General features: G+C 36.7%; 6 protein-coding genes, 1 long non-coding RNA gene and 1 pseudogene across 9 annotated transcripts; 2 read left to right on the top strand and 6 right to left on the bottom strand.

Annotated features, from left to right (window-relative positions):
* Nucleotides 1-18830: 18830 nt before the first annotated feature.
* On the bottom strand, nt 18831-19178 carry LOC133733257 (protein GLUTAMINE DUMPER 1-like). The gene has a single exon (XM_062160907.1). The coding sequence runs from the start codon at nt 19176-19178 to the stop codon at nt 18831-18833; it is 348 nt and encodes a 115-aa protein (XP_062016891.1).
* A 2365-nt stretch (nt 19179-21543) lies between these two features.
* Nucleotides 21544-26920, bottom strand: LOC133726216 (uncharacterized). Of its 3 annotated transcripts, none has more exons than XR_009854712.1 (5): nt 26631-26920; nt 25806-26153; nt 25308-25462; nt 22382-22811; nt 21544-22285 (listed from the first exon to the last, which is right to left on the bottom strand). It is a non-coding gene; the product is annotated as an uncharacterized LOC133726216 (long non-coding RNA). The 3 variants fall into 3 exon arrangements; XR_009854713.1 differs by having other exon boundaries at nt 21544-22539; nt 22601-22811; XR_009854711.1 differs by having other exon boundaries at nt 21544-22811; nt 26631-26919.
* A 1374-nt stretch (nt 26921-28294) lies between these two features.
* On the top strand, nt 28295-31331 carry LOC133745156 (phosphoglycerate kinase, cytosolic-like; annotated as a pseudogene).
* Nucleotides 31332-34978: 3647 nt separating this feature from the next.
* Nucleotides 34979-37125, bottom strand: LOC133745150 (zinc finger protein CONSTANS-LIKE 2). Its single transcript, XM_062173149.1, has 2 exons — nt 36213-37125; nt 34979-35557 (listed from the first exon to the last, which is right to left on the bottom strand). Exons 1-2 carry the CDS (start codon nt 37038-37040, stop codon nt 35198-35200), a joined length of 1188 nt encoding a protein of 395 aa, XP_062029133.1. The 5' UTR covers nt 37041-37125; the 3' UTR covers nt 34979-35197.
* A 9701-nt stretch (nt 37126-46826) lies between these two features.
* LOC133726215 (F-box/FBD/LRR-repeat protein At1g13570-like) lies at nt 46827-48696 on the top strand. The gene is made up of 3 exons (XM_062153722.1): nt 46827-47661; nt 48025-48183; nt 48309-48696. The coding sequence occupies exons 1-3, from the start codon at nt 46852-46854 to the stop codon at nt 48498-48500; spliced, it is 1161 nt and encodes a 386-aa protein (XP_062009706.1). The 5' UTR covers nt 46827-46851; the 3' UTR covers nt 48501-48696.
* Nucleotides 48697-48877: 181 nt separating this feature from the next.
* On the bottom strand, nt 48878-52346 carry LOC133726214 (protein NSP-INTERACTING KINASE 1-like). The gene is made up of 11 exons (XM_062153721.1): nt 51845-52346; nt 51587-51719; nt 51403-51474; nt 51164-51307; nt 51003-51074; nt 50844-50903; nt 50658-50755; nt 50380-50526; nt 49922-50263; nt 49452-49831; nt 48878-49344 (listed from the first exon to the last, which is right to left on the bottom strand). Exons 1-11 carry the CDS (start codon nt 51951-51953, stop codon nt 49027-49029), a joined length of 1875 nt encoding a protein of 624 aa, XP_062009705.1. The 5' UTR covers nt 51954-52346; the 3' UTR covers nt 48878-49026.
* A 9342-nt stretch (nt 52347-61688) lies between these two features.
* LOC133726213 (uncharacterized) lies at nt 61689-63756 on the bottom strand. Its single transcript, XM_062153720.1, has 4 exons — nt 63629-63756; nt 63429-63546; nt 63268-63340; nt 61689-62058 (listed from the first exon to the last, which is right to left on the bottom strand). The coding sequence occupies exons 1-4, from the start codon at nt 63651-63653 to the stop codon at nt 61810-61812; spliced, it is 465 nt and encodes a 154-aa protein (XP_062009704.1). The 5' UTR covers nt 63654-63756; the 3' UTR covers nt 61689-61809.
* A 5071-nt stretch (nt 63757-68827) lies between these two features.
* Nucleotides 68828-71040, bottom strand: LOC133726212 (pentatricopeptide repeat-containing protein At3g02490, mitochondrial). The gene has a single exon (XM_062153719.1). The coding sequence runs from the start codon at nt 70992-70994 to the stop codon at nt 69024-69026; it is 1971 nt and encodes a 656-aa protein (XP_062009703.1). The 5' UTR covers nt 70995-71040; the 3' UTR covers nt 68828-69023.
* Nucleotides 71041-71791: the final 751 nt, after the last annotated feature.

The raw sequence follows: 71791 nt of genomic DNA, 5'->3' as shown, positions 1-71791 counted from the left end.
CTTATTTTGAGTAGGAAATTATGAATATCATCACGGGAATTTTCCACTAGTGTTTGAAAATAAGCCTCACAAATGTCCCCCGTTACACACTGTGCAGGACAACCTTTTTGTAAAGCCTCTCTACTATCCTTTTCATTTAGGGTATTTGCATTTCCAAGCCGCCGCGTCTGCCCAATAGAAAACAACTTTTTGTGAGAGTAAAGCAAAAGTGACTTGTAGTCGCCTGTAGAACTCAGTTGAGGATCCTTATAACCTGCACCCCTCCTGGCATATCTAATTGCTCTTAATTTTTTTTTTTTTTTTTTTTTTTTGAGTTTTTTGCTTTGGTTTTTGCGAGGAAAAATATTCAAGTTGATGAAGTAATATGTATAACTCACTGGACGACAAAAAATGGTTTCAAGAAGAAAAACAGGTTAAATTTAGGCAAAACTATGATTGCTGAGAGCAATTCAGCTTTCACTTCTAGCTCAAATATACATATTCCCGCTGATGCTAATGCAAAATTACAACAACAGAAAAAAGGATTGGAAAAAAAGATGGAAAGGAAGACCAATTAATACATTTAATTAGTGATTATAGGTACTAATTCCTAGCTATCTAACAATTAAGAGCAAAACTCAGACTTTCCCGCAAGAGCAAGAGCAGACAGAGGTGACCGGTGTAGCCAAGTGCGTGGGCTGGTCTTCTCCGGCCATTATTATGACAACGATCTTAGGCTCGTCTTCGCACACTGTACTGTTCGTGTTGGGCTTTTTCGGCTTCTCTTCATCTCGATCACTTGATGATCCAGAAGAGCCCTCGCGGTACGAGCAGACGAGGATGATCAATGCAACAAAAATGAGTAGCAGTATTACGGCTAAGCTGCCAAAGAGGTAAGGTAATGGAGACTTCCATGGATGGACAATTCTGGTGCTGCTGCTTGTAGTTGTAGGCCTCATTTTTTCTGTAATGCGTTTAAGGCTTTTGGCTAGGTGGGTAATGCAAAGAAGTGAGGTTAGTGATTCAGCGATTTATAGTGGGATTGGGATTTTTCTCAAATGACTACAATGCCCTACTTCTGCTTTCTCAGACCTATTGATGGAAATTTGAAACAAGATCTCTATTAGAAAAAAAAAGGTAATAGAGAAAGTGCAGGCTTTACCTATGGCTTTTGAAAGTTGAGCTGCTGAATTAGTTACAGCACCGGGGATGCCAATGGTTTATGGCAAACAGTCCCTAGAGAAGAAAAAAAAAAAAAAGAGCATATTCTGGAAGAATATTAATTATATGTCTTTGCTTTAATTTTTCCTATTTCTTCCTTCTTTTTTCTTTTCTGCCTCATCAATCATTTGAAAGAAGACATCTCTCTGTTTCATTATATATGTACACTTGGCACTTGTTTATTAGGGGTGGTTGATTTTTGCCTCAATTTCAACCCAGCACATAGAAATTAATAGAGGTCTCTGAAAAACATAAGGTACTTTTGGGTCACTTCTCACTTTCAAGTCCCCATTAATCATCAGAAAACTTATCCAGTATTAGAAATTTCTTGTAAATTTAATTCTTCTTATCTTGAACATCAGGTGTACTGTGAGCACTTTGTCATTTGCTTTGAAAGAGTTTGTCCATATCAAAGAAGGGATGCAGTTGTGGAGAAGAAGTTTTTTTATTTCTAGATGTTTTAATTTTGATGGGTGTATTGGGAACTTTCAGTGGTGAATTTGTTGTATGATGTATTTTAGAATATAGTATAAAGTACGGTACATGAATGTAGAGGTGCCAAATACTAGTATTTGCTAATATGTGACACCCTTTTTTATAATCCAGCCTCATGATTTTGCCACTGATATTAGTGGGATTCCGAAGCAGTCGATATTTAGATTGGTTCCTTTGGCACTGATTTAGATGCAAGTTAGCTTTGGTTGAAGTTAAGTCACTGTAACAAAGCACCTGTAATAGAGGGGACTGATTCCTCATTAGTGGCTGCATAGTGACTAATGGCAATAGCCACTCTTATCAGTGTGTATTGGGGACAATAAGGACAATTTCACATCAATGTGGAATGGAGAAGATTGTAGTAGTGAAAAGATGCCAACAAACAGATATAAGAAAATGAGTCATTAATTAAGTTTGGATATATATGGCTTGTGGATGCTGATTAATTCCTATGTCATATAAGAAATTGAAAAGGGTCGGTTGGCTAAATATGCCATGCTCGCCCTTGATTGGTGAGCGCCGTATGGATATCAAGACATTTACGTCGGCCATTTTGTGGGACTTCATAGGGTTGGCTCGCTTGGCCGACCCTCAATAAAAAAAAATATAAAAAAAAAACAAAAAAATATAAGAAATTGAAAGTAGTAATTTAGAATACGGGAAGAAACAAATTCCCCCAATTTAATCAAGTAATTTACTTGTTTACCACGACACTGAAAGACAGTACATAAAATGGGAAATAAGTCTTCATGTTCTGGAAATGTGTAGTTTAGCTCATCGCAACAAGTAGTTAGCATCTTCAATCAGGTTGTTGAGTTTTGATGAATGGCATAAACGGATAAACCATTCTCTTGATTAGCTAGATATGAATGAAACCCTACTAGTTTCAAGCCACAATATATGAATACTAGCTATTTGAATATGCAAGAGAATGAAATTGGAAATTCACTTAGTTTTCCAGATTATATGCATATCCTTATCTCCTTGCAGCTAGATAGCAAGATGGTTACATCGAGCCTCCCTTAATTTTTGAATGTGAAACATTCATGTCCAACACTTCAAGTCTTCAACATTATATAATATGCGTGTGTGTGTGTATCATGTCCCACAAATTAGTAAAGATGTTGAAGTGAGACACTCCTTAATTTCCAACGAACATAATTAAAGACGAAATCGTAGGGCCAACTCTTTGAAAATCTTCATCCTCCCAACAATATTTATGTTTCCTACCGACTACCTATGAGGCTATGATCATGTTATTTTGCTATTCTTTGTATCGATCAACTTTTTTAATGGAGATCCAATTGATAATTGATCTAATTTATATCATTTGTTGGAAATTTTGATTCGATATCTCAAAATACTTTGTGTAACTCCCAATTCATTGAAAAACTTTTTATTATACATTTATTCTAAAATGTTACTAATTCATTATGCTCATAATTAGAGCATATTAAGGTTATTATGGGAGTTACAATATTTCAATAATTATCTTATTAAATTTGCATAATATCTCTAAGCTTTTTCATCTACTATATGTACCTATCACTTCTTGGTCTTACACACACAATGAAATTCATTATCTTCTATAGTTCTCTCCGTAGTCATTTCTCTAGTGAGTTCATACATATTCTAGAGTGTTCCTTGTTCTTGCTCTTCCATAATGCCAAAGAAAAAAATCAAGCATTTCTAGGATCCAAGTTTGCGAGTGTACGCTTACAAGGATTAACGGTTGTTGTACTCTGGAGGGTAGGGCGCCACAAACCTGCTACACCGAGACATTGTCTCTGAGGGGCGAAATCTACTCTTAAGGGCAGTGTTTACACACCTCAACCTTAAACTCTTTTCGAATGTTGTGTCATTTGGAAGTCTACAAATGTAAGAGATAAGTCCTATAATTCTTATTATTTTAATCTATTATGATAATAACATTATGATTATTATTTGTTATTAATATATTGTATTTTTGAGATTTTGTAGGAGGTGAAATCCGGTGATAGAAGTAGCATCCATTGACCAAATTTTCCAACATCATTCACATGTATCATATATATTGTAAACCTGCAGCTTCTTCATTCCCTCGGATATATGCACAGATTATAATATTGGTGGTAGCATGCTTCTCTTTAATCATAGTCATCTACGACTCGATATCCTCTTTTTACCAGTTTTTCTTCCTTTCTTAACAAAAAAAAATAACAACATTTAAATTAGAAGCACTTTGGTGCAATATCCTTTCTACAATTAAGAGGCCGATCCCAAAAGAAAAATTTCTAGTTAGTCAAATTTGGTGTAATCATTTTTTTTCTTAATTGGGAAGGATCCTTAAATATACATTGTGGTGTACTTAAATCCTTAAATACATAATCGGCATTTTAAGAACTCATTACCTTACACATAACCAATTCATTTTTCAGACCATCCCCTCACATTTTTCAAATCATCTTTCTGACTTTCTTTGTTCATCGAGGCGAGGACCACAATATGTGTAGTCATCATTTTCAATTGCGGTAAGCAATTTCACTTATATATCAGTGAGTTCATGTATTTTAATTTCGATGCATTCTGAATTATTTAATTTCTTTTAATATCTCAAAAGATTCGCATGCATCTTAAAAAAAAAAAAAAAAAGAGTACATGCGTCTTCTATAATTACAAAAATATAATAGAGACATTTATGAATTAAGATCACATATAAATCGCAGGTAACTGTGTCATAATAGTTTTTTTTTTCAATGATCCTAGCACTCATCATCAATGTAAATCATGGATATATAAATTAACTAATGTCATAATAATTTCAATGATCCTAGCACACATCATCAGGCATGCAATAGAAGGGATAATCGTAAGGATCTCATACAATTTTAGTTACTTGGACATGCTTTACATATATCAAAGTTATATCAGACTCTAATTTTGTGCTGAATTAATGAACAAAGTACAGCATAAAAGCATGTTAACGAAATTGAATAACCGATGATATGGCCTATTAGCCAAGCTCTAAGTTGCCGCGTCAGTGACGTCTTTCCACTACTAGTAATTGAGTATTTATAGAGATTGATGACCTTTGGTAAGAAGGTAGGGATCGTCAAATGCCAAATTAGAGAATAGGTGTACGAGGAAGATTCTTGATTCTCTTTCTCAGATGCCAAAGTGAATCGGTGATTTGGGTTGCAAGCTATTGATGGACATGATTCATGGACTTGTATGTTTTTTTTTAGATACTTTTGAATTGATTAATTGCCTCACTAGAGAGCTCTTGGTTTATGATGCCTATTAGCTAGTTTGATGCCTAGAGACTAAAGCATATGCTGCAAGTACTATTGATGTTGCCTTCTAAGTTATTTTCCTTTCCCCTCATTAATAAGTTGAAAGAAGAAAAGCTATCTTTTTATCTGTACGATTCCAATGGTATATTCATAATGATCGGTTTGGTGCACATAGATATAGAGTAATAGAGGTACATGCAAATGGATGGAATGTCCACCGTGACTGCACAAGAGGAGATGGAAAATAAGCCATACAAATGTTTGCATAAACTTCAACTACTACTACTTATGGATAGAATCGATCAAACTTTTGATCCAAGTTTTGGGTGTTAATTAGCACAAGTTTACTCTGTATCAGTTGAGTGTGAATCATATTTTATTGATTTACCTCCCATGATTAAAAATGCAAAATATAACAATCTTTGTTATCCTCCTAATTGTACACAAAAAGTAACAAATAATATTGAAGAAAGACTATTGCATGAAATTAATAAATAAAAGAAAAAAAATCATTTAGAAACTTGTGGATACTATATTATGTACAGAGATTTTTTTTGATGGAATATTCTACAAATACGTACGACATTTGGATGTTTTCAAGTCAATCAGTAGGTATATAGGATTTGCTCATACTTAAGTTAATCTATGAACTTAACCAAAAATAATTTGCTTTTCGTGATTCTGTTTAATTGCTTCTAATTTCTCATGACGTACTTTTATCCTATAATTGCATAACATAGACATAGATGGATTAATATCACATATAAGTTGGGGAAAGCAATATCATCTCAATTGTATTTCAATGATCTCAACACATCATTGATTAGAAATCCAATTTAAATGACATAATTGATTAAAGTTCATGCATGAACCATGCAAATCAATACAAAAAATTAATAGTGCAATTTTCATTTGGTATCACTTGGTGCTAAACTTATATCAAGTCAAGGAAATGAATATGTTGGCCTGTGAATATGCTTTAGAATATATACAAGCAGCCTCAAGCATGTTCCCTTGTGAAAAACCCTTTTGCCAAAGCCATTCAACTATAACATCATTATTCTAGTTTAGTCTGTATGCATCTCCAAGTCGCCGCGCGCGCTTATGTCCACTATTAGAGTTAGACATGCATAGAAATCAGCAACGCAAAAGAGCATTATTTGGTATAATGCATCTAATTGACTTGGTTTCTTTTTGTTTAAAAAGATTCTTCGTCACAATTTCAACTTGCATACATATTTCCGGCCGCCAATATACTACTGCAGAATTACAATATCAAAAGCAAAACTTTCAACTTCTTAGATAAGCAAGATCCCTAGCTATTAGACTTGATCAGAAGAAGAGCAAGTGGAAGCGACTGGTGTGGCTAACTGCGTGGGCTTCTCTTCTCCGGCGTTTATTATGACAACAATATTCTTTGGTTGATCAGTATCAAACACTGTATTGTTCATCGCTTTTGTTGGCTTCTCTTCATGATCTTCTTCAATTGATGAGTTGGAGGAGCGCGATTTGTGGTATGACCATAGAAGAATGATCAATGCAACAAAAATGAGCAGTAACATTAAGGCTAAGCCGCCAAAGAGGTAAGGAACTGGAGACTTCCATGGATGGAGTAGTGCTGATCTAGTGGTTGAGGATGTAGTACTGCTTGTACTTGTAGGCCTCATTTTCTCTGTTCTGTTGTACGTGATGGGTTTTAAGGGGGAATATTGCAAAGAAAGGAGGTTGGTGGTTCAGTCATTTATAGTGGTCTTGGCCTTTAGCAGGGTTGTTCTGAAATGACTGTAATGCCCATTTAGGGTTTAGGAGGATGATTCTTTGTTCTGCTTTATCTAGATGCCCAACTAGGACTGGTGCTAATTCTTCAAGTTCATGATGATGAAAGTGGCTTTGGTGATTTGGATTTGCTGCCAATATATATATTAAGCAAATATTGATGGACATTTTAAAGAAGAAAAACCAACAACAGAAACATGCAAGAGTGCAAAGCTTTCCCAAGGACTTTTAGTTTCTGGGGTACTCGATTAATTACAACACTAGGGGCCATTGGCCGGTTTATGCTAATCTTTTCCTGATGATCGACCAAAGCATATGCTCGAAGATTATATGTTTTGCTTTAATTTTCTTCTCTTCTCTATTTATCTTTCAGCCTCGTCAATCATTTGAAAAATGAAAATCTCTCAATTTCATCACCGCGCACATTGAGTTGGAGGTCTGGGTAATCAGAATATACGGATGCAATAATACCAGAAAATAAGTCAACCAGCAGAAGAAAATGAGTTGATTTTCAATATTTTCCTTAATTTTCAATCTTTTCCTTGAAGTTGAGATTTTTGGGTCACGACTATAAGCATGCCCTGATTAAACTCTTCTCCTCTTAATTCTTTCTCTTTAAATCAGCAAGTCTTGGCCGAGTGGCCGTGACATATCCAACTCATCGATCATAATCTGCCGCACCGATCCAACTTTTTATCAAAATCCAATATCTAAATATCTCTTGTTATTATATATATATATATATATATATATATATATATATATATATATATATATATATATATATATTTATATATATAGTGTGTGTAGTATAATTAACGTAACAGTATATATATATATACACACACTATATATATATAGTGTGTGTGTGTGTAGTATAGTTAAAGTAACAGTATTATAGTGATCCTTTCACGAGTCCACCAAAGCAATTTTTTACACTCCCATAAAGCTATGGCTAGTGGAGCAAGAAAATAAAAGAAAAATTGGACCCTCAACTTCGACACTAATTAATACCAGCACCTGCATAACATTATGAGATTTGCCTTTGGGGGTTTCCAAGCGTTGGCCTGGTCTACCTCTAATAGAGGCCGACAGTTCTTACGCAATGAGATATTTATTCTTTTTCAAGGGTTTGCAAATTATATATGTAGGGAAAGATTGTGTTATATTATGACATTATGTCCTCATTATGTCATGCTCAAGATTATATGTATGCATCTTTCTGTAAATTTGGCTCTCCTTTTTTTTTTTTTGACGAGAATATTGTTGCTTTTGATGGATACCACGTTTTATTTTCCTATCATATATCTACAACTATTCAAAGAAGATATGCCTAAGACTTTTGCTAAATTTGAGGTTCTGACTTCGAATCGCTTTTTCTATAATTTATAAAGGTATGCTATGAGAGTATGAGACATGGAAAAATAGACGATGAAAGTTGAGTTATCGACTTAATTGTTCTGCCATTTGAATTAATATGGCCTTGCCTCTTAATATGAATACAATTTTCATCATTCTTGAATCGCTTTGTCTATTATTTTTAATTAGTAAGAGAGAAGGTATTTTATGAGACATGGAAAAATAGAGGATGAAAGTTGAGTTCTCTACTCAATTAATGTTCTGACATTTGAATTAATTTGGCCTTGCCTCTTAATATAAATACGATTTTCATCATTCTTGATAAAAAATTATGACTAAGTTTGGATAGATTTAAGACAAAAGTTTACAATATGTTAACATTAACGCATCTATACAGTATACACTGATGATAGACTAACATCATGTAATTGTAAATTAGGCCTAGCTAGTTAATTAGTTTACAATGTATGGAGTCACTTTATCACTCTATCAAATTGGTCGATCTACGTGATGTAGATAGTAGATATACGATGATTAGACAAACTCAGATTTGAAATTCACATCTCTCTCTGTCTTAATTAGTGTTAAGGTGATGAAAGAAAATTATGAAACTTTGAATATAAATCAAGGTCAAAGTGAAGACAAAAATGGAAGAGACCTCTGCAAATACTCATCCTACTGTGCAAGCTTGACATGGAAAATTCTAGACCGCAAAATGAGGTACACGTGTCGGAACCTGGATGAAAGAGTAGAATAATTAGTTACAGCACCATTAATATATATAGGGTTAAATCAAGTTTAGCAAAATTGTACAAATTCCATACCAGTTGCTTCTATGTTTTTCTTTGTCTTCTTCCTCTAGCTTAGGGTTTCGTTCAGCATTAATGTTGCTTCAATTTCAAGTTTTTTCACTACGACTATGAGTTTTAGCAATTAGCTGGCATCTGGGCATCCTTATCTAATAGACAGCAGTAGGCCAAACAATACAGCTAGCTTAATTAGCTAGTTTGCAAGATGCTTATATCTTTCCCTTAATCTTTGAGTGTCAAATATTCGTCACGTACAAGTCATAATGTATGTGTCCCACAAATTAATCAAGTTTGAAGTGGAGACGATCCTCATCTTCATTTCAGATTTCCGTCTTAAAATTAGTACCACTTTTTTGAAAACTTTTCACCCTCCCAACAATTTTTGCTTCCACTATTGGCTACTGTGGAGTCGCCGATCTTCTCAACTTGAGGAAGCAGCTGGCTGGCTGGCCGGTGACGACAAAATCCAATCTATGTTTTGTTTCAACCTGTTCAAGATTCATATGATTCACATGTATTAATATTATTGCAAAGCTGTGCGTCTTCAAGCCGTCGCATATATCCATATACTATAATATATATTGGTACTAAGTCCCATCATTTGACAACTCATTGTTGTCGATCTGAAAATGTCCAAAAGATGAATGCATACAATAAGATATTATTTGCAAACTCGGATATCTATACTATCAGATATTATTGCAAACTCATTGTTGACGATCTGTTTATATCAACACAAAATATGAATACATAGTTGTTCAATTCAATATGTAAAAACAGATTTAAAGTTCCACACAACCACAATAATATCTAGCATGTTGAGATCAAACACACTTTATAGCATTTAATGGCAGATTAGAATATGGCAGTGAGATGAAATGCACAAGCGACTCATAAATCTCTCCATAATGCCTCCAGGTACGGCCTCATTGGATTCACAAATACTGTGGAGATCGTTAATGTAACGGTAATTTACTTAGAAGAACAATCAATATTTATCTTAATTTAGTAATCTATCTAATAAAAAAACCACAACTAATTGCACATTAACAAATTTAATTCCTTCAATATTTCATAAGTTTATGATTTGAATCTTTGTCAAAGAATTAATTCATATACTCTGTATGATGGAAACAAAGACAATTAATAAAAGAGGCACTGTACCCTCTATCTATGCACGCATACATATATATAGGTCAGTATCACGAGCAACAATCATCATCTCGATTTTATGTTCAAGACTCAATAGGCATACAATATCAATGTCATGAAGACTCCATGCAATTTGCAGGCGGTACGTGTTACTTGGTGATTAATTTTCTAATTGAATCAAAGTTATGTCATGTTTTATGTCCAAAGTAAACCACTTTAATCTTCGGTAATTATGAGAAAACTCAACTAAAGAAGGAAATGACTAGCTGTCAATGTTTTCTTCAAAGTCGAGACTTTCGGGTATGCCTTCTCATCATGATCTAGTTTCTATGTTGTGATGTTTGAATTATGTGAACATAAAAATATGGTGATTGGTAACCTGAGTAATCAAGTAGAATAACATGAAAGTTAAGCAACAAGTGATACCAAATGAAAATTGCATGAAATCAAATATATTATAATTATATTGTATGTCTATTTTCGTATTGAGATTTTTAAAATACAATGGCGTTTGGTTATCCCTAATTTCACTGTGATATGAATCCATGTGAATGTTGCATATGTGAGATATAGGAAGCAATTGAACATATTGGAACTTGGAAGCCAATCAACCACATGAGAACTAGATAGGTTTAAAATTAATGAAAGTACAGTAGAAACCTCCGCCCATGTCCAAGTTTGATTTAGCTACTTTGCACTGCTGCAATCAAATGCATGCAACACTTTTGGGCCAAGCACAAGCACAATCTCATGGTGCTTTTAATTTAGGTTACCGATCAAAAAAGACAACTCTATAAGAGAGTAGCTAAATGAAAATGAGAAAATAAAAAATGTTGGTAGCATGGTTGAAAATTTCAACTTTTATTAGACTAATACTTTTTGCATATAATAGATTATGCAGGCAGAGACATAGAGTTGATATAAGTTTCCATGAAAATTTACAAGAGGATGCATTTCTGATCAATGTGGAATGCGCAGTACAGCTAATCAACTAGTTAGATAGATCAGCTCTCTGTTTCCATTGTACCTGTACACTTTCCCTTTAGTTTCTAAGTGCCAAATATTCATGTACGACATGAATGTCCCACAAAATTTCTATTTAGATCCTCATACTTTTTTAATTTCTGCCGTCAGACAACTTTTCACCCTCCCAACATGATTTGTTTCAACTTTGTTAATGCTCCAATTTATATAAAGCTGTAAAACTGCTTGCGTCTTCAAGCCGCTACGTAGAGTCATTATCTGCTACGAACATCGTTCATACACTATTTGCAGACAAAGGATGATCGATGCATTTGTCAATTACGTAATTGGTCATCTGATTTGAAATCTTTCGCTAAGCAAAACGAAAGTTCGCTGTGTAATTTAGCAATATATATATTTTTGTCGAATCAATCTTGATCGCGATTGACGGTTCATTTATGCACTCAATGACTTCTTGCAGCCTACACAAACTATAATATTAGGGTTTATGGAGTTTCAACGCAATACTTATCTTGAAAATTATGGAAGGTAAGAGTAAGTAAAAATGAATGGGGTCAATAAGTTCTAAAATTATTATTTGTAACCACCGGCAAACCTACACTAGGACAAGTGAGGGCTGCTGCCCTCAGTACAAAAAATTTTCTTCCTTTTCTCTAGTAAAACATACTCTATAATAGTGTAAATTTTCTTAAAATCTAATGTTTTCGCCTCCAATTTTAAATTTTTAATCTCTATTTAGTTCATATAAGCATTGCGCCCTCATATAAATAAATTTCTGGGTCTACCATTGTTTATAACCGAAGGAAGTGGCGTCTCTATGAGCGACAAAACAAAAATGTGAATGTGTGTGTGTGTGTATAACAATTATAAAGTACAAATTAACCCTAGGTGATGCTGCTCACTCATTCATATTGTACCAGCACAGTTTAATCACCTGCGGGGCATAATAATATTGTTTTGAGATATCAGCATTGTTTCGAATGACAACTAAAGAGGCTCCAAGAGAGTCAGAGCAATGATAGTTACAAAGACATGTCAGCATTAAACTCTATAATCTCTGTTCCGAACCCAACGGGTTGATTCGTAATGACTCTGGTCTAATACAAGACAATCGATCAAATGAGATATGAAACAAAAATATGATCCATAGGGCCACGTCCAACACGGAATTGAGCTTGTGGTGCCCTATCAGGCTGGCCTAATATGATAAAGCTCCTAGAAGCCTTTTCCTATGAGGGATAGGTGAACTGAATTGAGCCTATACGGTTTAGAATATCTAAACCCAAGTGATTTACTTGACATCTATGAATTCAATGTCAATCTGGCACAAGGATTTCTATCTTAAAAGGACCTTATTCACCCCTATATAAATCACGCTTCGCGCCATGAGGAGGTAAGTCGTTTATACCAATATTTGCTTTAATCGAACGCATCACTAACTTAATCATCGGAGAGTCCTTACTCCTTAGTGATAAAGTAATCTGGGGTTCACATCCAAAACCAATTGGCAATGGATGGAGTGACCCAAACCCTTATAAACTCATAGGCAAGGTCCCATTTTTTCCATGTGGGATGTATATATTCTCAACACGCCCCCGCACGTGTGGCGAATTTTCAAGCCATACACGTGGACAACTTTGGGTGACGTGGAGCCCGTGTGGCCGTTAGACATGCACACGTGGGTAACCTGGCTCTGATACCATGATAAAGTAATCTGGGGTTCACATCCAAAACCAATTGGCAATGGATGGAGTGACCCAAACCCTTATAAACTCATAGGCAAGGTCCCATTTTTCCCATGTGGGATGTATATATTCTCAACACAATTGGTTTTGGATGTGAACCCCAGATTACTTTATCATGGTATCAGAGCGGGTTACCCACGTGTGCATGTCTAACGGCCACACGAGCTCCACGTCACCCAAAGTTGTCCACGTGTATGGCTTGAAAATTCGCCACACGTGCGGAGGCGTGTTGAGAATATATACATCCCACATGGGAAAAATGGGACCTTGCCTATGGGTTTATAAGGGTTTGGGCCACTCCATCCATTGCCAATTAGTTTTGGATGTGAACCCCAGATTACTTTATCACTTAGCCGACACCACAACGATGTCTGAAGAGTTTCTCTTTCTTGTTGCAGGTTATTTTTGTCTGAGTTACTAGGGCAAAGAAAATCGAACAATACACATGTTTTTTTGTATGTGGACAAATCTCCCCTCTTATCGCACTCTCAAACAATTTTTTAGAGTTGTGGTGAATGAGCTTGGATATAGCCACAATTGCAACCAAACTGTTGCCAACCCATTAACTTCTTCAAGCTAAACTAATTGATTATTGTAAGATTTTTACTGGGAATTCTTGTCAGCTTTTCACACCATCACTTTGGATATGAATAAAAAATTGTGTGCTTTAGCTTTACTACTAGTGTTCAGACCAAAAAGAAAACGCTTTACTACGAACTAGTGGCCAACAGCTAGCTTCAATCTGACTAATTGTTGCAAGCTTTGATCGATGTCAAAAAACCAACCTTCATATAAACGTTCTTAATATGAATATAACTAGCAGCATGCATGTTTGAGAAACAGATACGTACAAGTTTAAAGGATTTGAAATGCACATATTTGTCTTATTTTCCAGCTAGGCATCCTTATCAAGTAGATACGCCCAAACAATACAGCTAGTTAGCAAGATGCTTACATCTTTCCCTTGATTTCTGTGTGAAATGTTCATCATAAGATAATGTTTATGTCCAACAAATTAAATAAGCTGAAGTGGAGACGATCCTCATCTTCATTTCCAATTTCCGTCGTCAAATTAGCAACCCACTTTTTCCAAAACTTTTCACCCTCCCAACAAATATTGTTTCCACGAACTACTCGATCAGTACCATCGATCGATCGAATGGTCGATCGTCGATCTCCTCTTAACTTGAGAAAGCTGGCTGGCTGGCCGGTGACGACAAAATCCAATCCATGTTTTGTTTCCGCTAATTTTTCAGGATCTATTTTGATTCACATGTATTAATTACATTGCAAAACTCATCAGGTTTTCTTGAAATGCTGTGTCCACGTGTAATTATTGAAGTGACGCTGGTTTGGCTGAGACGGAGGTTGAGGTGGGATACCATCCAACCTTCACTTCCAAGCCCGACGAAGGCTGCACCGTTGTAGTCAAATGCAACACTTTCGGGGTAAGTATCTATAGACAGCGAAATATCATAGTGAAATATGTTATATATGGAGAAAGATGATCTCTCGGTGAATTGTGTAAATAAAAAGAACATTGGGGAAAAAAAAGTTGATATGAATTTGTAGTATGCTTCAGAAACGAAAATCTATAGGAGAATGGATTTCCATCAATCAATTGGCATAACTTAGTAGACGTGGAACTAGATAGCTAAGCTATCGTGTACGCTTTACACCTTCCCATTAATTTCCGAGTGCCAAAATATTCATTTCCGACGAAGTATATAAGTTTAAAGTGGAGACGTCCCTCAATTGCCAACAAAATCAGAGTGAGATCGTCATTCTTTTTAATTTCCAACATGAATGGTTTCGACTTTGTTATTACTCCAATCCATATAATTCATAATTTCATATACCTATAATACTGTAAAACTGCATGCGTCTTCAAGCCGCTACGGCGCTACATATATGTGCATGAAGTCATTATTTGCTAGTGTTAACATATATAACTACGAATATCATTCATACTATTTGCAAACAAATGATGATCGGACATGTGATTAGAAAACTTTCAATAATCAGTTTCCTATAAAGTAAAACCAAAGTTCATTTACCCATGTAATTGAGCCATATATATTTTGTAGAATCAATTTTGATCACAGTTAACAGTACACATAGTGTAATGGTTTCTTGCAGTCTACACAACTATAATTAGGGTTTATCCGTTTATGGTGTTTCCAACGAAATACTTGTGTAAAAGTGAATGAACGAATGGGGTCAAGTATTGATAACCAAAGTAAGTGCCATCTCCATGAGAAACAATCAAAAATGTGAATAAATATAAATTATAAATTATATACAAACCCTAGTGGAGATTGGCATTTCACACACTTCACATCTCCCATGTTTCCCACTAAAGAAGATCGATGATGGTCGTCCTTCCCTTCAAAAAAAAAAAAAAGATCGATGATGTGGAATGGCACTTTCCTTTAGACTAATTTGCCATATATAATTATGAAACCAAACGTAAAGCACCTTTTAACTAGTTAATTACCAAGTACTATTCTATGCTGCATGTATCTGAATTTCTTGGTCTTCCATTAGCAACAGTAATAACCAAATAATTATATAAAATACATCTCCGAGACGCCACTTCTCTCTTTTACCTAATCCAATTAGCACCATGCATGGTCCATGGATTCCGCCAAACTTTCATCATTAGTTGGCTAATGCTGCTGTAATAAAGTATTAATGCTGCTGTTTTATCTGCTTTTTCTGAGAAGTTGATAAGTAATTTCCTTATGGTAGAGCCCGTTGAGGATAAGCCAAGATGCAAAAGCAGCAAACAACTATATTATTTCAATGACTGGTGGAAGACTCCCGCTCAAGGGATTGAACTAGCTTAGAAGCACCCTGTTTTATTTCAATGACTATTCGATTACTATCACTTTTTTTTTTTTTTTTTTTTAATTCTCATCTTTCTATTCTTGCAAATTTGCAATGTCGTAAGCATTTTTAATTCTCATCTTTCTATTATTACTCTATTTATTGAATGTCCAATCACCATTCAACATAACACCAATTTGAGTGGTCGATCGGCTTCATTTCCGGTTCTCGTGATGGTGGTTTATTTTGCTACCAATCAGAGCGGATCGAACCTTGCTAGTCTTCTGACATAAAAGCTTGATATTTGTTCATAAATAGATGAATAATTTGATTTTGGAAAAAATTATGCTTACTACCTTGTACTTTCAAGAGTTTATCAGTTCAGTCCCTGCACTTTTAATTTAATCAGAAAAGTCCTTGCACTCTCCAATTTCATCAAATCGATCCAATCCGTCACCATTCCATCAATTTTTGCTGAAAATTCGCAAACTACCCATCTGCATTCACAACACTGACGCATCGGCGGGCTACCTAGCGATGGGTAGTTTGTGAATTTTCCCTGTAAGAAGGTCCCACATCAGCATTTTAATAGCGAAAATTGACGGAGTGGTGACGGATTAGATCGATTTGATGAAATTGGAGAGTGCAAGGACTTTTCTGATTAAATTAGAAGTGCAGGGACTGAGACTGAATTGATGAACCCATGAAAGTATAGGGTAGTAAGCAGAATTTTATCCTTTGATTTTCCTTGATTATCAAAGAAGATTGATTTTAAAGGATATTGAAAATTTATCCAAGAAATAAAGTCTCATATTATTATAACATCAAGCCACATGACAATGAACTAATGAAGGATACCAAAAACAAAAACAAAAACTAATGTAAATAACAAACCCTAGAGAGAGAAAAAGTGAGCGTTCCCATCCCTGTCCGGCGGCCAGCCCTGCGCCGTCGTCGGACGGGCTTTGTCGACTCTGTGTGAGTCTGGTGTGTTCGAGGTTTGGAAGAGGAAGACTGAGTTGGGAGTCAGAGTTTGGTTCTGGACTTGCGATACTTGTCGACGGCGTGGATCGGCGGGGGGTTGTTGGCTTAGATCAATGGGGATTGGATCGATGCGGAGTGGATTGAACCTAGTTGGATCGGCGCGATATCGGAGATTGACTGGCGGCCTCGAATCCGTGGTGGCGCGGGGTAGTTCGGATCAGATCTGGTGCTTCATGGATCAGACCTGGGAAAAGGTGGATTTGGATGCGGCGTAGTGCGCGATGGGTGATCTGTCGTTGGAGGCGGCCGTGATGAGGCTGCCGCGAGGTGGTGGAGGTGGTGGGGCTTGTATTCTGTCGGGGCTTGGCCGGCGATGCCTGGTTGATGGTAGTCGGGGTCTGATGGTGGGGGTGGGCCTGGTCTGGGCCAGGTGGTAATTGGGCCTGGGTACTTCTCAAGGTCCATTAGGTGTTGTTTTGCTTTAAAGCTTGTAGTTTTTGTTTGCTTGGCAGTTGGTCAGTTGTTGGTAATAAGACACTACTAAGGGTGTGGCAGAGACAATCTTCGATCTCGCCGTCTAGAGGGTCGTTCCTGTTCTGGAGTTGGGTCAGCAGCGATGGCAAAATTGTCTGGCTGTAGCATTGACAATCATCCTTGGCCTTCTAGTGGGTCGTTCCTGTCTGGGTTCGGGTCGGAGGCGATGGCGATTTGGAGCAGTTGTGGATTGCAGGTGTTGACGATAGGATGGTGTTGGGTTTCCTTAGTCTCAGGTCTGATTGTCTGGCAATCATTTTGGTTGAGTTTAGGTCACAACGAGTGTTGGCTTGGTCAATCAAAAGCTGGTCAGGAGGACTCTGGTTGGTGAGTTAGTGTCGACACAAGTGAGTTGTCTAGCTTTGGAGTTCTTATTGGCTGGACGAGAGGTGAGATGTCAAGGGTTCACTGCTCCTGCGCTTATTGTCTTTGCCATACAGTTGTAGTGTAAGTTTAGAGTCAGTCATTATAGAGTTCCAGTGTGAAGTCTAGTGGTCATTTCTGGGTTAGAGATGTCGCCTAAAACTCGTTGTAAGCAGTTCATTATTAATGAAGTTCTTATTTGATCAAAAAAAAAAAAACATCAAGCCCTTTGTATATAAATTTTGCGGCGGGTATGCATCATTATATCAAGAGGGAACACTTCATCGACCATGAAACAAATTTAGTCAATGTCTATCAAGTATCAATTTCCATGAGCAACTTCACGAAAAATGTGGACAAAAAACACAGTAGAAAATTATAGAGATCGATCATCATTTCATTTCACATCTATGTCACCCTCCCACTAGAATCTCTGTAGAGTTTAGTACTTGACAACGTGCCAATACATTTCCGAGAAGCCACGTCTCCGTTAATAACTTTTTGTGATTTGCTAGTTTTGCATTAATTAATACTAATCACTAATGTCAAACTTATTTGGCTTAATAAGGTAAAGTAACGTATTAAAAGACTGCAGTTGGTAATTATTACTAGGACTTGTAGAAGACTCTACAGAGCAGTTTTCAACTTCTAAATAAGTCACCTTCTTTTCAAATTAACATTAACTTATTCCACAATTAGTCTTCATATTTATCCCTCTAGTGTGGTGGTTGGAGTCAGTGGCGCAAATGGCTGTTTTGGTGAAAAGCTTGCCATATTAAATCTGAATTATTCGAGCTAAATTCAAGAAGCTTGTCATGATATAGAAGCAAAACTCTTCTGATTATGATACCTGCAAATGCCATAAGTTTTCTTTTTCCTTGTAAAAAATAGGTATCTGCAAATTAGTAATTGTACACGATGCATGATACAATTATTTTCGGAGCTCTCCCATTTACTAAAATGGAATTATTTTCTATAATGATGAAGGTGAACCTAGTTTCAAGTTGCTTACCAATTAAGACTATGCCCATAAGAGTTTGCTTGGCTTTAAGATTACCACATCATCATAATATCCAACCAAAACCAGAAAAAGAAAATAAGGAGATCGAGACAAATAATTCCAATAAGAGAATGGAATTGAAGGTTGTAGGGTTCAAATTTTATATGTATAACATATAGATCTCGAAGATGTTAACGCTCTCTTCAATCTAATTACATATTCTCGATGATCAAAAAGAATTATAAGTACCAAAACTAGAATAGGCAGAGAAATAACTAGCTATAGGACCAGAGCTGAAGCAAAAAGATGATGAGTTCAGAGATTTTGATCAGTTTGGTAATCGAGTAGAGGAAGAAATGGGGTGTGCCAAGTATGTCGGCGTTTTCTCTCCGGCCATTATCACGAGAATCTTGGGCTCCGGCTCTGCAGCCTCTATGTCATCCACTCCCCTTGACGTTGGTTTTCCATCTTCACGACCCGAACTTGTTGAGTTGGACGAGGTTCTACGATAGGAGCAAGCTAGAATTAGCAATGCAACTGCGACGAGTCCCAACATGAGTGCTAGGCCGCCGAAGAGGTAGGGCATCGGAGATCTCCAGTTGCTGAAAACAGCGTCACCAGCACCGCCACCTGAAGAAGCAGCCGAGCCTGTGGTGTCTGCTATTAAAGACCTCATTGCTAAAACCACTGTAGTACTTGTATAGCTAGCTAGCTGATGTTGCCAATGCTTTGAAGTATGCATTTAATCATTTATAAGCCCATCTTTATATAGTTCCCTCTGCACAGTGATTTTGGGGATCAGAACAAAGAAAATTGTGAATTGTGCTTATTGAAGTTACAAATATGGCCTTAAGTGATGATTGTCATGAGCTATTTTTCTTCTACTTTACTTGTTCATTTGGGGATCGATTGTTATGGAAGTTTCTTGGTATTCAACTATTCATGGGGTTGCCGAGGGTGCATGTATTTCTTCATATTTCTAAATAGTTTGTACCGCTCAACTAACTCTTCAAAACTCTACATCACACATACGGTTGACCCGTGAGTCATTGCTCTTATACCAAATGAAAATACTAGGATGAAGTCATGAAACTAAAAAGCCTAGAAAGGGGGAGGGGGTTGAATAGGCTGACCTGATAAAATTCACAACTTTTTCAAAACTCAATCAACAGCTTAGTTTTCACGATTGAAGCAGACAAGGAATCCCAGAAAAATAAAGAACACATAAGTAGAAGTCAAGTAAGAGAGAAGCAATCACACAACAATCAACAAACACATGAATTGTTTGCGCAGTAAAACCCTCAAAATGAGGTAACAACGTACTGCTGGACCTTAACTCTTCAAGGCCCTAGTGAAAATCAACTCACTTAATGGAAAGATACAAGTACAATTGACTTCCAACCAATAGCGCTGACATCGGCTATTCTTACTAGACCTCTCTCTAGACGGTTGTCTGATCACACTGACGTTGCTCTTCTCCACCATGCAATCAATGACACCCAACCGACCGCGTGGGTTCTTCGATATGCAGGATGAGATGAATGATGAAATTGTATTTGTTTGACTCACCAATTTACTTAAGCATCGAACAAGCAAATCAATGACTCTCTATGAAGCTCATGGTTTTTCTGATGCAATTGAAAAACCTCTTTTACACACAACAGATGCAACCTTGTTAATTCTCAAAGAGTAACAAAATGAAATTCAATTAAGCCTATATGTGATACACAAACTCTCCCTAAGATGTTGGACAATTAAAACTCCTAGAGCTGATCAAAGAAACTTTCCTAAAAAAATATCCAATAAACAAAACCTGATTTTATTCCTAAAGAAAAAGATAGACTTGATTATCAAAATCAATCAAATAAAATTTTCTCCCAAGACTCAACAGTTAATTGACTTTATTGAAAAGATATCCTCTTTGCAAATCAACGACAATTAAGCAAGACACAAACTAACTCTACTAGGATTGCAACACAATCTTCAATCCTAGTATGCATTTAGACTAATGATTTTATTAAATGCAATGCATTTACCTGTGAAGTAATCTGGAGAGTCAATTGGGTCATTAAGCTTTCTTTTCATTCAACTAGGTCTTCACTCCAATGATTGACACACTTCTACCTTAGACCTAAGACTCTAGGTTTTGTATTAGGAATGCCAATATACAACAAAGCCTATACTAAAATAGGAGATTATGTGGTTACCTTATAGGAATAGGTTTACTGTAATAGAATGTACTGACTTGTAGTACAATAGGGTTGTATATATATACCCCTTACACAGTTGTGAATAACATATCATAAAATTTTCTCACAAATCTTTCTTTCTCCATCTCAATATTTGACTTGGTATCAGAATAAAGGTCCGCGAAGACTTTGTCTCTTTATTTTTTCATTGTTCTTTCCTCTTATTCAGAGGATTGATTTATGTTTCTTTCAGTAAACTCTCACAGGTTTCGTTCCCAAATTTTTCGAAACCCTAATCTTTCGAAATCCTAGTCTTCTATGTTAATTCCGCTGCACGTTGTCCTTATTTCACCATGGTTGGACATAATGAAGTTCCGCTTCTACAAGGAGGAGAAAGTAGTAATTTAGGTATTCAAAAAGTAGAAGTCTCCGTCCAAAAACCGGATTCTTCCTCAGGTTCATTCGGAGGAGCAAAATTGAATGGATCTGAGAACTACAGCACATGGAAGAAGATGATCTCAGCCCATCTTCATGGAATCCACAAGATGGGCCATGTCACCGGTACTATCAAGGCGCCGACGAATGAGGAGAGTGAAGACTGTATGAAGTGGGAAGATGCTGATGGACTTGTAAAATCAATTTTGTACAAGGCCATGGCTGATGAGGTGATCCAATTGATCATTGATTGTGATACTGCTGCAAAAGTTTGGAAGACGGTCAATGATCTTTACTTGAATGAATCTGACTTCTCTCAAATCTATGAGCTATTGTGCAGGGCAACAAGGATGGAGCAGGATGGGCAGGCAATTTCGGTGTTCTACACCCAGCTGAAGAATGTTTGGGCTCAGCGGTGATCGAACAAATTGAAGAATGCTGAAGATATTGCTAGGTACCAGAAGAAGGAGTTGGAGCGAGTGCACTAGTTTATGAGTGGATTGGATGTTAAGCATAACAGTGCCAAGGGAGAACTGCTTCGTAGGCAAGAGCATTCTTCTCTTATTGAAGATTTCATCCACATCCGTAAGGATGAATCTTAGCAGGATAGCAAAGGTAGTTAGAGATCTCTAGCTTGACCATTCATGCCAAGCCCTCATGGGCTCAAGGTCCACCGCATGGCTTCTCCACACCACCATCAGGATTTTGTCCCATGACTCAGGGTCCTTCATCAAGAGCTAATTTTGGTGGGTCTGTATGTATGTCAGCGCTGCAATCTAGTTGGACACACCAAGGAGAACTGTTATAAGTTGGTTGGGTATCTTATTGGATGTTGCAGCAGACCCTAGCCAATTGGGACTCGAGGGAGAGGGAAGGCAACTGTTAATCTTGTTCAGAATTCATAGTACTTTGGTGTTGCTGGGCAAGATCATACCACAGGCAAAGATGACAATCCTTCAGTCTCAATGGTTGGTAAAGGTATTGGTAAGATTGGTAAGGTTTTGCAAATTTCAAACTTTGTTAGTTCTGATACATGGATTATTGTTTCAGGTGCTTCAGATCACATAATTGTGATGCATCCAGAAGGTCAAAATTATGATGAATTGCAGGAGAGCTTGTCAATCAATGGAGTTATGGCCATCACTTCCTCTTCTTCATCCTGGTTGAAACAAACATTACTTGCTGCCATTCTCTAGTTTTCTCGTTTGCTTCTTTTACAGATATGATGGTGCTAAGGAGGGGTATTACAACTTACTTGTCATTTGCTGCATCTTGAAGCTTGTATCCAATCTTCAAGCTGAGGAGGGGTGTTAGCTCTATGGTCCTATTCAGCTCAACACCAGTAACTAATTGGTTAGTCTGCTCACTCTGCTGTGTGCTTATATGGATGGTTAATTAGCCTGTGGCCTACAGCTGTAGTCCACGTGTAAGCAATCTGCAGCATAAGTAGTTAGTATATAAAGCTAGTAGCTACCTCAGTTTTCATCGATTGTATCAGAGCCTTATTCTTCATCAATAGAAATTCTGTCTCTCTCTAAATTCTCTATTCTCCTCTGTTCTTCACACAAAGCTTTCACCTCTGACAACTGTCATCTTTGGAAGGAACCCAGGCTTCTCAACAAACTCTTTATAGATTTCCAATTATCTTTGTGTCTGATGCCGATGAGACAGAGGATATTTGTTCACTACAGACAAACAATGGAGTGGTTTAGTTGTTTATTTCAAAACAGATCGAGGATGTTGCAAAACGATCCAGATTAATAATGTTATCGATTTCGATAATAAAACAGAAGTTTGTTTTTTTTTAGTCTTAACAAAATGAAAGTTGGAATAGAGAAATTTTATTCACACATTGCAAAATACTGAATACACATCCATTTTTTTATACACCCGACATAAGAATTTATGAGTATATTAAATTACCAAAAGAGACATTTATATTAAAAATAAAGAAACATAGTTGGAATATATCATCCCGCTTTAGAGTTTCATTATCACGTACATGAATGACATGAATGAAGATGCACACTTAAAACCAATCAAAAACGGTTAACGAGACCGATTGATGAACATCCATAGTTCCAAAGAAAATCGGCAACAGCGTAATGGATTATGATATTGGTGTTTCTCAACCCTCAATTGACGTATGACTTCTCCATCTTTGACTGAACTTTAGCTACAAAATTTAGGTTTTGAATTTCAATTGTTGTTTGATAGTATTGACACTTGTTTGATAAACGAGGTCCTCGGTTATCCATATATGATTTCTCCATATATCGGTTTTATAGGGTGTATGACGATATCGTATCACGTCTTTATAATTTAATCTCTACTCTATAATTGTTATATTCACAGTTTTGAAGGTTCCAGCACGTCTTTGCCTGTTGGCATCTTATTTGAAATGCATACAATGATTCTAGGAAGGACTAATAAGCTGACATTTGTATTGGAAAATAGCTTTGCCAATCGATTTGACAAACTAGGAGTTTTACTTCAAAAAGAATTCGAGAGCAGAGAGAATAGCTGGGCAACTTTAGGTCAATGGAGGTAAAGATGAAATTGGATATAGTGATCTTAATTCCAAAGATTAAGGGTTTTGTTTCTCTTCAAATTAAGATGGTATATATATAAAGATGTGTACGGTGTATTATGAATGAGGATAGTTTAGGAAGTTTGGGGTTGTGTTTCTAATAAAATGTCAAAATAAAAATTTAATAGGTGGTGTATTAAGTAGGAGATGTGTATCTAGTATTTTGCAATGTGTGAATAAAATTTCTCGTTGGAATAAAGAACAAAACTATATATTTGTTTAATGACTTTTTGAAACTGTACTATATTACAAGAGGATTTACAGTAATCCAGTTAGAATAAAGCAACTATCAAACATGCTGTGAATGAGAAGATGATCAAGAGGCTAGGAGAACATGTGGTTGATTCTACATGATAAAAACTATTAGGCTCAGAAGTAACAATTTCTTTACGAATTAATCTATTATACGGGTAAGCAAGCACATATATGTTTGTTTCTCAGTTAAACTTAAGTTAAGGACATGAAAGAAAAAAAATTAATTAAGAAGAAGAAGAATAGCTATCATCCATGGATGGAAGAAAAAAATCAAACACAAAAAGAATCATAGTTGTATAAGGTGAAGAAGGCGAAGAAGAAGAAGAAGAAGAAGAAGAAGAAGAAGAAGAAGAAGAAGAAGAAGAAGAAGAAGAAGAATAGCTATCATCCATGGATGGAAGAAAAAAATCAAGAAGAAGAAGAAGAAGAATAGCTATCATCCATGGATGGAAGAAAAAAATCAAACACAAAAAAAAGAAGAAGAAGAAGAATAGCTATCATCCATGGATGGAAGAAAAAAATCAAGAAGAAGAAGAAGAAGAATAGCTATCATCCATGGATGGAAGAAAAAAAATCAAACACAAAAAGAATCATAGTTGTATAAGGCGGACAAGAAAACACCTTAGACTGTAGAAAGCTTAATGTTAAAGAAGGAGAACCACATTCATGAAAAACTTGATACTACATACAAGAGTCATAACCATAAAAGATTTGGTGTTGAAGAAGAAAAACTTTATCAACAAATTGGTTTAGAAAGATTTCTAACCTTCTATCAAATTAGAATAATTTTAGGAATGCTTTACATTAAATATGGTATTCAATGTCATATCAATTTCATAATTTTATGCCGGATTATTAAGAATAGTTTAAGAAAGATATACATCAAATAGTATATTAGATTACTAATCAAATTGCTAATTTTAATCCTATTAATTCTTGTCTTTTCTTTTATATGCAAAGACATTCAATAAGAGCATATTAGTCATATAAAAAAGAAAAATTAATAAGGGTTTGAGTCAGCAAGATGGAAAAGGAAATAAATCCGAGATGACAGTTGAGTCATTGGGGTCCAATAACAAAAAAAATTGATGCGAACTACAACTAAAATAGAGTCTAGCTTTTGGACTTAAATCAAATTTTGTTTAATCATAAATGGTTAATTAAAATTTTGCTCATGTTATCTCCACCATGAGCTAGCTAAACATGCATAACAATTTGGGGGGGGGGGGGGGGGGGGGGGGGGGGTGAGTGGACCTTTTGCTGTTTGGGAATAAAATGAAAATTAAAAAGCCAGTCACCCTAAGTTCCAAATCTCTAGCACCAAGAGAAATTTTACCTAAACAAGCTGCAATATAGATCAGATAATTTGAGCCACTTATTGATGATATGAAAGGCAGAAGCAAGAATCGTTGTTGGGATATCTAGCCTTATACACCACGTAGCTGCGGATATGTCTGAGCGTTGATCTTGAATCTCAACTACACCAACAACCTGAAATAGATTAATAAGCAAATCTGAAAACAGAGCCTTAACTATCCCAGCAAAAATGAAACCAAAAGTATTGCAAATCCAGTCCAATTTATTGAGGAACTTGCTCAAAATTCGGAAGGTACATATTGAAACTGAATGCTTTAATAAATAAAAGGTGCAATTACAAAATGATTTCAATTATCAGGGATCTTACATATCATCATATATGATAAGATATGATAAGATTGAGGAAACTGTCTGCCCAAGTAAAAAGTAACCAGCAAATACAAGTGCAATGCTGTGCATTTACCAAACATCACGGTCCCAAAATCTCTTCAAAACTTACAAATTTATACAATCTAACCTTTAAGTGCACTACTGGATAGTTTTACTCTCAACCATGACATGATGGTGCAAAGATCTCCATGAAACTTAGAATTATAGTGGATAGTACTTGACAATCAGAATCAACTGTGTCTGGATCAGGTAATATGTCTTCACTCATATGTAATATCATACACATGCCACCTAGGTGAGTCTTTATTGGGAAACCTGACTTTATTCACAATCTAGCCACTAGTGTGTCAAATGAATTGCATCGGTAATCTGAAGCAAATAATCACCAATTGCAGTGAGAGGCTTTATTGGGATATCTGGCCTTCCATGAATAAAATCTGCAATTTAGCAGCTCCTATGTAGGATGTTTGATGTACTGCAGCAGCAATCCAAACACATAAGCAAAGCCGGCAAAATAGAGCACCGACTGAAAGCCAAACTAAATCCTGAAGAACTCCAAGTCTAATACAACTTATAAATTTTGGGACTTGCTCAAGCCTGTCAAGGTATATATTGAAATTTTCTGCTTTAATTAATAAAAATGATTTACTGTGACCATACATATTAAATAAAAATGGTTGGAAATTCTACTTTAAATGGCGAATGCCTGGATAGAATGATTTAAACTCACAGTGCTCCATACATGCAAGGAACAGTTAACAAACGTCACATATCTTTGACTTATTAGTCAGTCTATGAATACAAATCACCATGAACATAAATACAATCCAAATGAATTCAATAGATGAGAAAGTTCAACGTTTTAACTCTATCTAGTTCCTCCACCAATAGTGATTCTTTCTTTGCGAGTGAGATAAAAACAAGACTGAATCATTGAGAAAATGAACATTACCTCACAAAGCAGCAAACTTGAGAGATATGGGTACCAGTGGATCCGGGTTCATCAGTCAGAGGCAAAAGCAAGAGCCTTTATCCCCCGCGGATCTGGCCTTTGATGCCGACGACGGTCAAAAGCAATTGACCAGCGGCGGTCTTATTGGTACAAAAGAATGTAATACAGAAAAAGTTAGGGAATCTGGTGGAGAACGGAAAACAGCGACACTCAACTTTAGCGCGCATTTCTGTAGTTGGAAGCATTTATAAGTACTAATGTGTCAGCTGGTTCCGGAAGCATTTGACTTTCCTACTTTGAAGATTCGTACCTTGTTCTTAAACTACCTTGTCCCTCGTCCTACCAAAAAAAAAAAACACAACTAGGAAAGTGTTAACTTTCCCATGTTTGGTAAGTGCGAGGTTAGAAAAATAATTCCTCTTACAAAGGAAAATAGGAAGGAAAAGGAATTTTTCCATTCTCCTTAGGAATCATTTTCATTTTTCATTTTCCAACATTAATTACACTTTCTAAACATTTATTACAATATTAATATGACTAAAATAATCATATAAACAAATAAATACCAATTTATGATTCCATTCCTTACCGTTACTAAACACATTAGTATGAATCTTAATTTCTCTTCACAAACAGTGCCAGTCTTAGGCCTAGGGTCTCAGTTTCAAAGGGCCTAAAAAAAAAAAATTTAGGTTGGCCTACAATTAAAAAAAAATGAAGAGTTTTTATCGTTGTTACACGCAAACGAGCGACAACTTTTTCTTTCTCAAATCTCAATTCGTCCAATGGTTTAGTTGAGGCCTTCTGAAACCTGAATTCAATCTGCAAGTCTGCAACTTTGGCGCATCAAAACCAGAAGGAAATTAAGAGAAAGGAGAAGGAGAGTAGGAGACCAAAAATCCAAAACCAAGAAGGAGAAGGGCAGAAGACGACTAGGAGACTAGGAGTTTCAACCGATCCTAAGTTGAATTTAGGGATTGAAGAGTTGAATTTATATTTTATCTTCCAGAAAGGAAAAAATGTAAGATCTTTGAAGCTCTTTCTTTTATGTTTTGAATAAATTTTGGCTTTTTCCTTCTCTATTTGTGTTTCTGATGCTCTTGCATCCATTCAATGCATGTACTATTTAGTTTTTTGCTATATGCCTGAAGCTTTCTATGTATGCTTGTAATGAATTCATTGTCTTGTATTAAACGCATTAGACATCCTATATATGCCTATATATTCTTATTTATGCCTGAGGTCGTTTTCTATATTGCATTTTTTAGGATTCAATTGTTGAATTTATTTGATTGTTGGTTGGATTTGAAGTTGTTATCAAGGCTCCTATTACAAAGTTCAAGTCTGGGGCTCAGAAAAGAAAAGAGAAAGAGAGGAGAGAAGCTTTACATAAAACTCAAGTTGGTTCTCTTAATGAGTACTTTAGTAGCAACAAAGAAGAAGCATGTCAAGCTGTGAATGAGAATATAAGTGAGGAACTAGAGCATTCACCACCTGATCATCAGATTGAAGAGGCAAAAGAGCAAAATCAATCAGAGAATGAATGAGTAAAATAATGAATTTCTCAATGAAGATGTTCACACTATATAGCCAAATCAGTCAGAGAATGAGAAAATTAATTGTACTTACATGAGCATTTGTCTAAACATAATTAGCTATATGCATCCACAGGAGTCGCAAAGTACTTAAAGCCTTCTGTTGCTGGATACCTTATGCAGAAGGAACTTGAACATCTTCTTGGTGCTGTGGCAAATCCCAAGAAACCATTTGTTGCTATTATTGGTGGCTCGAACCTTTCATCCAAGATTGGAGTGATGGAGTACTTATTGGATAAGGTTAATATTCTATTGTTGGGTGGAGGACTGATCTTTACCTTTTACAAGGCACAAAGACTTTCCATCGGATCTTCCCTTGTTGAGAGAAACATGCTAAATGCTGCAGAATCACTTATGGAGAAGGCAATGATGAGAGCAACATTTGCTATGTTTTTAATGCTATTTTCTCTACATTTTACTTAGTTATTCTCTTAACATTATCATTTCTAACTTAGTTTTGTGTTTTTAGGTAGTTTTGAGTCGAAAATGAAGGCAAGGACGAAATGAGGCTCAGAAATGATCAGAAATGGAGAAATGAAGTATTCCCAGTTCTACTAGGAAAATGAATCCCAATTGAAGTAGGAATCCTGAGTCCAACTAGGAGTCAAGCTCGTGGAAATGACAGAAATGGCGAAAATGCAAGAGTCCTAATTGGACTAGGAAACCTGTTGGCATGAGGAGTCCTGATGATACTAGGATACCTGAGTGGACTAGGAGATCCAAAGAACATTCAAGAAGCATCTAGGAAAAGTCCAAAACGTCCTATACAAAGGTGATATGGATTGGGAGTTATTTTTGGCAAGAAAAGATGGATAAATATTAGATTTGGAGTCTGTATTGGATGCAAATATTTTGACGAATTTCAAGTATTTATCTAGAAAACATCAAAAATGGAGAGTTTTGAGGAGAATCTACTTGGTATACAATCAGGAAAAGAAAATAAAAGAGAATATTTATCAAATAAGGTTTCCTGATTACATAAATATTGCAAGATACGCATTAAAGTCAAATTCGATTCAAATCAGGAAATCTGCCTGTGCAGATCAGTCAACTTCGACAGAGTCCTGAGAGCATCTCAGAACGAACAAACTTATGATCCTTATATGGTTGGAAAGCTACGGATGTCTAGTTTTCATAATTTTTTACGTTCGACAATATCAATTTTCTAGAAGAATTTATGGTCGATTTAGTACATGAAGGTCAATCTGTCCGGGAATCTGTTTTCCCCAAATAAGGAGAGTTTTGGAAGTGAATATCTTTTGGACGAGTTTGGGAAGGTCTCTACTCCATATTTGATCTGATTTTGAGGATATATTGCAGCCATGATGATGTGGACCAATGAGAAAATTCAAGAGGAAATCTACATCAACACAAGAGAAGGAAAGTGAATCAGATTTAAAGACGGAGATCTAGGGTTGACGTCTGAAGCTTCTCTATACATACTCACCTATGTTGGACATTTTTCACATCTTCCTTCACCCCATTCAGCCATCTCTATCCCTCCATATACGTCCATCCATTCCACAAACTCTGAGATAATTCAAAACCCTGAATCAAATAACGCCATCCTCCCCTTTACTCTCTAAATTTCGGATCCTCTCCATTGTTCAAGCATTGAAGTCAAGAAGCAAGCTCCATCATCTCCATCACATCCTTGTCGTAGTCCTCATCAACGTCCATCACCTTTGAAGACCTTCTTGTGTTCTTGAATCTCTTCAAAAGTGTAACCATGTCCTTCTATCTTTTGTTTTTGGTTTCTTTGTTTTGTAACGTTAAAAACAATTATACTAGCGTTCTAAGTTTTTTTTTTTAAATGGATGTTTCGATATTTTGTGAGAATAAAGTTTATGTTTTGATGTTTAGTTTCCAATAATCATGAAGCATGAAAACGTTTTAGGTTTCTAGAAGACATAAATTGTGATTTTGATATGTGATGATTTAAGTTCATTGATTTTGTGCTTCAATCCCACCTTTTATGTGTTTTGTGTTCTTTGGTTGCAAACTTAGAATATTGAGCATGTAATTGAATCCAAATTAAGATATGCTAGCGTTATAGGTCTTAATTGTCAAGTGGAAAACCTATAATTCCTTAGATAAATCAATGAAGAGTCTTGCATGCTTGTATAGCGTTCCAACTTATGTTCTTGGCTTAAATCAATCAAACTTTCTAAGTGTTTAATGCGTTAAATATGTTTTGTTAGTGAGTAGCGTTCTATGACTAGCATTGCATGTTTAATAGGGATAATTATGGTGCATTCATCTAGTTAATCTAATTAAGGGAAGTAATAAGAACTTTGTATGCGTTCATCTATGTTCTTGATTGATTTCTTCATTCACATGTTTTGATCCGTGATTTATGATTAGAAAACTCGTTTTCGTGTTAATGATTGTTAACTTCATCATACATATTTCGTCCCCCCTTATCTATCTTAATTCATGGTTTGAATCGATCAATGTAGTTAGTTTAATTAGATTAGAAATATAAATACTTTCGAAATCCCCTAAATATTTTGTAATTTTCGTAGATATTGTATACTTGTAATTAATTCTTCTTTTCTTTGACGTTTAAATGACAGGAGCACCCTCAATCCCCGGTTAGAACGATACCTTACTTATTATATACTACAATCTAATGCAGGGTTTTAAATTGGCACTCACTTTGAGTGTATCAGGCAAGGACCAAGGGAGATTGTATTATGCTCCCAGAGGATGTGGTTATAGCAGATAAGTTTGCTGCTGATGCCAACAGCGTGGTGGTGCCAATTTCTGCCATTCCAGATGGTTGGATGGGATTTGATATCGGACCTGATTCGATTAAACTTTCAATACAGCTCTAGACAATGCTTACTCTGTCATCTGGATTGGACCTATGGGTCTGATCGAGTTTGAAAAGTTTGCTACTAGTACTATGGTGATTGCTAAGAAGCTTGCAGAGCTAAGTAACTAGAAAGTTATGACTATTGTTCGAGGTGGTGACATTGTTGCTGCTGTGAAGAAGGCTGGCTTTGCTAACATAATGAGCCACATTTCAATAGGAGATGGTGCAAGCTTGGAGCTTCTTGAAGGGAAAACCCTTCCTGGAATCCGTGCTCTTGATGATGCTTAAGCTGATGTTTTTCTAGTTCTTTTTTTTTTACTGTAGATGGTTGGTTTGTCAACCATAATGGATCAAGTAACAGAGCTGAACTTGTAGAGGCTTCGCTTTATAGGGTACATTTGATTAAGTGTTGTTTGGAGTAACCGTTTTTGCAAGGCACGGAACTGAGTTGGATCTGTTTTGGAACAATGTAATTATCCAAAATGCACTAAGCATGCATGGTTTGGTATAAAATGTGATGTTTTCGGAGCCTAACAGCTGAACTAAAAAAATAGTTAATAAATAAATAAAGAGCTGAATCACGTATGAGTGATAGATGGGAATCCTTGAATCTGTAAAGGAAATCAGGGATTGTTTTGTACTGTATGTTCAATAGGATCACTTGATAGAATTTTTCTTGAACTGCCACTTTCGTATTATGCTATTCATACAACGTATATTACTTAAAATAATAATAATAATTAGATGTCCAAAGAAGTTAAGGACGAGGAAAAACTTTTTGCTCCGCGTTTTTCGGAGATCCGAGAGAGAACAGTTTCGCTTTTCGAAAAGTCGAACTGTCTGTGTTCCTATGTTCCATCCGGCGGCACGTCTCCGAGGCGCTGTCATCGGACGGGTAGGTTTAGTTTCTCAGTCCGCCAGTGAAGGTCAGAAGAGAAGTACATGCCGAGATGAGAACGTTCGTTGGGGGAGTTCTCACAATCTGCAAACGTCGGGATTGAGGGAAAGTAGGCCATTGCCGACTTGGACCAAACCCAGAAAGGCTAATTGCCTTTGGCCGAGGACGTGGAAGCCTGGGATGGTACGAGATGCCAATTCGATGGGGTGCTCCGGATCCGGCTACAATCCGACAACAATGGCAGTCATGCTACAATTGTTGGGAACGCTGCAATATTGCAGTGTTTCAACGATCCTACTTGGACATCTACGTGGTTCGGCGGCGGCGAGGGTCAAAGGTGGCGTGGTCTGGCCAATGGTTCTGGCTTCGGTTCGATGGTATGGTGGTTCAACAGTTGCAGTGCCGCAATTCCGACGAAGACTCATTGACAGTCAAGGTTGGCATGGGTCGTGGGCCTGTCTTCAGTCCTTGGGCCTCTACTGGTAGGTTGATAATATGTTTTATTTAGTTATAATAATTTGCATAAAGTTTAGGTGAATTCTATTACCAATAAATTCCTGCCAACTCTTGGTAGGGTCATGTGGGCTCTGTACCAGGTTGCATACTCAGTATGCCTTGTCTGCCCTAGTGAGGCGGCAGATCATGAATTGGGTGCAACCTCCTAATGGCAGGATGAAACGTCGTGTCGGCGGATTTATTCCTAGTTGTCAGCATATTAGGAAAGCTACTTTATTGGTTTTATGGCATTGCTTTAACTTTCCGATATGCCACTATTATTGTGAAGCAAATGGAGTAGTCGAGATGACACTCTTTGCTACTTGGTGCATGTTCGAATACATGGTAGTAGTGGAGACTCCTATTATTATTCGGGAGGTCCCCTTGAGTTTTATTGTAATTTGGGGTTTAGGTCTTAAGTCCCCCCTTTTGTATTCATCAGTTTCATCAATTAAGGCCTGAGGGCGGCCGCACCGGTCCTTATTTCAAAATAATAATAATAATAATAATAATAATAATAAATAAAAAATTGCTGAACCAATGGGTGATGCCGCCAAGAAAAAGGATTTAAAATTACTGGAGCCATTAACTGAAAAACCTGAAAGTCGACCTGGAAACACAGAAAGTGACTCTTTTGCAGATGTTGCAAAGCCCCAATCGCTATAAAGTGACTCAGGCCACAAATTCTATACCTTGATAGGCCAAGAGAGCTAAGGTTCACTTTGAGATGGATTAGAAATTTTTGGGTCATATAATTGGATTCTTGACTGAAATTATATCCAAGCCTCCTCGCAGTATTATGTGGTTCAAGATGCATGCTGATGAAGATAGAAAAGTCATGAATTCTAGTCAGTTAGCTGGCTGATACAAGGCCAAGCAGTTTTTGCCCAATCCGCACTCAGAGATTGATACCAAGTAGTTGTGGTTTTCCTTATCAACAAAAGGAAAGAGTAAAGGAACAAAAGCACATATATATGGCTATGCTTCAACTGTTCTAAATGTTCATGACCCATGACTATAATTAATGAGTCACAAAAAACATGAGGGTATGAACTTCTGGGCAATCCAAATCCAACAATAGCTTTTGGAAAAAGGGCTTGGCAACTTGACATATGCATATCCATTCTTCCCTTTTTCCCTTTATGCATTTCTTTTGGTACTGCAAAGTGGAAAAGTGCAGTAACTTTTTCTCACCAACTTACAGCAATGGATTTGTGGAGTTGCACTTTTGCTTGCTCTTTTTAACTTTTGGGACCTTCCCTTCCCTTTCAAGTATCCACCTCAGATCCAGAATGCAAAACTTAAATGGAGACTTAATATGTTGAGCAATTTCAGTAACATCTTGAGGAAAAGAACGAATGTAAGGCGCTTTAGCATGCACCATCGAAATTCTAATGTAATAACCAGCATTGATTACTAACCGGTTAGAACTTTGGATTGACGGATTCTCCATTTTCTTTTGTGCTATACAGATCTGGTGGAAGAACTGTAAAACCATTTGCCACAACTGAAATCATTATCATGAAAACAAATTTTCAAGAGTGTTGTGATTATGCCAAGGTATTGCACCAAAAGCTCATCATGGGGATGTTATAGCATTAGATGCCTCAAGAAATGGCCTACTTGGGAGTGTAATGACTCTACACTATTGGCTCAACTTTGTTCTCCCATGTGCATGTCTTGTTACAGAAGGTGATAGAAAGTGCAGATAGAATGTTGATCGAAGATCCCAAAAGCTTCAAAAATCTCCATATATAGTGATCTCTCATCTAAAGTAGCAGTATCTTTTGTACATGGAATATTTCCTATGCAACTAGCAAAAATATTGTAGACTCTGCATTTTCATATTTTGATCAAGGCATATACTCTGGATATGCTATATCGATCGATACAACTACAATTGAAGTTCCCTTTAAAGGCTAGTTCAGTCTGCAACTAGAGTGTCTACAATGTCATTTGTTCCCTTCTTCACAATCATTCCATGCAGTTGAGAAGTTTAGGTTATCTACAAATTGGTCGAAGTTGGAAACATACAAGAACTTTTTGGATACCGTGTTTTTATTATATGAGAAAGATCCCATTAAGAGATCATCATTGAGGTATATGGCCAATGGAGATTTTTGTTGGTAGTAAAATTCCTCCAACCTTGTTTTTGAGTGCAGAGAAGAGCAGTAACTACCAAAATCTTTAAGCGAAAGTTCCACTGCCTTTATAAAATGAGCATAAGGTATCAGGGATAAAAAAAAAAAAAAAGCAGAAAAGTTCCTCTGCCTTTAACAAAATATGAAGCTCTCTCTTGTTTTCAAAATCTTTGAGTATTAATGTTGCTGTTGCATTTTCTCTGTTATCCCCACAACATGCTAGAATCTTGTTCCAGATTTCTGTCCTGAAAGGTACATGATATAGTACTGAATAGTGAATCCTTCATTCTTTACGGTTGCGAGATTTCTGAGCCAAAAAGATTCACTAGTATTTAGACATACTATATCCGACATTGGTCTTTGCTGAAAACACAGCTGGCAGATCGATCTAACAAGCAAAGTTGTGGTTGCGGCAAAAGGTTGAACTTTGAACTAATAGAAATTTACATTTACAACATAGTAATGGCATGAAGATGCCACAATATACAAAATTACCATCCATACATCTCATTTAAAATGGAAAAGATACCAGTATCAGTAGCAGGTCTTTAATAATATCTAAAAACCAGTGCAATTTTAGTTATCTGAAGGAGGTCTCCTTCTGCTGCTTGTCACACGTTTTAGTACGAAGGGACAATGCCGTATCCAGTTTCTCCCATGAGTGATGTGGAGAACATCTGATCCACTTCAACGTCGATGTCTGTTCGCTTTGCAAACCTGCCCTTGATCCGGGGTCTGGTCTCTGCATAGGCCTTCCTTGAGGCATACCGGATTGTTTTCTCAAACTTCCTTGTCTTCTTTTTCTCTCTGTATCTGAGGACCCTGGCCTCCCTGTCCATTGGACTTAGTTGGGTTGGCATCTGAATTGTAGGTCCATTGAAAAGGTCTATTGTTCCTTTCGGTGTTCTTGGGTGAGAGATTGACATATCGCTCATTGTTGAGTCTGGTACAACACCAACATCCATGGATGAAACAGAAACCTATCAAATGATCAAAGAGAAGCACCATCAGGAAAAATTGCTAGCTGATCAAACAAGCTGTCAAGATGAACCAGATACAAAACTTGTCATTTCCATCATTTTAAAACGATGGAAGAATTTCACGTATACTCCCCCCCGGGGTTCAAGTAGAACCCTATTAAAATGGAAATGAATTGAAGAGTTAAAACTCACTTATCATTTAACATGTTCCTAAAACATTCTGTGACTTATTAAACTATCTATACAGAAGAAAAGTAACACTTCAGTAACACGACCTAGGAAAAGGTAACACTGACACCTTGGTTAATACCATTATCTGACTTGGATCAAAAGGTGAAAGCAAAAGGAGAAAGGCAAAATAGAAACGTTCATATTCTTTGCCTCTCTAAAGAACAAAAGCAAAGATATGGAGACAAATTAAAAAAAGAGCTTAGAAAGTGCAGATAAAAGTAGAAGGCTTTCCCTTTTAGCTTTACAATTAAAAGAAAGCTTATCTTTACCCTAGTAAGACATCATCTTCAAACCTAGATTGACCTAATTAGTATCCCAAATTAATCAAGCTCTACTCACTAGGAATTGCAATAGCTAATCAACCAAAAGCTAGTAATAAACAAGTAAATATTGAAGCATTATGGAGTAGAAATTAGAAGCTTACAGTGTGAGAAATTGAACCATCATAACCATAAGCAGCTTTTGAGGACTCATATTCCATCCCCAACTGATGAAAATTATGCTTCTGCTGCATCTGCATCTGGTTTACTTTACCTTCTCCATACTGAACTGGTACAACACTATCACCTCCATAACTGATCTTGTGCGGCACACCATACTGGCTATGCTGGTCAGTACTAGCAGTAGTCGTACTGAGCTGGTTCTGATCAGATGAGTTGTACTCCACAAAATCCAAGTACTCATCAACCTCCACTCCGAAGAAGAATCCGTTGTTGTTATTATTTGGAATGTTGTTACTGTTATGGTTGCCGTTGCTGTTCTTCACCGGATTCAGCAGCAGCCAGGACGCAGCCTCATCTTCATCTTCTTCCTCCATGGCCTCATCTCCTTCCTGGCTCAGGAACCCGTCCTCGGTGGTATCCGCCGGAGCAGCCCCAACCATTATCTGACCGCCGGGGTCCGTGGCCGTTGGTCCGTGGAGGAAGCCGGAGATGGGGAGTATGGGGACGCGCTGGTGGCGACGGGCCAAAGGGTTGGCGGAGTGGATGTCTGCGTCACAGGCCGTGCAGAGCGAGGCTGCGTCGGCCTTACAGAGAAAGGCGGCCGGCGCACGCTCGCACGCCTCGCAGACCCACACGCGCTCGTGGCGGGAAGCCACGCGGTTGGCCGCGTGGATTGTGGCGTCGCAGTCGGAACATAAGTACGCCGAGTCTGCACGGCAATAGACCGTGCAGGGCGCGGAGCGGCACGTGTCGCAAACACGTGCCCAGCTGTTCGCGGCCGCGGCGCCTTTGCTCTCTTCCTTCAACATGTTGTTGTTTTCTCACTGAGCTCTGGAGAGGGTTTTGAAAGTTTGGAGGTAATAATAATTGAGTTATGGAGTGTGGAGGGAAGGAGGGGGCTGGGGGGTCTAACTGTAGGCAGAGCGGCAAAGTGGGAGAGGAATCCAGAAGGCGACACGTGGACGCGATTTAGTGGGTGGGAAAAGTTGTTGCGTTATCTTGTGGTTGGCTGAGCCTCGGGGGGAAGAGTGGGGGTGTGGGCCCCGCGGGGGTCTAGTCAGAGGTGTGGGTGGGGCCCTTACGCGCTGCTTGGCCTTTGGCCTTTTGGATCTAAAACGGGGTCCACGAGTCTGAGCTGCTAAGATTCGGCTAGTACACGTGGTCTATTCAGAAGACGTGGTGGAGATGGCTTTCTGGGTTTTTTTTTTACACAGCTGGATCAATACGGATGAGAATGGATAGTAACGACAAACTGTAGGGTTTGTTTTTTTTTTCGGCTGTTTGGATAATAGGAAAAAGAGAAGTTTCTCAGAGCGCTATTGACTGCGTGCAGTCAGTTTAGTTCTTTCAAGTTCTTTGATCCCCAATGCCAGATGAAAGAAGTTATTTTACGACGTCATGCATACGTGTCTTTATTTTTTTCACGATTTACTTTAATTTTGTCTGTTTTTCAATTTATATTAAAATTTTTAAAATATCTTATCTCTATTAATTACCGAATAACTGAGTTGCTCATGTTTTTACTTTACAAAAAATAATCGACATGCAAATAAAAGGGTGAGAAAATGTGCACACTATGAGGGAGTTAGTGACTCTATCACATTGTCTTGACTAATGTTCTTAGATTCGTCACTCACATCGGCTTATAAACTAAATTTTTCTAAGTTGTGACTAATAAAATAGGGCTTACTTTTCCGACAACAATATAGCTCAAAACTATATATATATATATATTGAACTATTAATCATCAGCATATTTGTTATGTTCATGACAAGTAGTTTTATACATCGATCACTTATGTAGGAATAGTGCTTGTAAAAATGGAACATATAAACACATTGGATTTTCCTTTTTTGTATTTATTATTTATTTTTTTTTGACGAAAAGAGGTTAGCCCATTATATAAAATTCAGCAACCAGTACAAAAACGAAACACTCCTATGGGGTCGACAGAAAGAATCGTTCCTTAGGGAACCCCAAAACCTACTCTAAAGAATAAGAATAAGACCCAGGAAACCCCTAGTACACCCACCTTTTAATACCGATACGCACCATTATTCCAAACAAAAATCTAAAACCCCCGAAGCAGAGAAAGTAAAATGAATCCTCAGAGGAATTGATTTTTGCGACCTTAACAATAAATTAAATAACATTCAACATGAGGGGAGGAGACTCCCCATTCATGTCATCTTCCTTCACCTTGCCCTCCACTTCAGAGGGTACCGTCACCAGCCCAGCCTCATCCACGTTACCCACACCCACAGTCTCCTCCTTACTCTTCCATTTCCTAGGTTTCTTAACTTGCCCTTCCACTTCAAGGACCCGAGCTACTATGGGCTTGTTCTTACTTCCACGAGGACGCCCCAGTTTCTTCTTCTTAGGAGAAACGATAATTTTACCATTCTTGTGCTGCAGCATCAAAGTAGTATCTTCATCCACTTGCAACTCAGGAGTAGGAAGAGCAAGATACCGTTTCCCCACCTTTGTAAGCTCAAAGGCTGCTTTTCGTTTCGAACCCAAAAGAAACTGTTCCGAAACCTTCAAACTCGGATATAATTTCCTCTCCACCTTCTTGGTATCCAAGACAATCAATTTAGGTATTGGTTTCGAAGGCACAATGGAAGCCCAGTTGGTGAAGCAATTTCTATCACTCAAACCGACAAGCACCTGCTCAGTACCAGTAGAAGTACCATGCATTAAGGGTAGGGCTCCTATCTCATGGTGTGACGCATGGACTTCCACTTGCCCATGCAATCCACTGTGCACCGTAGTAACTCCCTGTACCCCCACCTGTTCTGGGATCACCACCATCTCCATTCCTACATCATCCTCCTTCCTCTGCATCAAGGAAACCCCCGTAGCAGAATCAGACCCCGAGTCCAGCTGCTGTCCTTCCAACGCCAAACCAGCCATAGCCGCCGTCGGTGGTTTCTGCAACAGTTCCTCCTTTTCTTTCATCAGAAAACCATCACAACCCAAAGCATCATGTTCAAACAGGCCACAGTCTCTGCAAAAGCCCTTCACCTTCTCATAAATCAAAATAATCTCCGGTTCAACTGTGGGAGAAAATTCAAACAACATCCATGTACGAACCCGACGACGAGTATCCAAAATCAGACGGATTCTTTGTTCCTCCTCCTTACGACGAAGAGCCGATTGATCAAAGCGAATCACTTGACCAATAGTTGAGCCAATAAGTGTTAGAGCGGTCTTATTCCGGAGGGCTACCGGTAACCCTCTAACCGCTACCCAGATCTCCATACCCCACAATGGGACTGCCTCCACCGAGCCCATCCCATCATATTCACCTAACAAGAGCATGGTGTTCCTATAGAACCAGGGACCACCATGAAGAGCACGATTCCGGTCAGCTTCACGGTCAAACTGGAAGAGAAAGCGATCGCCGGCATCTTGGATTGTAAGACCAGATCTGAGACGCCAAATGGACGGGATTGTGCTCTTGAATCCCGGGAACCTGGTTTTAGGTCCAAGGAGACGACCCACCATATACCAGTGGTCGTCCTGCAAAGCCACCGCCCCTGCCAACCCAAGAGACACTCGGGCAGAGCCATTGGAACCAGAAACAAGATTAGCAGAAGCCATGATTTTCTAGATCAAGGTTGAAAAGGTGCTATCGCAGAAAGTCTACGAAAAACCCTAGCAGAGAGACGGCTAGGTCATTAACTTTAGATTTAGATAGTCTTCCTTTTTTGTATGGTTAATATAGAATGCCAAACAAAGTTTAGAAATAAAAGATTTCCGCTAAGGGAGAGGATCATCTCCTGAGCTCTTTTATTACTTGTGCTATCTAAGCTTTCCATCATAAGCTGCCACGTGTTGAAAAACACATCTAACGGTTCCTATCTTTTATTATAATTATACTATATTTTATAGCTTAATCGCTAAAAATAACCAAAATACTTTCATTCCTTATCTTCTTCTTTTGCCCGTTCTCTCTCTCTCTCTCTCTCTCTCTCTCTCATATTTTTCCAGCTTTCAATCTAAAAAGACAAATTGCAATGAGCTTCTTATACATATTTAGGAAGGGAGTTTCTTAGAAATTTCAGCAGAGATGTTTAATCAATTCCTTAAGAACGCCCACTCTGGCAAGTACCAATAAAACCCAAAAACAATGAAGTTTTTCTCTTCTTGTCTTTCAAACTTTTTGGGCATCAATGAGTTCTGAGTTTTCATGGTTTCTGGGCACTTCTTCAAATTGTGGATCAATTTTTTTTTTTTTTTGGCAACTGTGGATGATTTGAGGAATTGAATTAATTTGGGCTCAAGGTTTTGAAAGGTCAGACATCTTTCTTCCTCAATTACACCATTTGGGGATGGGAAGCAAAATCTGAAGTTCAATGATTTTTGGGTAAAGAAAAATCTAAATTTATTATGTGTGCCCGTGGTGATTGGAAAATCTAAACTTTTTGGGTAAAGGCAAACACTGAGTACATGATAAGTCAGGAGACCAAACTTCAGTCTCTGTTGAGTTGAATTTGAATGTATTATTGTAAGGTGAAGAGAATGAGAGATAAGCATGTCGAAGAAGAGTCTTTTGTGCACAAATGTTTCGAAAAAAATGGAAGAATTGGTGGTGAGGCTAACGAGAATCAGAGTAATTGTCTTGGAGGTGTGGAAACGAAGGAACCAGATCTGGAAAAATAAGAAGAGTGAGATGGAAATGAGAGAGAGAACAGGTGCAACGAAAATGTTTTGGTTCTATATCAGCAGTTAGATGTGTATTTGTACACGTGGCGGTTTAGGATAAAAAGTTTATGTAGCTCCAGGTAACTAATGTGCTCCGCGTGATATAGACAGACACGTATCTACTACTACAATGCCAATTTGCTTGCAGTATAAACAACTGTTGCTATCATATATTACCTAGGCACCTAGCTATCAGTCTATCACCAATCACAGGGTAGAGATCGATGAATCCCCATGAAAACTACCCTAAGCTACCAAAATTATATATTATCATTTGTCAACCAAAAGATTTTTCATTGTAAATTCCCTACCACATGTAATTATATATATATATATATATATATATATATATATATATATATATATATATATATATATATGGTTTACATGTTTTCAGAAACTCTAAAATGGTTTTGCACGCAACATTTCAATTTAGACAAAGCCTATATATGGGGGAAATTCCTGCAGCGAATAGGAGACTGCCACTTAGCAGAAACTTGGATTGGGATGCATCTCCACCACAAGTTGTCATTTACGTATAGCTTCTGGGACCAAAGAAGCTTGACATATAACATGTACATATACATTATATAGGGAGTATCAAGAGATGACGTCTTTAAACTCGTACGGTGCGTTTGAATGAGAAAATTATGAAATCCGTAGAAATTTATAAATAATAGAATTTTTAACTTCACCAATCAAAAATATCAATCAAAAATTCCATTATTTGCAATTTATATTGTTTGGTTGTATCTATTTATGATTTAGAATGTGTAATAAATTAAGAAAGTTTAAAATAAATATTTAAATAAAATAAAATAAAAGCCTTGTTTTGGAAATGAAAATTGAATACTGCAAAGGAATTCGTAAATGACACATATTTTGGTGGAAATTGAAGTGAAGAATTTAAATAATGAATTCCTTCCTTTTCTCTTTGGAAGAAATTTAAAATTTTCAATCTGATAATGCCAAACGAGGAAATTGGCTTTTAGAAATTATGAAATCCTTACTTTCAATTAAATTCCATCACTTTTTCCTTCATCCAAACACATTCTTAAAGTGAAGATGTTTTTATTTTTAGGATGTATTTTAATAATCACACCCACTCATTCTTTAGGTACCTACACAAATAAGAATTTTTTCTTACTCACTAATTTCTTAGAAAAACCCTAGGGCAGCACTATGTGTGCCGCCACCAAACCGAACAAACAAAGCGACCTCCGTCACTATTCCTTTGATCCCAAACCCGTCAACATGTCCAACATTGATGCTGTAACGTCATCCTTTGCTGCATCACTTGAGCTTGCTAGCAGTGATGTGGTGGATGTCTCACGAGCCTCGAATGGACTCCAAAGAAGAGCCAAGCAATCCTTTCTGTTGGCACGTCCCCTAGTGGAGAAACCGGCCTCTTTGAATGATTTGAAGCGTTTTTCCCGGGGAGTATGGGTCCTTGATAAGGATTTCAAGATTCAAGAGAGGGCTCCAAACCATTTTGTCCTGACTTTTGATCTGCGAAAGGACCATAACAAGGTTTTGAAAGGTGGACCATGGCGATTTAATCAGGCTCTGGTTGTGTTTCAGGAGTAGGACTTGGAAGAACCACCACAATCAAACTACTTGATCAATCATGAATTAACAAAATATCAAAATTCAACCAATTGGGTAATTCAAGATTCAATTTGAATAAATCACCAAGAAATTGAATTAGTTGGACTGCCCAGACTGATGATTTCCCTGAGAGCTTCCCTGTCCCTTGTTCCTCTGCTCTCTTGGCTCTCTATGTATCTTCTTCCAAACACAAAAATTAACAAATTTATTAGTATTGACAAAATTCGAAGATGTAATTAAGCAATTTGACTCCATGCATGCTATAGACATACATTACCTGTGAGGTCGATTTCTGTAGAAATCGACAATGAAGCACTGATGTGCTACTTTGAAAATGCGATTCGAAATCTCTTCTTCTTCTATCCAGATCAATCTGCTCTCTTCTCTCTCTATGTGTCTCCGTTAACAAAGAGGTGCAAATAGCTGGTTCGGAACGACAGAGCCTCTTTCCCTCCAAACCCTTTTGTTAATCGACACAGGTTGGCAACACATGTCCATGGCAATAGAGTAAATTCTCAGAAAATTCAAGGGCAAAAGAGTCACGACACTATTGAATGAATAGTACAAAACCTCATTCTACTTTAGGATAGTTATGAACTTATGATGGCATCAAGGCTATTGAAGAGGTTGATCTGAATGTCCTCTTCTTCTGGGTTCGAATTAGCAACATACAGTCATTGTTTGAGAAGCCTGACATGATCAGAAATATCGCTTCGGTGGCTGGTAAGTACCTTGAATTGGATGATAAACTCTTTGCAAATACGGGCAAGGTTAGGATTCATGTGGCACATGACATTTCGAAACCATTTTTCCTCAAGAAGACCCTAAAACTGGCACCTGGGATTGTGGTTGAAATCTCGTATTTTTTTGAAAATCTAGTGGGCAAGTGTGATCATTGCAATCTAATTTACCATGAGAGAGACCATTGTCCTTTGCTTGGTAGCCATGCTACAACAGGTACAGGACGTGGAGTTGGAGAACAGAGGAAGGAATTTGTTGGTCCTTCTCTAGGGTTTGCTGCTAACACTTTTGTAGATGGAACCTTCCATTTTCAAGGTGTGCAAACACCTATTCTGCCATCTATCTGCAGGTCCCTATTCCAATCCAAGGAAGCATCTAAAGCACGCAAACCTATCATACTACGTAACAGAGCCCTAAATCCCACAGAGATGGAGAAGGAAGTGCACCAACCCTTGGCTTTGGCAGTGATTGTAGCTCTGGACCTGGAGGTACGTACCAGCCGCTGTACTCAATGCTCCAAGTGAATGCATGGATCTTGAGGAGGAATTAGTGTCTGCAACAGCCCGAAAGCTTCTAAAGATATAGGTACAGCAACGCCGGTTGAACAAGGTAACAAAGAGAGTAGGGGTGACAAGCATCAACTGCCCCCTTCTCCTTCTAAATCTCCCCAAAAGCTAAAGATCCTACTGCCGGAGTTATTCAAACCGCTTCTGCCTAATATCCAAGCAAAGAAGCAAAAAATGCCTATGTTTACAAGTAAGTTCTCTGCCAGGTTCTTGGGTATGGTTGAAGCTCCTGGAAATATTTTAGTGCCTAAAGATGTAATACCAACAAGCTCTGGAACAAAGAAGAAAAGAGGAAGGCCTCTGGGATCAAGGAATAAAAATCCCCCAAAGTCAAAGAAGGTTGCGGATGCGCACGAGACTTGTTTTGCTTATCTCACCAAACCTCCTAGCCCAACTGTTAAGGGGAAGGAGAAAATTTAGTTTTTGTCTTTTTCTAAACTTTGCCTAATTGCTATGTGGTACTTTTCATAGTTATTAGGCTTGTTTTTAAATAAGTGAGAACTGGTTGTCTAATGGGTGGTGCTAGCATACCACGTCCTAAACTTGTCCTATGTATGACAAGGGAAGATATGTATCCATGCCATTCTGGCTTGAGTTGAATGAATTGATGATTTGGTTCAAAAAAAAAAAAAAAGGTACCTACACAAATATAAATCCTATAAAAAATTACCCAAATCGGAAAACGTTTAACCATTTTATTAGCACAATGTTCGTTTTAATTTTATCTAATGGATTACATTTGTTTACACTATTTTGAATGACCAAATTATTATGGATTTGGTTGATTTTTTGTAGACATCATTCTTGCATAGGAATCTAAAGGATCAACGGTTGAGATCATTGAATTAGGTCACATACTAGTGTAAAATAACAAAAATCCTCAAATTCTTAAAGTAAGGAGGTGCTCTCTAGAACGGGCCTATATATATATATATATATATCATATCCAAAATGAGGCCTCGCTCTAAAATTAAAGTGCGCTTTTAGAGTTTAAGGTCACTTTTCGGTCGCATATCCACATTTCGACCGTTCTGTTTTTAGATACTAATATATAGATCATCTCTGTAAAATTTCAGCCAAATTGATGTTTTGATTTGCCTTGGTCTAATTTCCCTAACCATGAGTCTTTCAATTCAATTTGCACATGATGATTTGCACCTTATTCTTTGTCTTACTGATCGACTTTGATAAAGTTTACTCAACAAAGTACTGATGGTAAAGTCCATTTGAAACCTAATTGTGATCTTACTATTATTTCTCATCCAATTTATCGTATATGATATAATTCATTTCCAAACCTTAGCACTGTTTGCCTCAATTATCAAATTGTTACCATATACAGTTTTACACTATGAAAGCTTACTTGTGACAACTCCCAAAATAAACATGTTAAATGCTTAAAAACTTAAAACTCGACTTCTGTCATGAATTTTCTATTCTAAATTATCTTTATAATCCATCTTTAGTTTCGACTCTCGAACGTCCATATTACCTCTAGAGGAATATGAGATGGAGGATGCATCTGCAAAGAACATATGATTTAAAATAGAAAATGACGACCGGCAGTGGACGTGGTATAACATACTTTAGGAGGTAGAGGGTAAGAGTTCTGAAAGTAAAGTATTAAAATAAAGTCACCCACAATAAAAGTAAAAGACGTAAAATGTGATAGAATCACTATCAATTTATCTTCTTCTTTTGTTCTTTTCGCAAAGGGATGGAAAGTTAGCTTAGATCAGATGTTTTGATAGCCATCCGATGTAACCAAAAAAAAAAAAACATAAGTAATCTAATGCTCGACCAGAGAAAAAAAGCTATATATGCTTTTGTTGGGCCTTTTTCACTTTTCTTGTACGGCCTGCAATGCTTGTGCTTCCTTGCTAAAACAATTTGGAACCCGTTTAGGTCACATAGTACCTTGAAAAAGAAGGCATCCAACCTCTTCAATCTCCTCCACTCTCCAACCTTTGCATGAACCCCTAAAGGCTTTGGTGCTTTAATCAAATTAGTACTGGGAATAAGATGGTTTTAGTTTCTCAGGTATGTTGCTGATTAAAGAACTTGTTTCAGTTTAGTACAAACGTTGTTTCTGAATAGGTTGATATCTTTTTACTGGTTTATATTCACAGTTGGATTAAAGATGTTTAGTTGGGCATAAATGGACTTGGAAGTAGAAAGCAGTGAGGATGTGAACAGAAAGGATTAGGGTTTAGGGCGTGGACGTACTGCTACAATTTCTTTGTGATCAAGAAACAAGTTTATTGCCAATGCAGATTATGCGGCTCATCAGTTTTTGGTATCAAGAGTCTTTTTTATGTTACCTCATTTCTTCTATAATTGATTGTTTCTGTGTGTAGTAGTCCTTTGGGTTTTGTAATCATATCCGTATTATCTTCTGACCATTTAACTCTATTTTTTCGTTTGTTTCACTGATTTGAGGATTGACAACGGGAAGTATTACCTTGTTCATGTTTGGTAAGTGCAAAATAGGAAAAATGATTCCTACTTGAGATTTCTTTTCTCTGGTCATTTCTCAACATTTCGTCCCACTTTTAGCACTATATTACCACAATTTTATGAAGATAATGATCTAATTAGAAATAATAAAAGCCAATCTTGTCCCAAATTTTAAGTGAAAATGCTTCTGTGCTTAGTTTCTGATGAGAAAATCAGAACTTCTCTTGTGCAGTAACCTTTTTTACTTAAATATCTAGAGGTATTGAAGTCCAAATCTTCCTCCAATGTTCGGGTCAGAGCTTCAATCAGTGACCAAGAAGATAAAAGGTATGGTAAATCTTCTGGAATTGAATTGGGGTTGGTGGCATGAGTTGTTCATTATTAGGATTCGGAATGTAATCTAGGTGTAGGATTTCTTTCCTAGCATGTAAAGTTGCTTTTCCTTGCTGTTCATCATCTGTCACTATAAATACCTCCTAGATGAATCAAATGAAATCATCGAGAAATTTCTCGAAACCTCTATTTCGATAGGATTTGATCATGGAGATAGATAGGATTAGCAATCTTCCTTGGGAAGTATTAGACAGTATCCTAGTTTTGCTGCCACTAAAACAAGTTGTGCAGACTAGCATCCTATCGAAAAGTTGGAGACACAAATGGACGTGCCTCTCACAGTTTGTTATTGATGACAAACTCATCCCCAATTCCATAAGAAACGTAGTGGCAAGATGGAGGTTTATCATGAAAATTCTTCGTCAAGTTCAAGCACATAACTCTGTCTGTGCGATAGAGAAGTTTAAGCTCTCTGCTTATTGCTCCCCAGACAGGTCTGATTTAGACCAGTGGATTCAATATATAGCTGAGAAAGGTCTCAAGGAGCTGATCCTGAAAGAGTCTGCTTTATTCAACCGCTGTGATTTCAGGCTGCCTTGTTCACTATTCTCTTGTCCACAACTGCATCATTTGGAGCTCTCCACTTGTGCGATCAATCCACCTCTGGAAAGTCACATTGGATTCAAGTCTCTCAGAACTCTCCAGCTCAATAAAGTCAGCATAACCTCATGCGTGCTAGAACGGTTAATTCCCAACTGCCCTCTTCTTGAAAGACTGACATTGTTGTATCTTGTTCATCCTATCTTTCTGAGAATCCAAAACCCGAACCTCAAGTATCTGGAGATCCATTCGAAATTTGAAGATGTATGTCTCGCAAGTAGTCCTTCTCTGCTTAGTGTTGATGTTTCCTTGAGGTGGTGGGACGATAGCCGATACTATATAAAATCCAATTTATCTAGGGTTGTTGGTCACTTACATGCTATTGAGAGACTGAGCCTACATAGTAGCTTCCTAGAGGTACATGCACACCAATCTTTCTCAATTTTTACTTTAATATTCTTCGTATCTGTTTATGTTCTTTAGTTCTCAAATGAGAGTCGTCCATGGAAAGAATAAGCTAGATTGGAATTTGTTTAGGCATTTGATATTAGTCATATTACTATCAATATCATCTGAGCCTTAAATGACATACCTTATTTTTAATCGCCAAACAATTTGCTAATTGATAGGGCGGACATTGTGATTAATAAAACTAAAGAATGCATCGTTTTAATCATTGAATTTTATTGCATAGTAGTCTCTCTTTTGTCGACGTCCACTCTAGATCCTCTCTCCTCTATTTTATATGATTATTTATTTTTTGCATTTGTTGGTTGCTAGTTTCTGGGTTGTGAAAGTATACCAGACAGACTTCCTAGTCATCTTCATCATCTGACAGTTTTTCAACTCAAGGATTTAAGGTTAGACTGCATGGCACAAGTGATGATGTGCCTCTGCATTCTTAGAAGTGCTCCAAACTTGGAGAAACTATTCCTTTTGGTGAGTTCCTCTATCAAACTAGCTACTTCTATACAAAGTTTTTTTTGTATTTTATTTTTTTACATATAATGTTATAGGACTTCGGTTAATTTTCAAATTGATTTTTGTTCTGTTTTCCTAAATAGATTTCTCATACTTACTCCACACCTGTTGAGGAATTTTTAGAAACACAATCTCAGTCATCTAATCTGAACCTTCCCGGACTCAAAACAGTGAACATAACAGCTGTTGATGGATTTGAATCTAATTCCGTACTTACAAAGTTTATAAAGGATCGGTCCCCCAATCTAGAACAAATGACTGTTCTACTTTATTGATGGCTCATATAATTAATCCTTGTAGCATTTCATGCTTCCATGTTTTCTTTGCACACAGTGGCGGTTTAAGCTAAACATGCTTCCTTTCTTTAGAGAATAATGAACAAGGTCTTAATCTTATGTTTGTTGATCAATTTCATTGTAATCCTGGGACAGATTCGTCTTATTATGGTTTTCAAATAAAGTTGATTTTAGTGTCTCAGGTATGTACTTGTTGAGGTTTAGTACAATGTTGTTTCTGAATAATTTCGTGTCATCTTACTGGTTTAATTTACCGTTGGATGTCTGGAGTTTTTCTTTGGTGGAGTAAAAGTGCTCTTAGAAGCACAAAATGAGTGTGTGAACAAAGAGAATGAAAGGTTAAAAATACAAACAAGTCATTCTGAATCTAAGTGTCAATTTATTGAAGAAGAATCTGTACAATTGGAATTGGAAGAAAATATCAAAACTTTCAGACCTCCGATGCACTACCAATATAACTACGAACTTTCTTGCTATGACATGCTTTCTTAAAGCAAATAAATTTTCACCTTGGACCTGAGAGTTCCATTGCTTGCACTAATAATGAAGAGTCATCAGTAAGATCCGAGTATCGATCGGATGATGAAAAGTAAGCTTTGGACTTTGTTGATTCAGCTCTTTGAGATGCTTCCCATCTTTCCACAAGTCCATCACCTTCTAGCATTCTGACCACTTCAGACATTCTGGGTCTATGACCAGGAAGGTACTGAGTACACAAGAGTGCAACTTGAATCATTTCTTCAAGCTCAATGCGATCATAGTTAGTATCAAGATCCTTGTCCACTAGCATTTCAAGCTTCTTTTCCTGATGCAGCTTCTTAACCTGCGATCAAATAAATCTCGGATATAAATCATATAAGATTGTACTAATTAGTTACTATCTAGTACTATTTTCGTAATAAATATACAGGATTTGTGTTGTTTGCTCACCCAATCAAGTATGGCTCCTTTTTGGCTAGTTGACTTGGCAAATTCTAGAGCTGTCTGGCCTGTGATTAGTTCAAGGAGAAGAATACCGAATCCAAAGACATCTGTTTTATCAGAAGACTGGCCTGTGGAAAGATACTCTGGAGCTATGTGCCCTATGGTACCCCTCACTGCGGTGGTGACATGTGAATCTTGGTGATCCAAAAGCTTTGCCAAATCAAAATCTCCGACCACAGCTTCACAGTAGTCATCAAGAAGTACATTTGCTGCCTTCACATCCCTGTGGATAATTTTCGGGTCACACTGCTCATGAAGGTATAACAATCCTCTTGCAGCTCCCAAGGCAATCCGTTTCCTAGTGCCCCAATCCAACACTGGTTTCCCTGTTAAAAGCATTGATAAGATTTAAATTTAGCCAAACATAACAAACATTCTAAATGACTAATTGAGTTGGTTCTCCTTTGATTTAGTACCTTTGAGACGAGAAGCCACACTGCCATTGGACATGTATGGGTAAACTAGAAGTCTTTCTGTTGGAGTGATGCAAAACCCATAAAGCCGGAGAAGGTTGCGATGAACTGCTAGGCTGATCATTTCAACTTCAGTCTGGAATTGAATCTCTCCACCAAGAGCACTGCCATCTTTAAGTCTCTTGACTGCTACGACAGTGCCATCGCAGAGAGTTCCTTTGTAAACATGTCCAAAGCCTCCCTTTCCTAGTAGGTACTTGCTGCTGAAGTTATTTGTTGCAATCTGAAGTTCTCTGAAATGAAATCTCTTCAAGTTCCCAAGCGAAATTTCTTCATGATGCTTGTCTGAAATATCACCACAATAAGCAGAGGAATCGTTACTCCAATTAGTTTCCCAGTCAATAACAAATGTTGTTTTATTGCTTTAGTTAATAATCTGCTGTCATCTAGCAAGCAAGTACCTTTAACATCAAAGAATGCCTGTTTGTAGCGCCTTTGCCTCCACCATATAACTACTCCAAATCCAAGAACAATCAGGCAGAGGCATCCGAGGCTCAAACCAAAAGCAAGTGCCATTTTGCGACTTTTAGGTTTGTCAGGAAGAGCGGCTTGAGAAGAAAAGATAAACTAGAGTCAGAATCAAAATACTATGATCTGGAACTGAAATTGGTGAACTGTGAACAATTGGAAGTTGCTACGAAAGAACTCTCAGCATAGTAAAATAATACAAATTTCATACCCTGTGTATTATTCAAGTTCATGGACATTGGCATCAATTCCATCCCATTGCAGTCCGCTTCAGACCCGGTTGCACAGATCAGCGGGTTTCCAACTATGCTGAAACAATATTAACAAGAGTAATGAAATGAATTTAGTAATCCATAAAAACTTTCTACTAAATTACAGAGAGGGAAGGAGAGATTACTTGAATGTTTTAGCAGCAAATCTAGGCACAGGGCCACTCAGATTATTGTAGGACAGGTCCCTATTGCATAAAACCACATAATTCACAAAAGCTACTTCAGAATCACAGTTCAATGACTATTATAAAAACACAACACATAGGAATGGTTCAGAGATTTACAGAAAGGCAAGGTTGGTCATGTTAGCCAACGACATCGGAAATACTCCGGTGAGACTGTTATTGTTGAGCCTCCTAAACCCAGTTGAAACAATCTCTACATTAGCTATCGAAACAAATAGAGACAATGCTTTAGTTCATGTGGAATGACCTCAAATGCTTACAAGTACTGGAGGCTTTTCAGGTGACCCAAAGAGGAAGGAATTCCCCCAGTCAAGAAGTTGCTGGAAACATCAAGAGTCTTGAGCTTTGAGAGCTTCCCAATTTCCTGAGGGATTGGTCCTGTTATGTTGTTGTTCTGTAAGAGACTGTACACACCACCACACCTTATTAAATTCCATGAAAACAGAACCATTGCACTATTGAGAAGACTAAAAATTTCCAGTTGTGAAAAGATACTTACACAATCTGAAGATTTGTCAAGTTGCCTACGCTTGGAGAAAGAGTGCCTGATAAATTCTGGCTAGGAACTCCTCTGCAAAAAGACCATTTTAACTTCAAAATAAGTTATTCATATTTATGATTATCTACAATTTTATCTCTATCATGAATATAAAATTTCAAGAAGAAATTGAAGTAAGACTTACAGGCCAACAACGAGGTTTTCAGAAGAGCAAGTGACCATAGTCCAGCTACATGGATCAACAGCATCATAATCCCAATTACCTAGAACACCATGAGGATCCTCCAGAGCTTCCTTTATGCCCATCAAAGCTTGAACTGAGATGAAAAATACTCAGATGAGGATTCTGCACATTCCTACCATTAAAGCTAGAAAGAGAATGCACCTTTCTTCCAATACATGATGAAATGAATGAAGAAAATTTCAAAGTTCCAAACTTTACCTTCAAAGTTTACACCTTTAGGGGAAAGCAATCCATTCCCACAAGTCCAATACCACACAAATGCCACAAAACATAGAACAGCTTTTGCTCCTCCCATTCCCATTCCCATTCTCTCAAACACAACAAGATAAACCCAGATGCTGAAGCTTTGCTTATTGAGACTGACAGTGCTGCTAAAACCCACAATAACTCAACCGGGTTTAGTTTTCTTTAAGTTGAATGTTCTAAGGGGTGTTCAAAATTCCAAACCCTTTTGCTTTCCATGCGTGAATCCCATTCACCGAAATCTTTGTGTCAGACCCAAGAAAAAGCCACTTCTTTTCGTGGTATAAAAAGAACCAAGCATGCCTGTCATTGAGTCATGAGGTCCTGAACAAAAAATATACAATTATACGCTGCCCTCTCTATTCTGCACAGAAGAATTCAAAAGGAGGGTGAGGAGAAAATAGGAAATTCATGACGGTAAGTTAATCATGCATTTGCAGAGAAAGGTCACTCTCAAAAATTCCATTGCTGCTACTACACTCAAACCCCTCAAAAAAAAAGAAAATTGAGCTGGTTACAACTTAAATTGCAATTCTTTTATAAAGATTTTATGGTTTACAGGATATGATTTGGGACTGATTTTCACTAATTTAAGGAGCGCACTTTAATAGCGAGATTCTCGTAATTAAGATAAAAGATTATCTTTTATAACTTAGATTGAGATTTTCTAAATAACAAAACGTAATTTCCTATCACTATTTATGAGACATAAGTTATCAAAACAAATTCTTACCGTCTATAAATGAAACAAAATTATTTTCTGGCTAATTGTCATGAGTCATATATATCATTTACCTAGATATGTGTGTTATTTCATTCTATTTTTCTTATATCTTTGGCACAAGATGGTCAGTGCTGTGTGGAACACTGGAGTTTGGGAATGCCTTGCTTGAGAGACTAGCTAAGAGGAATCCAACATTCCCTGAGCTTGGCCATTCAGTAAAGTTACAAAAACATGTTCTTCTTTTTTCAAGAAAATGAGAATGTGAGAATCTCGAGGAGGACTTGTGGCTTGAGACAATGAGACTGATGGTGGATTTGGTCACCCACCACAATGACCTATAACACTATGAGGATCTCTGTTAGAATTTTTGTTCTGTTATGGGTTTGTTTATACACAAAACCATACTTGTATAATTAGATGTGCATTGTTTAATCAAAATTGGTTTCTTTTGTGCTGGAAATGTTGGATGTGCTTTATAGATTCCACAATCCACTATGAGCTAACAATCACACACATGCTTGGTCATTCTTTAGCTTCAGCAGACAGTCATTCTCCCAAACTAGTTCAAAAAGAGAAAAGCCTTGGAAAGCAAAAGCTGACATCCCAATGCTCTTCTCCAGGACATTTCTCCTCCCTCTAAATTATAAGCACAAAAATAATGCCACATTCTATGTTTCTAGCTACAACTCGCAAGATAATTAACTAACGCAACTCTCTTAGTTTCTATGGTCGTCTTTCTAGCTAAATAGATGTGTTAATTTGATTAAAGTCTAAAAGTTAGGCTCTATATTGATTGTAGTCCGCATCAATTTTCTTATTAATTGCGGTCCAATGACTTAGCTGCCATATCGGATTTATTTCCTTCTCCATCTTGCTGACTCAACTCTCATTAATTTTTCTTTTTTACATGACTAATATGTCCTTATTGAATGTCTTTGCACATAAAAGTCAAGAATTAATTGGATTAAAATTAGCAATCTGATTAGTAATTTAAAATCATATTTGATGTATATCTTTCTTAAATTATTCTTACTGATCCAGCATAAAGTTATGGAATTGATATGACATTGAATACCATATTTAATGTAAATCATTCCTAAAATTATTCTAATTTAAAACATGTCTTCTATAAGTTAGGAATCTTTCTAAAGCATTTTTTTTATTGAAAATTATTTTATGCACTGACGGTGCAAATGACCCAACACTAATAAGATGATCTCAACTCTTGATATTTATAATTAATATTTTTATATAACCTAAGAGTGTATTTAATATAATCTAACCATCCATTTATGTCGGTGCAAGTGCACGTCGGTGCACTTAATCCTCCCCTTTTTTTTATAATGTTTTTCTTCTATGGTTATGTTTTTCTTCTTCTATAAGTATGTAATGTCTAGGGATGGCAAAAATCTCCATCGGGTGGCCGTATTCGACCCTAAATGGGAGAAATTTGGGGGAAATCGGGTAACGGGGATGAGGATCCCCAGTATTCGAATTCTAAAATCGGGTACGGGGCGGGGATGGTATTTTGATCCCCATCCCCATACCCACCCAATAAGAATTATATGAAATATATATATATATATATATATATATATATATATATATATATATAATATATATATATATATATATTTGATATTATTTATAAATAAATATTTATGTAAACTTCATCTTTTTGTTAATATTTAAATTCCGTTAATAAATATGTTAAAAAAAAGGAAGATTCTTTTAATAAATATCTTTATCAACATGTTAATTTTCCTTGATTGAAATAAGAAATTTATTTTATTTTGATGTTCGATTTTAGAGAAATACACACCCCTAATCACTTAATACACATCCCTATTATTTTATATTTCAAATTAGATTTTGTAGGTAGGTTAAATGACCAAAACAGACATCTATGCATTAGAAGAAGAAAAAAAAATAGTCATATTATCCTTATATTATTCTATTTATGTATAAATAGTTAGATAAACACAACAAATTTTTATACATGGCCTCCCAATTTAATACAAGAATAAAGTTAGAAACTATCTAATTTAATTTTTCCTTAAATAAATTGTAATTAGATGAGGTTAGAGACCATAATATTTAGAATTTCAAAATCAATGGCATTAAATATTTTTAAAACATATCGCTTTACTCCCATTTTTTAGTTAATTTCCTTTTTTGTTCTAAGAGTTATGATTAATCAATTTATTTTCTAATATAAAACATCACAGGTGAAAAAACTTTGTAATTGTTAATTTGTTTGGACCCTCTAATGACAACTATTTAGTTCCGCCACTATGGAGAAACTACTGGTATAGTTTTGGTTGAATGTTCAACTCATAATTTTATACTTGATTAACATGGTATTTGGTGAATGAGAGCTCAAATAACACAAAGCCTATTTATATGCATCTATTTAAAGGGAATAATAATAAATCTTTATGGATTTCTCAATAACTAACACGTAATCAATATGGTCATTTACAAAATGTCAATATACTAGAATATACTAATCATATTAAATAGTAACCTTAATATAGTCAAAAAGTAGGATATTTCATGATTTTTGAGATTAAGGGTATTTTAGGTACTTTGGGTTGTGTATTTAGTAAATTATTATAATGAGAAATTAAATGGGTGGTGTATTAAGTATGGAGTGTATTTAAAACTTCTCTTGATTTTATCTTCATATTTTACAATCCATAATTATTTGTATAAATTTTTATATAATAAATTAGTAATATTGTTAACAAGGATTGGGGCGGGTACGGGGGGACCTAATCCCCAATGGGGACGGGGACGGGGAATCCCCAGTATCTTATTACTGGGATTGGGGAGGGTAAGGGGATGGAGAATGAAGTCAGGTATGGGGATGGTAATTTAATCCCCTTACCCTACCCTCCCCATTGCCATCCCTAGTACTAATGTCATGTTTTTTATGAACGTGGTTCTCCTTCTTTAACATTAAGTTTTCTATGGTCAAATGTATTTTCTTGTTAGCCTTATATGATTGTGATCCTTTTGGAGTTCGATTTTCTGTTTCTTCCATCCACGGATGGTAGCTCTTCTTCTTCTTCTTCTTCTTCTTCTTCTTCTTCACAATAGCTTTCCTAGAAACGAACACACACACACACACACACACACATATATATAGTAGGTTGACAAACCACTATTGTAGTATTGTAACCTTATTCTAAGGTAAACATTACGCAATTTTTGTGATAGATGTATTAAGAGCTCAAAAATTCAGCATTTCAGTATACCTCATATATATAGGTAGTTTTTCTCACTATATGTATCTCGACTATATATACCTACAATAGAAGAAAACTAATCCGTAAATTTATATCTTTTACTTAGGTACATATCTCAATTACAGTAATCGAAGAACATTAATCTGTAAACATATATCTCTTATTTAGGTACGTATCACTTACTTATGGTATACCTACAATAGAAGAAAGTTAATCCATATATCTCTTACTTTGTATATATCTCGATTATTTATACCTACAATAGAAGAAATCTAATCCGTAAATTTATATCTCTTACTTATGGTATACCTACACTAGAAGAAAGTTAATCCATATTTCTCTTACTTTGTATATATCTCGATTATTTATACCTATCTATATATTCTATTTAATCCATATTATTTATATTCTATTTAATCTTCTCAAAACTTGTAATTTGTTTCTCTTGATCCATTTGTTTTTCGATTTGTGGTTGAGAGAGGTTCTCGTAAGTCTCCTAAAAAACCTCTAGGAATCAAACCATTTACAAATAGGGTTAATTACATATAAGTGCATATTTGAATGTTTTTTTAGCCATAAGGCCACTAACTAGTTTTTTTTCCTCATAAGGCCACTAAATTAAAAAAGGTGTTATATTTTGGATATTAAAAACTAATATAGTTACATAAATGCCACTAGAGTACAAAATCAACATTCATTCTCTCTCTCCTCTCCGGCGAGGTCTCCGGTCAACTCCGGCGGGTCTCCGACCGACCTCGGGTCAACTCCGGCGACCACAAAAGCTACTGTCACTAACACCAAAAACTACTCTGATGAGATTTCCGGCAAACTCCGGCGAGGTCACAAAAGCTACTATCACTAGCAACAAAAGCTACGCTCCCCAAAATCAAAAGTTACTATCCCCACCAACAACTATTCCCGACACCAAAATCTACTCTCACCAACAACAAAAGCTACTGTCAACAACACTAAAATCTACTCTCACCAACACCAAAAGCTACTCTTACCAATAACAAAATCTATTCCGGTGAGGTCTCCAGCGAGATCACAAAAGCTACTGTCACCCACACTAAAAGTTACTATCACCAACAGAAAAAGCTACTCTCACTAACAAGAAAAACTACTGTCACCAACAGCAAAAGTTACGCTCACCAACAAGAAAAGATACTGTCCAGACTACTACTATCACCAACAACAAAAGCCACTATAATCAATACAAAAAAACTACTCTTACCAGTACCAAAAGGTACTACCAACCTGAACAAAATTACTCCCGAAGACTGAGAAAACTATTACTCCTGATTTCAACAAACACAAATCCAATTGGGCGCAAATTTTGCCAAATCGTCCAAAATCAATAACAAACCAGTCAATTGATATTCACATGCCACACTCCACAACACCTACTAACTAAGAAAATAACATTATAGGCTCAAGGTGAATTCTTTGATTAAGCCATGTCTTGGGCTCAAAACTTGAATCCAAATATCAAACTGACAAATTACACAAATACCATAGCATCCAAATTGAACAATGAGGCATAAAATTAAGATTCAATTTCATTCAAAAGAAGTCTGATAACACACTAAATTATGTTTACAGTAGCATCATATTATAAACTCTCAATTGCTCAACGTGTTTTTAAATGGTACTGTACTTGCAGATTATAAAGCAACTGTAGTCCTCGATGTAGACAGACATAAACAATTTCAGCCTCTCTCTATTCTCCAGCATCTGATAGTTCTATTCCACCTCATGGTCTTAGAACTTAAGAAACTAATCCATCAAAATCACAAAATTAATTAATGAACCTAGACATATTAAGAGAACAAATGCACAAATCAAACGTCTACTGAAATCGTAATTCTGGAATTGGTGCTCTGTTACCGTCCATCTCCTTCTCCGACACCGTCGCTTCGTCCAAGCACAATTGCACGTTGGAACTGAGTGAAAGGACCTCTTGCAACTTTCTAATTGGAGAGATATGAGTAGAGTAGGGAATCAGATAGATCTGAGTATAGATCTGAGTTTGCCTCTAGTAAGGTAGCTCCCAATCGGAGCTTCTTCGTCGCCGTCGTCTTCTACATGACCTGAAATTTAGCGGTGGAGCAGAGTCCTTTTGCGGCCAAATTGTTCGAATAACCCAATCCAATTCCGGTCACCGGAGCTGCGTCCTCCCGGTCATCAATCGACATAAGGCGATGGAATTAGAGTGGAGCAGCACCATCACGCCGGCGCCACGAAGATCCGTGATCGATGAAAGTGAGAGATAGAGAGCACCGCGCCATTCGTCTCCGGAATTGGAGGTGCAGACCATGATGTGATCTGTGATCGAGGAGAGAGAGGGACCGAGAGAGCGTTGTGCCAGTGGTCGCCGGAATCGGAGGCAGAGATCGAGAGGAGGGAGAGAGAGAGAGAGACTGTGATCGAGGGGGGAGAGAGAGAGAGAAAGAGATGGATTTGTGATCGATGTAAAACTGATGGGATTGGGCTTAGGTAGAAGGGTAAAATTGTCAGGAATGGAATAATTTGTGAATGCAAGTGGCCTTATGTGTACAAGAAAAATTAGGTGGCCTTATGGCTAATTAAAGTTTCAAAATGACACTTGTGTGTAATTTTCTATTACAAATAATACGTAGGGGCAGAGGTATTAGAGGATTGTCCAGCTAATGCAGCACTACTATCCACTCAAAAAATGATGTCCATCTATGTCATGGCAAAAGTATTGTTGGATCTTCTTTACCCAAAGAAAAAAAAATATAATAGAGAAAGAAAGAACGGTTTAAGAATAGAATTAGATACATAAAGTCAAAATTCTTTAATTTTATAAATCTACAATTTTTCTTTTTCATAATAAAACTGTCAAACTAGGCACAAATATTTTAGAAATTTTCTCAATACATTTCTTGTTACAACATTGAAGGGAAAACGAATTTTTGATCGAACATAATCTTAATTAAATTCTTAACTCTCCCTCATCACTTAAGCTAACTCCAAAAACTCTCGATGCAATGTATCATCGTTCTTTATGAGGAGAGGTGCATGTATAGAATAAAGTAAGTAGTTACAAATCGCCCACGGCCCACCAATCCGATCATATGAAAGGTGATGGCACTTGGTGTTAAGTCATGTCGTACGTGCATGTACTACATGATGAGGAGGGAAGGATGAGGTAATGGCGGAGCACAATGCAAGCTTAGCTACCTCAACTTGGCCAGTTTTTGGTTTTGCACTTCTCAATCTGAGATCGATAGAGGGGGAGCTAATTAAGTGAACTCAGCTTTGAACCGCCGTGCCAACTATATCATTATTGATATCATTTTCATTCAGGAGCGGAACCAGGATTTAAACATTGAGGGGGTCGAGACATTAGAGTAAAAAAAAAAAAATGCTCCAAAAAATAAATTAAGAATCATTTTTAATATAATGCATAAGTCAACAATAAATTTGAAATAAAAAAAAATAGAATCAATTCAAAGAGTGAAAAAAAAAAGGCAAAACTTATCTATACTACTATTAAGAAAAGAGACTTTGTTAGCCAAAATTGAAATTTTTGACAGATTTACCCCTGAAAGATTAAAAAACTTTGAGAATAAATTAAAGAGAGGTTCTATTCATACCTCCAAAATTAGCATTTAGACCTCTTCCTTTTTTCAAGTGATAGTTGACTTTGTCAACTCATGTTAAATTACTAATAAAGACACAAAAGAGGAGAAAGAAAAGAAAAAAAATCTCTTCTTACCTCTACGAACAGCAGTAATCTTCAACTTGAAGAAATTATGTGGTTTTTGTTTTGTTTATTGACATTTCTTGATTGGATGCCAAGATTTTTGGGGAGAAATAAACTTTCCCCTCATCTTCTTCTTGCTTCAATTTTTTTTTTTGTAACGTCAATAAAGAATGAAAATCTAGAAATGATCCCACATAGAGAAACTGACTAAGAATATAATTTTGATGAATTGTGGTGATGATGTTTGTGTTTCAAAGAATTCCATGACAACCCTATCAACTAATTTAAATGACAAAAACCCATAAACTTTTTTTTGTTGCAAATACCTTTGAGTTATCAAATCTCATGGGATTGTTTTTGTTTCTCTAAAAGCCTATGATCCAAATGATCCTGCTAACTGTGAAGTCATTCAGGAACAACTGGAGACCTCATTTGATCTTCTAGAAGATGCTGGATTTGAAAAAGGAAAAAAAAAATCATCCGAGCTGTTGATGGTGATGATGAAGAAGAATTCAATGACATGAAGGAGGAAGATGACACACTATTAAAAAAGCTAAATGCTATTGACAAGAAACATGAAGAGAAGCTAGCAGAGTTGGATCATACTTTTGGAAAGAAGGAAAGGTTCTAGAGGAAGAGATCAGAGATCTAGAGAAGGAAATAAATGATTTGACGGAGAAGATCAGAAGCCCTTTCTATAGAAAAGTATGTACACGTATCAAGACGCTCTAACTACAGAAATTATATATACCGCATGTCCTTGAATTCACGGATCACATGCTTGTTGTGGGTGACTTTGATTCATGGGCATGGACTCCGAGGTTATTCTCTTTCAAAAAAAAAAAAAAAAGAGAGGCTTTTATAGATTTTATTAGACAATGGGCATTGTGGGAAAATTAAGGAGGTGCAAATAGCAAATTGGTAAATGTTGGAGGTGTATTAAGTAGAGAGGTCCAAATGTCAATTTCGGAGGTATGAATAGAAGCTCCCTAAATTAAATCATAAAAGTATGACAATTATAAAGTAGATTTTTACTAAGAAAATTAAAAAGAAATTATCCCACAATCCCTACTTTTCTCTATCCCACTATTTTCTCTCTACAATAACTGTTTTGTTTTATTTTTTTTTAAATAAAAAACCATTACACATACAGAGCATGTATGAAGAAGGCTAGTTTTCAATTAATCTATCATTGATTTATATTAGTGTATTCTTATTATTATTGGTTATTTTATTACACTTATATATCAATCAATTCATCATCACCTGGATTTAGGGTTAAGGGAGGGGGGGGGGGGGTCCACCACATGAAGGAAGATTATTCACTTAAGTTGGTTAATAACATGCATATATATTTATATATTTACATGGCTATTAGAAACCTCGCGGAGGGGGGGGGGGGGGGGGGGTTCGGGATCCCTTCAAACCGGAAGGTAGTTCCGCCCCTGTTTTCATTATATATACGTTCAAAGCATATATATATATATATATGTATATCAGTATTTCTCAGGTAAGAATATCCTTAACTTAGCCTTAAGAACGGATTTTCAGTTTTTGACCACTTTTCGATTAAATATTCACATCTTAACCGTTCAATTTTTAGGTTCTAATGTATAGATCACTTATGCAAATTTTCAGCCAAATTGATGATCGTTAAGGTATCGAACTCAATTAAACCAATGAACGAACCAAATCTGTCGAACCGGAACCGTTCGTGTTCATTATTGTAAATTGTAGTTTTGAATGTCTTAACAATCAACAATTTGGCTGAAATTTTGCAGAGATGATCTATACATTATGACCTAAAAACTGAACGGTTAAAATGTGAATATGTGATCGAAAAGTAGTCAAAAACTTGAAATCCGTTCCTAAGCTAAGGTAAGAACATCCTTAGCCAAGAAGGACTGTATGTATGTATATATATATATCGCCCCTTGAATGAGGGCTATGTTTTTAACTTAAAACTCGATGATATTTTCTCAATGTACGTAGAGAGAACAAAAGTTACTCATTCCGATCCCTAGAGGGAAAATCCAAGAAAAATTTGAGAAATTATAAATCCCACAGTAATTCATAATCTAAAGATGCATGTAATAAGATTGGCAATTTGTTCACGTATAATAATTATTGATCGACTTCATACAACAACTGGCAGTACGTTAATCATGGTACAATTATATATTGCAAATTAATTAATTAAGTCGATAACTAGTAATTAAATCTTGTTAAGTTTGGCGAGCACCAAGGCAGTTGCGGAAGTGACTCCTGGAATGAATAAGTCATCCGAAACTGCACGAGGCATTACTGATCGCTTGATTAAGAGTGCAGTTATGGGAACCCCGAAGATGTAAATAAGAGAGTCCTTGGCTCCATAACCACTGATCCCTGCTTCCCTTATCACTTGTTGCACACATCTTCCGAACTCGTCCTTTGTCAATTTTCCTGTCCCTTCTTTGTGGTTTGCCTGCATTCATACATTCGATGATCGAACAAAGAAAAATTTATGAGAGAACGAATAGGTTCAACATATCAATATGCAATAAGAGAAATCTTTAAAGTAGCTGTATGCAAACAAATGGATTCAATACCTTATCGATCAATTGAAAAAGAAAACGAAAATATACACACACACTTTTCTAGTGAGGGATTTATTTTTTTGGTCATTATAAGGGATCTCTTATGATATCCACTTTTCAATTACATTTCTCCATCTCGACCATTCAATTTTTAGGTTTTTATGAGTAGATTTAAAAAATAAAATAAAAAATTCTGCCCACCCCACCCTTACATTGTCAGTGAAAATCGTACCCATAATCTTTACAATATTATAATTATAACTTACCAACAGGTCACAACTCACCAACAGCCTCTATGAGTAGATCATTTCTATAAATTTTTAACTAAATTGCTGATCGTTTAGGATCTTTAAAAAAAAATTAGAATCTTTAAAAATATACATATATATATATATATATATATATATATATATATATATATATATATATATCTACATTAAAGTTGAGTTTCACTCGATCTATGATTAAGAAAAATTAGTAATTAAGTTGGAGTCTTAGAGATATTTGAAAGCTCGTATAACAGTGCCCAGCCAGTGTACATATAGTTCGTAAAACCATGCAACAAGTAGTATCATATGTACGTTCATCTAAATTTTTACTTATACATAACCTTAATTTCTGCTATTACTTTTTTTCTTTTCAATATCTTTTCGGGGCGCAATATATATGTGTGTGCATGACTTCTATCCTCCTTTCTGAGCTAATTGAACATATATTATTTTTACGTTTGAATTTTATACCGCACATTTAAGTTTTTTGATCCTTACCAATTGTTGATAACCCACACGAAAGTAAAATCCTACACGTGTCGGTGGATCGACACTTGGACATAATTCCTGTTTTATGTGAGTTATATAGTTAGAGTATCAAACTTACTCAAAATCATATGGTAACATATATATGAAAGGGGTCAAACATTGAAATAGTTGTGATGCAGGCGTGTTATGATTATTATTGATGTGGCCTGACATTTTAAACGGTAGCACAAATTATAGCATAAAATGTCACATTGGATTAATTAAAACTAATAACTTTTTCGCGCAAATTAAATTCTTACGTACCTCCCTTTCAAAAAAAAAAAAAAAAATCTTACGTACCTTAAATGCGTCCCTGAGTTTCTGCTCCGTTGGCACGTTAATTTGTGTGTTATTATGTTGATGGTTTATTTTTCTACCAAAATAAATGGAATTAAGATTAAACACAAATATTAGACATACAATTAAGGAGGTAATAAGTAAGACATAGATGATATACGTACTCGACGATTTCGCATATAGCTCTGTAGAACCCACTCTCGTTTGGTTCTTTGTCTTTGATTTTGGCCTCGTAGTAGTCGTCTGCTATGCTACTAATATCACTAGTCTTCTCCTCGGTACCTGCATAAACCATCGAATGAAATTACACACGTGTCTGCGAATTATGAAATGAATTTTGAGAGAGAGAGAGAGAGAGAGAGACCCCCGCCCCTAAGGGTATTGCCCATCGATTATTGTCTGTATTGATATTGATTATTGTCTGTATTGATATCGATGGCAAAAGATGGAGGTCCGTGTCTGTTTTAATATGCAGGCTCCATTTAAATTGAGCATCTAACTTGACTTGGGGAGTTGAGTTGAAAGATGCATTATAAATCCATGAAGCGAAACCTTGGATACAATACAAGAAATTAGCATGGAATATATATATTTGCATGCATCGTTGTTAAGCAACGCATAACTAATCTTGTAGCCCAAGACTTCATTTCACTCATGATCGTCGAGTTCATAAATTTCTAGGACATAGTTTAACTATAAATTAAAATTAAATTCAATAAATTTTCTAAGCTAGGCCTTGGATAGGATTTTGGGACGTGAATTTCGAGATTTGATAGCCGATAATTAATTAATCAAGTCTCACCATGAGATCAAATAACCAAACATGCTGTAGACAACAAGAAATGGAAATTGACCAAACAGAAGTACAGAACAATGAAGGTTTAAGTTTAAGGGCAGCTACGCATTATTGTCCCTTTCTTCACATCAACCTCAACCCCCCCAAAAAGGGAAATGCCCATAAGTAGATTCTTACTTACTCAAGACCATAAAACCACAGATTTTCAATCCAATAATTAACCAAAGATAAAACTTTAACCCATTCTTTGGCTCCATCTTATGCCTCTTTCTCCTTTTTCTTTTAAGAAAATTGACAATGACATAATGTGTTACAATGTCTATGGAGTATCATAGCGATGCAAGGAATAGCCCAAGGAAACAAGACAAGTGCACCAGAACGTGTGATTTGGCATCATCAGATGTGATAATATGAAACTTTCATATATGTGCTGTAACATCACCCACTAGTTACCCTAGCCAGCATCAGTGACACCTAATTTCATTTACATAAAGAGAGAAAAGGATTCGAGCGACGATCAAAGGACATACTTGAATATATTTTGGCATGCAATGGGCATTTGGGTGTGTGATGCTGATTGAAGAAGATGTGTTCCATTATTTTGCATGATAAAGAAAATCAGCTCTAGATTTTAATGTTGGCGATTCCATGCAGGGTCACAATCAAGTCACATTTTGTGTTTGAGATAAATTCATTTAAGCCGTTTCACATTATAACTGTTTTGCTGATTGTGTTAAATGAAGAGATTCGTTAATATTTATTAAGATGGAGTCAGAAATCATAATTTTTCACCTCATTTAAGTGATAAAGAAAAACCAAGCATGTCCGAATTCCTCAAACCAATATACTACGTACCTAAAACTAAGTTACTAAAAATAAAAATAAAAATAACTAAAAAATAAAATATAAAGTGTAGTATTTCACTTCTTAAAATATATTATATCAAATGAAACATGAGACTGCTACTCAATTATAGTCTTTGTGTTATGTTTTCTGTGTTTTCTTTCTCTTTTTTTGTTAAATTAAAATGAGAGTAGTAGGGCAGTAGCCAAATGAGTAGGAAATAATTGCTCCTCCACTAGTTAGTGATGGAGGTTGAATAGAATCAATCCCAATCCCCTTCTTCTCCATCCCTTTGTTGAACAAACCAAGTACAGACACACATGCTGTCAAACTTTGGCTATAGTCTATGCCATTGAGTGTATGACATTACAGAGCGAAACAAGTTAAGATCACAAGTTTTAGACCCCATCTTGTCTCCATTATATCTGGCAATCACAAAACCTTGGTACTTTTGACAGTAAAATCTGATACCCACTACCCTTTGCCTTGGCTTATTATCATTATTTTCCCCTTCCCTTTCTAACTAAGCTATAGAATCCAATGGTAAATTAAATGATGACAATTACACAATGTTTCTTTCACGCTTGTATTAATGATCCCTAAACGTCCAATTACTGGTGGATCGTATCATAAGTGTTACAAATATCTTAATAAGGTTGTATATATTCTGGAGAATAATGGTAATAATGTCGTGTAGGTATCAAAAGAGCTTTTAAGGGACAGTGGGCATCTTTTGTGTGGCCTTAAGTAGGAAGCTTAGGGCCCTCTTACTACAATAATGACTCCCATTAAGAAGGGCCATCAAATGTTTCTACTTTCTACTTGTGATAAGCTGATCTTCTTTGTTCCTCTCATTTTCAAATTTTTAATTGCCACTGTATAATTTCTCGATTCTTGTCATAAATTTTTGTTAACCCTTCTTGTTCATTTAAAGAAGTAAACTAAGTCGCACCACCTTTTATAAAAATTGGAATTAATCTAATACGTAAATTTCTTGATTGAACATATAATGCTAGCAATATTCTCATTTTAATTAATTATTTTTTTCTTACATGCATCAGTGTTATAATCTCATTCTCGTAACAATTCAATTTCTTCAAAGACCACTCATCTACAAAACATATTCTTTCTTTTAGCATTTCCTCGTAATTTTCAAAAATTGTGAAATAGACAGTGATTCACCACCGGCGAAAGTAGTCTACTAAGCCAACACCGAAACCAAGAGACGAAAGTTATGGCCCATGGCAGCAAATGGAATTCGATACCCCAAAATTTATATAGCAGGCGTTGTGCGTACCCACGACAATTTTTGCATTGTCGTCTAGATTTCTTACGTCACCCTCTCAATTCTGACGAAATAATTATTTTCATCTGGACTGAAGTACTTCTCTAAACTCTCTAGGCTCTGGCAGGTCATCTCTTCAAGAAAATGTGAAGTGGGGACAATCATTCACAAGAAATCCAAAGTGATTAACATGTTCACAGGACGAAACACAATCAATCATGGTACCAAATAGATTAGAGAAAGCTTGGTTTGAGGGAACACCATGTCCCATCTTCTCTACTTGTTATTTGTAATAGGCTGATAGAGATGATGCTTTAACATCATCTTTACACGTTCATCAGTGATCCCCCAGTTTTCTTTTTTTCCTTTTTCACCAAAATTATTCTGTCTATTTGCCCATGCTTTTCTTTCTTACACTTTATAACCGTGTAAACTGTTAATCAATCATGGTTAAACACTTTAACCCCACCTTGGCTTCTTTTTCGTTTTTTGGGTGGGAAAATTTGCCCTCCAAAAGAGTTACTGCTCACTTTGTTCTAAGTTACTTACCATTGCCGACTCTTCTAAAGTGGAACTTATAATGAGATTTAAGGTTTAAACCTTGGATTATTAGCATATCAGATTATGCATTCAGCAGACTCCAAACTTCGCAATATAAACGATCAGATATTCTTAAACGGATGCATACAACCCGTTACAATCTTGTTCTTGCGTGTTAAGAAGGTTGATGCATTTGGGGTAATGCCTAGAAAAATTTGGTTGTTGAGCACGTACTTGTTCTTTGTAAAGGAAACAGTTAAAATAAGAAAATCGAGCCAATTCTCCCCCCTCCTTAGTCCTTACCTGCCGCCTCTTTTACCGGAGTCTTGGCTCCATTCTGCAGATCGAAGAAGGAAATGTTTATCATTCTGGTCCCCTCATCCATACAACTTGATGCAAAACACAAACGTGAATGTGGGGAAGTAATAGCTACTAATCATATCGACATGATGCCATTTTGTCCCACTGTCTGTAAGAATATCACTTGTCTTGGTTCTTTCCTGCATTCCAGACCAAACCAGATGTTGAAAGTTTCTAAGAGCAAACTCCAACAACATAATTTCTCATATTTTCCTGAAGATAAACTGCAAAAGTACTAATTACACATATGCTGATAACTCACACAAATGTTTAGTCACTCTCATCACGTTTTGCTCATTGAAAAGTCTTATTCTAACATTTTGGCCACCAGATTGGCATGCCTGCCCTCAACTGAGAAAACCTCTTTTGCTAGACTTGACCAACTCAGCAATGAGAACTACAAAAGATAACGCAACAGAGAATTCTGCAAATGAATCTGCAGTCCAAAAGAAACAAAAAGAAAGCAGCAGATGTATGATATCACATAATCGAAAATGAAAAGAGGGAATTTTAACATGATGTTGAGCTAAACAAGAAGATTAAGAACAGATCGAAGACAAATTAGGCAGAGTAACTAATGAATTATACCCGACCAGCGTCGATGGCCAGATTGATTTTACAGTTTTACTGTTAAAGTCTTAGCAAATAAGGTTAAAGTAAACCTCTGTCATACATCATTTTCGCATTATGCCAAGGAATCCATAATATGACCACAGTAATTGCAAACATGACAGAGTGGAATGTTTAACCTTGTCAAGAATGTTGGTAAGTATTACTCAGCATCCAGGAATCGACGCCATAACCAAGACACTGTCAAATTTATAATAATATCAACACAATCAAAATGTGTAACAAAGTTTGCTCAATGTCTGTTTGTATTGGAGGGTACTCCGGTACAAGCAGTAGATAGCTCAAGTGCTTATAACAAAAGAGAAAGGACAAGGAAAGAAGTGATCAGTAATTCTGTCCTTAACTTATTGGAGTTAAATCCCAATATATCCTTGGTGGTCAGGGGGGAGGAAGCGTTCTGACATGATCCCCCGGCACGGATTAGTCTCTGAGCATAAGAAACCTTTGAAGAACAGTGTGATCTCGATAAAAAAAAAAAAAAAAAAAATTATAATTATTGGAGTTGAACAATACTCTAAGCGAAAGGCGAATCAAGAACATGATCCAAACAACTAATCATGCTCAAAATGCATAACAAGTTGAACCAAAACTGCAGCTCAGTATTCGATGAAGCCTGATACCAAGAAATGTGGAAGGAAGATTAGTTGAAATCAACTCAGTTGTAACTGTGGACAAGCACCGCACCGCACCAACCCACACCATATATCTGGAAAAACTTGAACCGAAACTGATTCAATTCTTGTAATCTTACACCAGGTTCAAGGAGATATGTTATTAGATAACTCAGAAAAACTAGAGATCTTACTCCTGATTCCCTGAACCTGTATAAAATTTCCCACAGTGAATGAATCCTTCTCCAGCAACCACTTATAAGAGGACTAAAAGCTTCCTATTTAAATGTGTTTCTATCTTTTCTATAAAGCACTTGTCGAAATTGTAGGCAACTCACTAAAGAGCTATCATACAAGGCAAGCATTCAACATGAATAGACCCAAAGAGGATCTTACACTAGACCACTGCAGCACATTAGATCTGTATTATTCCATCAGCAATCTGGTTATTCATCACACTTGAAATGTCATTCACTAAGGAAAAGAAACACCAAAGCATATGAAAGAGTGGGTAAAATTTATTTTACCAACAGAGTGGCAAGGACAATATCCAAACCAAAGTTGATTGTCCTCCAATAATCATTAATATCGGTAGAGCAGCAAAGGTGATATTCAAATCAAAATTTTAGAACAAGTGCAACTCTGGTGCATCAAACTCATGCAATACAATACAAAAAATACAATCTAACAAAGCCTAAGCAGCAACAACTTTGGTTGCAGCACCTTCTCCAGATTTTCCAGGACAGAATAGGTTCAGTACATCAGCATGATTACGAATGTAGCCCGGGCATTTTGAAAGGAAATCTTGTGCTTCGCTACGCCGTCCAGCCTTAAAATAGGCTTCAAATACTCGGAGAAACACAATGGTGGATGGAAATTCCTTTGAAGCCATCATCTTCAGAAAAGCTATAGTGTCATCACCAGTTCCAGACTTTGATACATGCTTAATGAATGGATCAATAAAAGGAGGAAATCGATCATTTTTCATCAGACCCAGAATATGCAGAGCGTTTCTAAATTCACCCTGAGCCAATAACTTGCTAATCAACAGTTTGTATGTGGTCTGCCATGGCTTGAGCTGCCTTTTACTGACCAAATCAGAGACAAACTTGTATGCATCAGTTGCCCTGTTCTTTCTGCAATATGCATTGACTACCAATTCAAAAGCAGAACCTGCAGAGGCAACCCCCTCCCTTTCAATCATCTTTTGGAAACAATCTGAGGCCTTCTCAAGATCACCAGCTACACAATATCCCTCAATCAAGGACGACCATGCCTTGTAATTCAGATCAGTGCCAGACGCTTGCATAATATTAATGAAGTCACTTGCCTCATCCTCTTTACCAGCACTACCAAGCCTGAATGCAATTATACTCTGTAAACCAGCACTAGCTACAAGCCCACCTTCCTCCATTACTTTGAAAACCTTATTGCACTCTCCAAGTCTACCAACACTGATCAAAGACTTGAGGACTGCATTGAGCATTGAATTTGTCAAGGCATTCCCACTCTCTGTATAAATCCTCACAACCCTCGAAAATAAACCCATGTCCAGCTCCTTACCAACCACTATTTTCTTCAACAGGAAAGTACAACAAGCCACCGGAGGCTTTTTTTTACCAGCCATTGCGAACTCATACAAGTCCACAGCATCTTTCAGTTCCCCCCTCTTACAAAACCTCTCTAAAACCTTATCATACGTGTTCAACTCCAGTTCACACCCATTGCTCCTCATGTCATCAACTACTTTCCAAAACCTATCCCTACAGTCTGTCCTTCCCAATACCATTGCCACTGCATTATACGTCTGTTGATCATGCTTCAACAACCCAGCCTCCTCCACCCACCGAAAAAAGATCAGTGCTTTTGTTGGCTCTGTTTTAAGATTCTCCACCACCATTTTAACCACATCACTAGAAAATGAAACATTCAACTCCTTTATTTGCCTCTCAATATCATCACTCCACACCTCATTTCTAACAATCTTACACACCGTCGAACAAACCTTCGCTACTGAACTGTCAGTAGACCCTGATGCAAACACCCCTCTCAATTCCTCGGCATCATTCTCCAACCCATCCCCCTCAAATTTCTCTAAAACCCTATCATGAACCCATTTCGACACGCCATACCCTTTCTTCTTCATAACATAAACCAACTCCCAGAACTCCTTCACAACCCCATTGACACCCAAAATACACAGCATCTGATTATACGATTTCGAGCTCAATCTCTTACCTTCAGATAACAAAACCCAATCGAAAACCCTCCTCGCAACATCAGGGCTCGATTCTAAGCTCTTCAAAACACTCAAAACAAAGTCATGGGTAAACTCTACATTGTTCAATTCCAAGTCTTTCCTAATATCAATTTCATCCCTAGGCCTAGAGAAAATTTCAGCTATGACCCCGTGATCGGAGTCTTTAGTTTCAAGTGCTGGCTCCGACGAGAGGCTTCGTGAAATGGGGTTTCTAGGGTTTAGTGGGTAATTGAAAATGGGCTGTAAAGTTGGAAGCTTTGGGTGGAGAGTGTCAGTGTGGAAGAGCGAAAATGAATGGAGATTCGATTGGGAGTTTACCTGAGAGTAAGAAGACTGTGAGAACACGTGAGGCGAGGAACGGAGGTGAGCTCGGAGAAGAAGCAGACGCTGCCATGGGTGTCTCATCGCTCTGATTAGGGTTTTTGTGGCGGAGGAGAGTGATAGATCAGGGTTTTTTAGCAAAGGGTTTAGTAAAAACCAACGGACAATTCTTAGGTTCGTTTATAGAGATTGTCGATTAACATATTTTTATTTAAATATTAACGACTCATATCTTAAATTAGCCTTTAAATATCATCTCTGTAAAAAATTAATTGAATAGGAAATCGTTTAATTATCTAATTGAATCAAACAAACGGACGGTTCTAACAACACTTATTACTATTATGATGAACCGTCCATGTATTTCATAGAAATGCATAACTAAAAGGTCTTCAATTTGATTGATTTTTTACAAAACTAATCTTTGTATGATGTTATGCAACATGAATGGTTGAATTAGAAAATTATAAAGTTAAAATGCATTAATCGCAATAGAGGGTGAATATGCTCATTCACCCCAGGAGTGAACCTAATAATTGTCCAAAACGAAATGGTAAAGTTTTTTTAACACCCAAGAGTTATCCTCTTGCTTATAAACTGAGGGCCTGTTTGTTACCGGAATTGGATGGGACGTTGAACATCTTTATCGGGTGGAAGTGTGTAACACAAGCTAGTCCGTGTTCGGCAACACAAGCTAGTTTGATCTATATTATATTACATTTATCAATTGACAATTCATAATACAGAAAAAGCACGAGTGCTTAAGATGTTGGGATAGATGCCCCCGTCTCTCTATGCGAATTGGTTCTAACAATCTTAGTTTGGAGAAGATTGGCACGTTCATATCTCACAAATACTAGCTGCTCCACCATTATGTTTGG

Source organism: Rosa rugosa, chromosome 1 (assembly GCF_958449725.1).
Source record: "Rosa rugosa chromosome 1, drRosRugo1.1, whole genome shotgun sequence".
NCBI classification, from domain to species: domain Eukaryota; kingdom Viridiplantae; phylum Streptophyta; class Magnoliopsida; order Rosales; family Rosaceae; genus Rosa; species Rosa rugosa.
Note: the sequence above shows the minus strand (reverse complement) of the source record. Positions and strands in the feature narration are given on the sequence as shown.

Bases quoted from the DNA above. Each gene is read 5' to 3' on its own strand.
- LOC133726215 (XM_062153722.1), top strand. From the start codon at position 46,852: ATGGAGATAGATAGGATTAGCAATCTTCCTTGGGAAGTATTAGACAGT. The intron at 47,662-48,024 runs GTACATGCACAC...GTTGGTTGCTAG, and splicing joins TACATAGTAGCTTCCTAGAG to TTTCTGGGTTGTGAAAGTAT. The intron at 48,184-48,308 runs GTGAGTTCCTCT...TTTCCTAAATAG, and splicing joins TGGAGAAACTATTCCTTTTG to ATTTCTCATACTTACTCCAC.
- LOC133733257 (XM_062160907.1), bottom strand. From the start codon at position 19,178: ATGAGGTCTTTAATAGCAGACACCACAGGCTCGGCTGCTTCTTCAGGT.
- LOC133726213 (XM_062153720.1), bottom strand. From the start codon at position 63,653: ATGGGCAATACCCTTAGGGGCGGGG. The intron at 63,547-63,628 runs GTCTCTCTCTCT...TGGTTTATGCAG, and splicing joins CAATACCCTTAGGGGCGGGG to GTACCGAGGAGAAGACTAGT. The intron at 63,341-63,428 runs GTACGTATATCA...TTATTTTGGTAG, and splicing joins GCTATATGCGAAATCGTCGA to AAAAATAAACCATCAACATA.
- LOC133726212 (XM_062153719.1), bottom strand. From the start codon at position 70,994: ATGAGACACCCATGGCAGCGTCTGCTTCTTCTCCGAGCTCACCTCCGT.
- LOC133745150 (XM_062173149.1), bottom strand. From the start codon at position 37,040: ATGTTGAAGGAAGAGAGCAAAGGCGCCGCGGCCGCGAACAGCTGGGCA. The intron at 35,558-36,212 runs GTAAGCTTCTAA...ATCATTTGATAG, and splicing joins ATGGTTCAATTTCTCACACT to GTTTCTGTTTCATCCATGGA.
- LOC133726214 (XM_062153721.1), bottom strand. From the start codon at position 51,953: ATGGGAATGGGAATGGGAGGAGCAAAAGCTGTTCTATGTTTTGTGGCA. The intron at 51,720-51,844 runs GTAAAGTTTGGA...TTTTCATCTCAG, and splicing joins TAAAGGTGTAAACTTTGAAG to TTCAAGCTTTGATGGGCATA. The intron at 50,264-50,379 runs GTACTTGCTTGC...GTGATATTTCAG, and splicing joins GGCATTCTTTGATGTTAAAG to ACAAGCATCATGAAGAAATT.